The sequence below is a fragment of the Ranitomeya imitator genome, chromosome 3 (assembly GCF_032444005.1).
Source record: "Ranitomeya imitator isolate aRanImi1 chromosome 3, aRanImi1.pri, whole genome shotgun sequence".
Taxonomy (NCBI): Eukaryota; Metazoa; Chordata; class Amphibia; order Anura; family Dendrobatidae; genus Ranitomeya; species Ranitomeya imitator.
The window spans coordinates 214,792,775-214,864,863 of NC_091284.1; the positions used below are offsets into that span (position 1 = coordinate 214,792,775).

At 45.2% G+C, this 72,089-nt stretch overlaps 1 protein-coding gene across 1 annotated transcript; it reads right to left on the reverse strand.

Annotated features, from left to right (window-relative positions):
- Positions 1-334: 334 nt before the first annotated feature.
- NRAS (NRAS proto-oncogene, GTPase) lies at positions 335-45,413 on the reverse strand. The gene is made up of 6 exons (XM_069756124.1): positions 45,269-45,413; positions 6,430-6,557; positions 5,164-5,342; positions 1,966-2,125; positions 1,753-1,876; positions 335-1,662 (listed from the first exon to the last, which is right to left on the reverse strand). Exons 2-5 carry the CDS (start codon positions 6,538-6,540, stop codon positions 1,757-1,759), a joined length of 570 nt encoding a protein of 189 aa, XP_069612225.1. The 5' UTR covers positions 6,541-6,557; positions 45,269-45,413; the 3' UTR covers positions 335-1,662; positions 1,753-1,756.
- Between the last annotated feature and the right edge of the window lie 26,676 nt (positions 45,414-72,089).

The window sequence follows — 72,089 nt, forward strand, 5'->3', positions numbered from 1 at the left end:
CATTTTTGCGCAGGCGCAAGTGACACTGCAGCGGTGCCTTATGGGATTCGGGGACAGTGGCCGGAAGTCCCAACTGGCAATTATATATAGATGTTTAAATTTTTAAAGGCCAAAATATGAGTTTACAGTAATATAAAAGAAAAAAAAAAAAAGGGGTTTACTACTGTGTTAGTAGCTAGTTGAAAAAAAGAATGCCCTCGGTGGGGAAAACAAGGTAATCTTGTAGTTAGGATACCTTTCACAGTAATATGTAATGCTCCACTTTGTTACATTTGGGATTTGGATACTTAGATTCAACCACTGTAATCTCATATTACTAAATAAACACACAAAATAGAATATAATTTTTTATCTTGAATACACATCTTGATCTCAATGACCACACAAAGCTGCCAGAATACTGGACACAAGTGTCGTCAAGGGACGAGCGGAACAGTTGGGTTCATCAGACCGGTCACTCCAAGCATGGATTCCCGGACACAGGACTACAGTTATTGTGTAAACAGTGGCTTTTATATAAAGCTTTCAAACCTTTCTCCAACAACACCTAAGACTTAATAATCCCCTTAGAGTTCATGTCAGTCCTAATGGCGTTTCAAAGCCGTACAGTCTTTATCAGGAACTCTACAAATGCTTGCATAAGTAAATTCTCGATTGTCTCTTGCTTGAATTCAGGCAACTTTGTAGATTTCAAGTTTTCCTATAATATATTACAATGGGTTACAAAAATTAGGAAATATGAATAAATGTATATCTTAACACATCAGAATTAAAGGACCATGTATTTATTAATACTTGGTCACACTGAGTTACTTGGCTTTACGTAAATCTATATTTCAGTTTATGATAAAGTATGTACAAATACAGAAGGAAAATATGTTTTAATTTCACGGTTATAAAATACTGATCCAAACAAAAGGTTAGTTTAACATAACTCAGTATATGCAGCCTTCCTTCTAGGCTGTAACAGAGTAAGGCTGACTGTGAACAACTACAAAACCCATATCACAACAGTTTGCACTAACACGAACATGATAATCTTGGTCCATCAATAACCATCTTTGCATCTGATTAGAACTCAAGCAAGAACGGCTCAAAAAGTCACGTAATTGGGCCGTCAAGAGCTGTAAAGGCCATCATGGCATTTTCTTAAACATTTCAAAGTGGGTTGTTTTGTGAAAGCGGTAACTAGTGATCATCAAGGGACGTAAGGCATAGTTGGCTGAACACAGTGCATCAGGCTTCATTGCCAGTTCAAGGTAAAATGGACGTCTTCTCTTAAGACATACTATATGGAATAGTGGCATAGCCCTAAAGTTAGTAAACTGCACGGCAGGTGGTCACTACATGACAAATCCTTGAGATGAAGTGCAGCAATAAAGATGCAAAGCAATCATCTCCACATCATACTCGGTTTAACCACTCGAAGTACAAACATCAAGGTCATTTCCTTTGGGGTTAGAGCTTTACATCAGGTGCGGTTAACACGTTGGTCCACATGGCAGCGGTTGTGTGGCAAGTGTGCACACAGTGGTACGACCATCCATGAACGAGGTAAATCATTTGTCAAGTGGAGTTTCTGTTATAACAGTCTTGTGAGATGGCATGCCAGCTTTGGTCTTCTTGTGGAGAGCAAGACCTCCAGTGCTTTGGCCAAAAATTCTAGAAAAGAAGAGTTGGCAAACATCAAATCTTTGAATACACAGGATTACAGTACAAAACCAATATACATCATGGATAATTATCCCTTACCAGATTACATGAGAGAACAAGGCAATTTAATGCAGCCCTGATTACTGTCTTCATTGCTATCAAGCTTTTTCATCCTGTACTGATGGATTTCACGAACCAGGGTATAAAAAGCATCTTCAACACCCTGGAAAGACAGTTTGCATGGAAATCAATGATACGGTGGACAAATATAATATTGCAAAATATATTTGGATCACAAAAATAAACATATACCTGTCTTGTTTTTGCAGATGTCTCAACAAATGGGATTCCGTAGCTTCTAGCCAATTCTTGGGCTTGCTTGGTGTCCACAGTTCTGGTTGGGAGATCACATTTGTTACCAACAAGTACCATTGGAACATCATCCGAGTCTTTTACTCTTTTTATCTGCTCCCTAAAAATGAAAGAACGGCCGTTTATTACAAATAACCTATAGAGGCAACATGTATGTGTTATGTATAATTATCTAGTAATAAGGATGCTCAAGAAGATTAGACCACCATATAAACTGGTTATACATACAATCCACAAAGCAATACAGATGTCACCAACATGAAAGTACGAGCAGCACGGCAGAACTGGAGCCTCATGGATATCATTCACACTCTTCTTTCCTTCAAACCACAAAAACTCTTACAGTTGTTCTGATTCATTCTGGTCTTGACTAATGCAACTATTAATTGGTCTTCCCCTCACTAAACTCTCCCTTCTCTAGGCCTGAACGCAGCAGTCAGGCTCCGGTTCTTGTCCAGCCACTATACAGATACCTCCACCATGTACCAGTTATTGCACTGGTCGCCCAACTTTGGTGAGTTTTTGGGGCGAGTGGTTAAATTCCAGTTTTACGCAGCCATACATCTTTTTCACCATCCTACCTGTGCCATCAGTTATGTTAATGATACAAGAAAGACATCCTCCATAACCCCAATTTCCCACTCCAGTCTCTTAAGACGTTTTGTTGCGCTGTGCCAGTTCCCTGTAATGCAGTACCCTAGACAATCCGGTTAAGTCATAGTTTTGAGGATGCCCTAAAAAGACATCTTTTTAGTCAGGTGTGGGAGATCTCCCTTTAAACAGATTTACTCAGAATCTGGTCCTTTCTTTTAACAGATCCCCCTTACTCTATGCACTCAACAGCATTTTGTATCTGTACATGTAAAGCTGAATGAGCTAGATAGCAGCCTACATCCAGCCTAATTTATGAATAAGATTATTAGGGAATCTGTCAGAATGTTTTGCAACCTCATCTGACAACAGCATGATGTAGGCAAAGAGATCCTGAATCCAACGATGTATCATTTATTTTACTGGGTGCAGCAGTTCTGACTCAAGAAGGGTTATTAGACTTAGCAATGCAGCAGAGCTCAGAAAGCTAACCCCGCCCACACCACAGCTAACCCCGCCCACACTAGACTGTCAGTGTATATAGTCTATTAACAGTGGGCTGCTTATTAAAGAAGCGGCAGAGCCACACTGAGCTGAGAAACAATTTCGCCAAAGCAATGGGGAAGACATTTAGTTGCAGATGTCAGTGCAGAGGGATAAAATTAGGTAAATACACAGATGCCTCGTGAAAAACATCCCCGAGGAATATGTCAAGGACCATTTAACCAAATTATTCATGTTGGACTGCACACTCGATGCAATAGTGGCTGCAGAGCTATTAGCAAAGTATTAGTCACCTAATGAGTTAACTTTTGTTAAGTCCAAGTTGGAATTATCAAACAATCTCATACTGGGAAAAGATATACATGCCTCCAGGGGAAATTAAAAAAATAAATCTTATTCCACTCTGCAGATACAATTACATCATGTGTCCAGTTCGGTATGAAAAATTTGGTGTAAGGTCTTCTTTAACTATATAAAAGGAGAACCCCGCTACTGGCCCATCCTGCCCTCACCTAGCAGAGCATAGAGGAGCACTGCGTATCTCTGAATTACAAGACCATTTAACCGAATGCCCACCATGTAAAGCTAGTGGTCACTAGTTTTTTTTCACAATTCAACGGATTGTGACTGATGGCAAAAACTGGTGGGTGAAAGGGGCCTAAGTTAGGGACAGATCACTTATATATGATACATGACAAGACCAAATAGGCCATGGAAATTCATAAACTGTATGAGAGAAAAAAAAGGCAGCACAATCATTTTCAAACATTTCAGAAGAGAAAACAAATTGCCCAAACAGTGCCCTGCCTGCCTCCACAATTGTGGGGACGGTAACTGAGGAAATGAGCTTTCCTGGTCATTCCTGTACTCCTGAGCCGGCAGAGGCTGCCACCAGGGAATCATGGTCGGACCATGGAACAGGCAGGCTTAAATATTCATTACACTTCTGCGTTACCTATAGAAAAATATTTAGAATTGGGAGTCCTCAGTGGTTGATACCTTTTAATAGCTAACTGAAAAGATGGTAACAAATTGCAAGCTTTCAAGACTACACAGGTCTCTTCATCAGGTAAAGACTAAAACAAATTCTGAAGAATCACATATTAATGCACAACATAGCACAGAAAAAAAAAGGGAAAAACCATGGATAAGACAGGTGACATGAAGCAGAATTACCATGAGTGATAAACAGTTATGTCCATAAATATTGGGCCAGTTCTTAGATAAGGATTGTTTTATTGGGGTCTGGTTCTGGTGTGATGACCCCTCATAGTCTGAGGGGCAAGTTCCTTAGTTGATGTAAAAAGACATAAATCTGTGCGACACATTTATTCCTGCAGTGAAACTGTCAAAGGTCGTCATCAGTTTATATTCCCAGACTCTTCTGTCTCTCTGAGATTTGAAGCTACCTTTTAGGGCAAAAGCTTCAAACAAGAATGAATTCTCACCGCCGCACAATAAGAGAAAAAAGAATGGATCTACCTGTGGCAATACATTTTTGTCTCCCAAATCATAACATTATGGACATGAAATTACTTGTGTTAAAAGGTAGCTTCAAATCTCAGAGAGACAGAAGAGTCTGGGAATATAAACTGATGACGACCTTTGACACTCTCACTGCAGGAATGAATGTGTCGCACGAATTTATGTCTTTTTACATCAACTAAGGAACTTGCCCCTCAGACTATGAGGGGTCATCACAACAGAACCAGACCCCAATAAAACAATCCTTATCTAAGAACTGGCCCAATATTTATGGACATAACTGTTTATCACTCATGGTAATTCTGCTTCATGTCACCTGTCTTATCCATGGTTTTTCCCTTTTTTTCTGTGCTATGTTGTGCATAAATATGTGATTCTTCAGACTTTGTTTTAGTCTTTGCCTGATGAAGAGACCTGTGTAGTCTTGAAAGCTTGTAATTTGTTACCATCTTTTCAGTTAGCCATTAAAAGGTATCAACCACTGAGGACTCTCAATTCTAAATATTTTTCTATCTACTGGCTAACACGATACCAAGATATATTTCTTTCCTGCGTTACCTATAGGAATTGATATCTGCAAATGATTTGCTATTGTTGATTGCGAACACGCAGAGGAAACCTTCCCCCGTGCGCATGTACTGGTCGCGCATGGCGCTGTACTCCTCTTGACCCGCGGTGTCCAAGATATCTAGCAAGCAGGTCTCCCCATCAATCACCACCTGCTTCCGGTAAGAATCCTACAGGGAGACAAAGGCAAGGGAGTTTACAGAGGAAGAAATAGATCGCACGTATGATTAGTTTGCTTCATTCATTGAGACACAATGTCACAAAACCACATTGATGTGGCACAGTCACGTCTGTCAAAAGGCAACATCTCTTCACTTTGACAAGCAAGTCTCAGCTTTGTTTCCCTTATGCAAACAGATTTTTAGCTGCCATATCTTTCAAAATCCTTAAAAATGCCATTTTAAATCCCTTCACCCTCGGGCCAGTTTCCGTTTTTTTCTCCCCTTCTCCCAAGAGTCATAACTTTTTTATTTTTAATTTTATTTATAGCCACGTGAGGGCTTGTTTTTTGCGAGACAAGTTGTACTTTTGAATGACGCCATTGATTTTACCATAATGTACTGCAAAACGGGGAAAAAAAATCCAAATGCAGTGAAATTGAAAAAAAAAACAAAAGTAAAATTCTTCAACTGTTTATTATTATTTATTTCCCATGTTCACTGTATCGTAAATCCGAGCTGGCAAAATAGGATTCCTCAGGTCAGTATGAGTACTCAGATACCAAATAAGTATTTTTTTTTCTTTTATTTATGTGGTGAATTTGTTTTTGAAAATTTGCATTAAAAAAAAAAAGTTTTGCTTTTGTCACCATTTTCCAAGACCGGGAATGCTTTCAATTTTTCGTGATCTTGGGCTGGGTGGGGGCTTACTTTTTGCTCCCTGGGCAGACAATTCTATTGATAACATTTTGGGGTAGATACAATATTTTGATCGCCTCTTATTGCAATGTTGCGGTGGCCGATAAACTAATTCTAGAGTTTCAATATTTTTTGCTCGTTACTCTATTTACCGATCGGATTAATTTATTTTATATTTAAGCGAGGGAACGGTAGGGACTGTTTAAAGTACATTAGAAAATAGATTAGACTATGGCATTCAATAGATAAGCACTGTGAATGAAAGTTTGGGTTTCGGACTACCCCTTTAACTTGTTTAGTGTGTGTACCCGGTAGCAACCCCAATAGAGAGTACTAGTATAGCGACCATGCTCGTGCAAATATCACTTATCTCCTAGGTTCGGCTGATTGTAGGCTGTACCTCAATGGTAGGATCGTATTCATCCACAAAATGGTTCTGTATAAGCTGTATCGTTAAGGCACTCTTCCCAACGCCCCCAGCTCCCACCACCACCAGCTTATATTCCGTCATTTCTGTAGAGTGGATCCCTGCAGAAAAAAATAAATAATTTCAGTTAAAATTTATACAATAAATATGTAAAAGAAAAAAAAAAACAAAAAAAAACAAACACTTTTCGTAATTTTAATAGGTCCGATTGTTGGAGCTCCACACCCACAAGAGAAGGGGAACTGATCCCGTGGTCTTCCTCGCAGTAGCGATGGTGGCGCATGCTCACTGCTCCATTTAGAGTTTATGGAACTGATGGAGACAGTACAGCGCCCGACTGGATAAAAGACATTTACGTGCTCACGTCTATTCACATTATATCTGCAGCCTACGCCTGAGATGTTGGGAGAAGGCGGCATTGTATCCAAGTGTACAGGAACATGGGCTCCTCTGCACATGGGCTCCTGCTCTGCTGCACAATAGTCCATCTTTTCACTAGACCTTTGTATAAAATACGTAGACGGGAGCAGTCTGACATGGGCAATGGATAAATCTTTATTTAAAAAAAAAAATACTATTTTATCAGACGTAATAGCAAAAGTAATTTGTGGTTTTGGACAACGAGAGACCAAGAGAAATAAGAGCATGTTCTTACTTAGCGAGTTCTCTGCACGGACCAGTGCCAAGTCATTTCCCATTATGTGCCCATTTGTCTGTTTCTAAAAACAAGATTGTAGCCATGGAGAAAATGTAACAACCAGGAACATGAAACCACAGAAATGATGATTATGTCTGCAGGTTTCCTGAAAGGGAGCTGCACAGGGGGCTCCTCCATATTCACAGAAGTGGTGGCCGGGAAAAGGCACCTGACGGAAACCGCAGATCTTCCCATCCCATAATACAGGGTGGAGCGCGGTAATTTGCTTTTTTGCACTGCATGCTGTGGCGGCACTGTCGGTCGAAGAGAGGGGAGAGTGGGTATGGCTTACAGTGGCTGATGGGAGATTTGTATTCCTCTGCCTTTCAGTTGCCATCATGCAGTGGACACGTGAGGAGAGGTCATTTTGTGTTGAAGCGTATTTTTCAAATGCCCACTCAATCATTGCAGTGCAGCGTGCTTTTCGTTTACAATTCGCTGTTCCTCCACGCGGACGTGTTCCTGGACGGCAATCAATTGTAAATTGGGTGAATTTTCACATTTTCACCTCAGTGGGTGTGTAAACAAACAAAATATGCGTTACTGGAGTGAAACAAACCCCAGAGAAGTTCACGAGAGACCTCTGCATTCGGACCGCGTCACTGTGTGGTGCGCCATATCACGAGTAGGCATCATTGGTCCTTACTTTTTTCAGGATAATGGTCGTGCCATAACTGTGAACTCCGAACGGTACTTGTCTATGATACAGGATTATTTTCAGCCGGCTCTTGAGGCAATGGAACTAGAGGATACATGGTTCCAACAGGATGGTGCCACTGCACACACAGCGAGGGTTACCATGAATTGTTTGAGGCAAATGTTTCCTGGACGGCTTATCTCTTTGAGGGGAGATGTGAACTGGCCAGCACGCTCACCAGATTTAGCCCCATGCGATTTTTTCCTTTGGGGTTACCTGAAGTCTAAGGTGTATATCAACCGTCCCAACACCTTGGAAGACCTAAGAAACAATATTGAAGCTGAAATTGGCAGAATACCAGTGGACATGCTTGTTAGAGTTCATGAAAACTTCAGAAAACGTATGCAGCAGTGTGTGGATAGCGAAGGTCGACATTTGCCAGATACACTATTTAAAACCATGTAATTTAAAAATTCCATTACTGTTCAGTATAATTAAAATATAAAATAAATTTTTCTAATGATCATAATTTTTTTATTTCATTCCCAAATCAGCAAATTACCGCGCTCCACCCTGTATAACGCATGAAGTCCGCCATCACTCTAGGAAAAGAGGAGACCAGAAAGGCGAGGGAAGACACAGGGACGGACATTCTGCTGCAACCATCCACAGTCAGCCTCCCATTATACATGCTGTTAACCCTTTCAGGGGCAGGAGATTTGTGGTTTTTCACCTTTAGCCGTTTCCTCCCCATCTTTTTATTTTACGGTTGGCGTAGCCATACGGGGGCTTGTTTAAAAAAAAAAAAAAGCAAGTTGTAGTTCTGATCGATACTATTCCTTTTCTCATGTTATGTATTGAAGAAAGAGACAGAAAAAGCCAAATCCTAAGTGGTGTGAAAAGGTGAATCCCCCCACAAAAATGCAATTGCCACATTGCCTCTCAGGTTTGGCCCTTATAGCGTTCAGTAAAAATGAGATGGCAGAATTATTCTACATTACAATAATGACGATAGCAAAGTGGTGAAGCCCTGAGAAGCAGCCACCTGCCGGTACGCCGGGCGCCTCTTCTGACTCGTAGGCCGGCGAGACATCATCATGGTCACACGATGCTGCTCATGACGTTGCATCTGGCCCACTAATCAGAAGAGACCCCCGGGATGTCGGCCGGTTGCAGTCCTCCTGCAAATCCAGATACGAAAAGTGCAGAAAAAAATTAATACAACATAAAAACTTAATTTAAAGGGTCACTATACTTTCAAGTAACTTTTCAAATTACGCAATCATGTGCAAACATGGGGAATAAGACTATTCCTGGCCATTATATGACTTGCAGATTATCAGCCGCTGGGATGTCTCCATACATATCACAGCTCACAATAGAGGACTACAGATGGCAGTCCTGAGCTGTACATCCAGCCGTAGGGTGAGATGACAGACTTGATAGAAAAGTGCAGCATTAGCTTTCTGTGTCTCCCACCCCCTCACCATACAGTATAATATGCAGTGTAACCTGACACCTCAGTGGTGGCAGTCTGTCTCTTTAGTAAGCTGTCTTTTTAGCTGATTTTTTTTTCTCTAAATGAATAGTAAGATCAGAAGGCGGGGGAGGGGAAAGTATTGTTCCATAGGTGGAGAGAGAACCTGGATTGTCTGATAAGATATTACATTCTTATATTCGACCTGTACTATTGATTTATGCAAAGTTGGTGGAAAGTACGGTTCCCTTATGAACAATAGGTCACTTTCTGATTACAAATTCTCTTTCACAGACGTCAATATCTATCCACTGAAATAAATATCATTCACAGGAATGAAATACAAATTAAGAAAATGAAGCAAAAATTAAAGATTCCATTCAACCTTAATTTACATTATATGATACAATATAGGATTTATAGAGGTAGATTATCAGGATAACACCTGAAAAAGAGCAATACCCTCTAAAAGCTGGCTACACCACAGATAGCGGTCAGTAAAAGGCTCCAACAGTCGACAGCTACCTCTCCCAAGCCCCACGTGTTCAATTTAAATGCTGGAGGCCCCTCCTTTGTGGCGGGTTTATCAACAGGGAGGACAAAAGGGTCTTTTGTTCAAATTTCAAGTGCTTAAAAGGAGTATTCCAAACTCTAAGATCCTATCCCAGTATGTAGTAAGTGTATTAACAATAATATTAGCAAATACCTCCAATTAGAAATGTACTATATTTCGTCTGATTAGCTATGTTGCTTAGACCAGGTGCAAGGCATTGCAGTAGCTTAGGTATCCATGGTTACAATCACTAACAACTCACTATAAGTGGATGTAACCGGATTCCTAAGCTGCCGCAATGCGCTGTACAGTTGTGGCCAAAAGTATTCACACCCCTGCCATTCTGTCAGATACTCAGTTTCTTCCTGAAAATGATTGCAATCACGAATTCTTTAGTATTATTATCTTCATTTAAATTTGTCTTAAATGAATAAACATAAGAGAATGAAGCAAAAAATTGATCATTTCACACAAAACTCCAAAAATGGGCCAGACAAAAGTATTGGCACCCTCAGCCTAATACTTGGTTGCACAACCTTTAGCCAAAATAACTGCGACCAATCGCTTCCAGTAACCATCAATGAGTTTCTTACAATGCTCTGCTGGAATTTTAGACCAATCTTCTTTGGCAAACTGCTCCAGGTCCCTGATATTTGAAGGGTGCCTTCTCCAAACTGCCATTTTAAGATCTCTCCACAGGTGTTCTATGGGATTCAGGTCTGAACTCATTGCTGGCCACCTTAGAAGTCTCCAGTGCTTTCTCTCAAACCATTTTCTAGCGCTTTTTGAAGTGTGTTTTGGGTCATTGTCATTGCTGGAAGACCCATGACCTCTGAGGGAGACCCAGCTTTCCCACACTGGGCCCTACATTATGCTGCAAAATTTGTTGGTAGTCTTCAGACTTCATAATGCCATGCACACGGTCAAGCAGTCCAGTGCCAGAGGCAGCAAAGCAACCCCAAAACATCAGGGAACCTACGCCATGTTTGACTGTAGGGACAGTGTTTTCTTTGTATGCCTCTTTTTTTCTCCTGTAAACTCTATGTTGATGTCTTTGCCCAAAAAGCTCTACTTTTGTCTCATCTGACCAGAGAACATTCTTCCAAAACGTTTTAGGCTTTTTCAGGTAAGTTTTGGCAAACTCCAGCCTGGCTTTTTTATGTCTCGGGGTAAGAAGTGGGGTCTTCCTGGGTCTCCTACCATACAGTCCCTTTTCATTCAGATGCCGACGGATAGTACGGGTTGACACTGTTGTACCCTCGGACTGCAGGGCAGCTTGAACTTGTTTGGATGTTAGTCAAGGATCTTTATCCAACATCCGCACAATCTTGCGTTGAAATCTCTTAGCAATTTTTTTTTTCCAAACACATCTAGGGAGGTTAGCCACAGTGCCATGGGCTTTAACCCCTTACCGGCATCGGACGTACTATACCGTCCGATGCCGGCTCCCCTGCTTTGATGCAGGGCTCCGCGGTGAGCCCGCACCAAAGCCGGGACATGTCAGCTGTTTTGAACAGCTGACATGTGCCCGTAATAGGCGCGGGCAGAATCGCGATCTGCCCGCACCTATTAACTAGTTAAATGCCGCTGTCAAACGCAGACAGCGGCATTTAACTACCGCTTCCGGCCGAGTGGCCGGAAATGACGTCATCGCCGACCCCCGTCACATGATCGGGGGTCGGCGATGCTTGTGAATGGTAACCATAGAGGTCCTTGGGACCTCTATGGTTACTGATTGCCCGTCGCTGTGAGCGCCACCCTGTGGTCGGCGCTCACAGCACACGTGCAATTCTGCTACATAGCAGCGATCAGCAGATCGCTGCTATGTAGCAGAGCCGATCGGGTTGTGCCTGCTTCTAGCCTCTCATGGAGGCTATTGAAGCATGGCAAAAGTTAAAAAAAAAAGTTTTAAAAAATGTGAAAAAAATAAAAAAAACATAAAAGTTTAAATCACCCCCCTTTCGCCCCAATCAAAATAAATCAATAAAAAAAATATCAAATCTACGCATATTTGGTATCGCCGCGCTCAGAATCGCCCGATCTATCAAATAAAAAAAAGTATTAACCTGATCGCTAAACAGCGTAGCGGGAAAAAAACTCGAAACGCCAGAATTACGTTTTTTTGGTCGCCGCGACATTGCATTAAAATGCAATAACGGGCGATCAAAAGAACGCATCTGCACCAAAATGCTATCATTAAAAACGTCATCTCGGCACGCAAAAAATAAGCCCTCAACCGACCCCAGATGATGAAAAATGGAGAAGCTACGAGTATCGGAAAATGGCGCAATTTTTTCTTTTTAGCAAAGTTTGGAATTTTTTTTCACCACTTAGATAAAAAATAACCTAGTCATGTTTGGTGTCTATGAACTCGTAATGACCTGGAGAATCATAATGGCAGGTCAGTTTTAGCATTTAGTGAACCTAGCAAAAAAGCCAAACAAAAAACCAATGTGGGATTGCACTTTTTTTGCAATTTCACCGCACTTGGAATTTTTTTCCCGTTTTCTAGTACACGACATGCTACAACCAATGATGTCGTTTAAAAGTACAACTCGTCCCGCAAAAAATAAGCCCTCACATGGCCAAATTGACGGAAAAATAAAAAAGTTATGGCTCTGGGAAGGAGGGGAGCGAAAAACGAACACGGAAAAACGAAAAATCCCCCGGTCATGAAGGGGTTAAACTTCTTGATGACACTGTGCACGGTAGACACAGGAACATTCAGGTCTTTTGAGATGGACTTGTAGCCTTGAGATTGCTCATGCTTCCTCACAATTTGGTTTCTCAAGTCCTCAGACAGTTCTTTGGTCTTCTTTCTTTTCTCCATGCTCAATGTGGTACACACAAGGATACAGGACAGAGGTTGAGTCAACTTTAATCCATGTCAACTGGCTGCAAGTGTGATTTAGTTATTGCCAACACCTGTTAGGTGCCACAGGTAAGTTACAGGTGCTGTTAATTACACAAATTAGAGAAGCATCACATGATTTTTCGAATGGTGCTAATACTTTTGTCCACCCCCTTTTTTATGTTTGGTGTGGAATTATATCCAATTTGGCTTTAGGACAATTATTTTTGTGTTTTTTCATTTAAGACAAATTAAATGAAGATAATAACAAAGAATTTGTGTTTGCAATCATTTTCAGGAAGAAACTGAGTATTATCTGACAGAATTGCAGGGGTGTCAATACTTTTGGCCACAACTGTACATAAGGTAAGCAACATAGCTTATCAGCAGAACTATACTACAGTCATGGCCAGAAGTTTTGAGAATGACACCAAAATTATATTTTCACATGATCTGCTGCCCTCTGGTTTTTATTAGTGTTTGTCTGATGTTTATACCACATACAGAAATATAATTGCATTCATATTATGAGTACCAATAGGTTATATTGACAGTTAGAATGAGTTAATGCAGCAAGTCAATATTTGCAGTGTTGACCCTTCTTCAAGACCTCTGCAATTCTCCCTGGCATGCTCTCAATCAACTTCTGGACCAAATCCTGACTGATAGCAGTCCATTCTTGCATAATCAATGCTTGCATTTTGCCAGAATTTGTTGGTTTTTGTTTGTCCACTCGTCTCTTGATGATTGACCACAAGTTCTCAATGGGATTAAGATCTGGGGAGTTTCCAGGCCATGGACCCAAAATGTCTATGTTTTGTTCCATGAGCCATTTAGCTATCACCTTTGCTTTATGGCAAGGTGCTCCATCATGCTGAAAAAGGCATTGTTGGGCGCCGAACTGCTCTTGGACGTTTGGGAGAAGTTGCTCTTGGAGGACATTCTGGTACCATTCTTTATTCATGGCTGTGTTTTTAGGCAAGACTGTGAGTGAGATGATTCCCTTGGCTGAGAAGCAACCCCACACATGAATGGTTTCAGGATGCTTTACAGTTGACATGAGACAAGACTGGTGGTATCACTCACCTCTTCTTCTCCCAATAAGCTGCTTTCCAGATGTCCCAAACAATCGAAAAGGGGATTCATCAGAGAAAATGACTTTGCCCCAGTCCTCAGCAGTCCACTCCCTGTACCTTTTGCAGAATATCAGTCAGTCCCTGATGTTTTTTCTGGAGAGAAGTGGCTTCTTTGCTGCCCTCCTTGAAACCAGGCCTTGCTCAAAGAGTCTCCGCCTCACAGTGCGTGCAGAAGCACTCACACCAGCCTGCTGCCATTCCTGAGCAAGCTCGGCACTGCTGGTAGTCCGATCCCGCAGCTGAAACAGTTTTAAGATACGGTCCTGGCGCTTGCTGGTCTTTCTTGCGAGACCTGGAGCCTTTTTGACAACAATGGAAGCTCTCTCCTTGAAGTTCTTGATGATGCGATAGATTGTTGACTGAGGTGCAATCTTTGTAGCTGCGATACTCTTCCCTGTTAGGCCATTTTTGTGCAGTGCAATGATGGCTGCACGTGTTTCTTTAGAGATAACCATGGTTAACTGAAGAGAAACAATGATACCAAGCACCAGCCTCCTTTTAAAGTGTCCAGTGATGTCATTCTTACTTAATCATGACTGATTGATCGTCAGCCCTGTCCTCATCAACACCCACACCTGTGTTAATGGATCAATCACTAAAACGATGTTAGCTGCTCCTTTTAAGGCAGGACTGCAATGATGTTGAAATGTGTTTTGGGTGTTAAAGATCATTTTCTGGGCAAATATTGACTTTGCAAGTACAGTAATTGTTGTTAAGCTGATCACTCTGACATTCAGGAGTATATGCAAATTGCCATAAGAAAAAATGAAGCAGTAGACTTTGGAAAAATTAATAGTTGTCTCATTCTCAAAACTTTTGGCCATGACTGTAGATTTCTAATGGGAGGTATTTGCTAATATTATTATTACACCTACTACCTATTGGGATAGGATCTTGGAGATGGAAATACCCCTTTAATTCTTCTCTCCCCAACATCAACTGTCATGAGAGAATTGGTGGCCTCTATACACATTAACCCTGCTGTTCTGTTCGGTCTGGGGAGACCTATTTTGAACTTTGGTATTTTTTGGGGTGTTCAAGATGCGGTTCTGAAACTTGTGGTTGATTGACTTAAATGAGGATGGGTCGGTCGGCCACGGGTTTCAGAGCCGCATCTTGAATATTTTAAAGAATATTGAAGTTCAAAGTCGGTCATTTTTGACCAACAGAACAGCAGGGTTAAATGGATGTCTGTCTGTCTGGTCTAATTTACAAAGAATATTAATAAGGAAGGAGGGTTTAACCTCAGTGCTCTTCTATTGCCCATCTTTGGGGAGCAAGCACTGGACATTTAACAATGACAGCCAAAGTAAGTGAAGTAAAATGCAGCCAAAACTAAAGCCATTTAAGGGGAACCTGTCACCCCCAAAATCGAAGGCGAGCTAAGCCCACCAGCATCAGGGGCTTATCTACAGCATTCTGGAATTCTGTAGATAAGCGCCTGATGTTACCTCAAAGATGAGAAAGAGGTAAGATGATACTCACCAAGGGGCGGTCTCGGTCCGATGGGCATCGCAGTCCGGTCCGGGGCCTCCCATCTTCTTACGATGACGTCCTCTTCTCTTCCTGCCGCGGCTCCGGCGCAGGTGTACTTTGTCTGCCCTCTTGAGGGCAAAGCAAAGTACTGCAGTGTGCAGGCGCCGGGTTCCTCGGACCAGGACCGCCCCTGGGTGAGTATAATCTAACCTCTTTTTCTCATCTTTCAGGATACATAGGGGCTTATCTACAGCATTACAGAATGCTGTAGATAAGCCCCTGATGCTGGTGGGCTTAGCTCACCTTTGATTTTGGGGGTGACAGGTTACCTTTAAGAGGTAGATGTTACTATGCATGCGCTGGCACCATTCTTCTGGATCTAATTTTTTTATTTTCCTAACCCCACAATATGATATGCAGTATATAAAATAGGGGGTAGATCAGTGAGGGATCAGTGATCTGTCAGAAGCCATAAGGGTGAATCAGAGCACCCCATGAAGACCCCCCACAGGCCGTCCCTGAGCGTGAGCATATCATTAACTCACACCTGAAAATAAAGACTAAACAACCACAAGACGGATTTCACCAACCAAGGAATCACGTTAAATCAGTATAATGGCGCAAAACTGACACTGGCTGTAAGGTTACTGAGAATAATCCTGCTGACAGGTTCCCTTCAAGATTTTTTTTTTTTTTTAAAACGCTGGTCACACTAAATACACTACTCAAAAAAATAAAGGGAACACTAAAATCCCACATCCTAGATATCACTGAATGAAATATTCCAGTCGTAAATCTTTATTCATTACAAATGTGTTGAGAATAATAAAACCTAAAAATGATCATCGTAAATCACAACTAATATTCCACGGAGGTCTGGAGTTGGAAAGATACTCAAAATCAAAGTGGAAAATGAAGTTACAGGCTGATCCAACTTCAGTTGAAATGCCTCAAGACAAGGAAATGATGCTGAATAGTGTGTGTGGCCTCCACGTGCCTGTTTGATCTCCCTACAACGCCTGGGCATGCTCCTGGTGAGGCGGCGGATGGTCTCCTGAGGGATCTCCTCCCACACCCAGACTAAAGCATCCGCCAACTCCTGGACAGTCTGTGGTGCAACGTGACATTGGTGGATGGTGTGAGACATGATGTCCCAGATGAGTTCAATCGGATTCAGGTCTGGGGAACGGGCGTGCCAGTCCATAGCTTTAATGCCTTCATCTTGCAGGAACTGCTGACACTCCAGCCACATGAGGTCTGGCATTGTCCTGCATTAGGAGGAACCCAGAGCCAACCGCACCAGCATATGGTCTCAAAAGGAGTCTGAGGATCTCATCTCAGTACCTAATGGCAGTCAGGCTACCTCTGGTGAGCATATGGAGGGCTGTGCGGCCCTCCAAAGAAATGCCACCCCACCCCATTACTAACCCACTGCCAAACCGGTCATGCTAAAGGATGTTGCAGGCAGCAGATCGCTCAACACAGCGTCTCCAGACTCTGTCACATGTGCTCAGTGTGAATCAGCTTTCACCTGAAAAGAGCACAGGGAGCCAGTGGCGAATTTGCCAATCCTGGTGTTCTGTGGCAAATGTCAATCGTCCTGCACAGTGTTGGGCTGTGAGCACAACCCCCATCTGTGGACATCGGGCACTCAGACCATCCTCATGGAGTCGGTTTCTAACCGTTGGTGCAGACACATGCACATTTGTGGCCTGCTGGAGATCATTTTGCAGGGCTCTGCAAGAGCTCCCCCTGTTCCTCCTTGCACAAAGGCTGAGGTAGCGGTCCTGCTGCTGGGTTGTTGCCCTCCTACAGCCCCCTCCACGTCTCCTGGTGTATTGGCCTGTCTCCTGGTAGCTCCTCCAGCCTCAGGACACTACGCTGACAGACACAGCAAACCTTCTTGCCACAACTCGCATTGATGTGCCATCCTGGATGAGCTGCACTACCTGAGCCACTTGTGTGGGTTGTAGAGTCCGTCTCATGCTACCATGAGTGTGAAAGCACAACCAACATTCAAAAGTGACCAAAACATCAGCCAGAAAGCATTGGTACTGAGATGTGGTCTGTCGTCCCATCTGCAGAACCACTCCTTTATTGAGTGTGTCTTTATAATTGCCAATAATTTCCATCTGTTGTCTACTTCATTTGCACAAAAGCATGTGAAATTGATTGTCAAACAGCGTTGCTTCCTAAGTGGACAGTTTGATTTCACAGAAGTTTGATTTACTTGGAGTTATATTCTGTTGTTTAAGTGTTCCCTTTATTTTTTTTTGAGCAGTGTATATTGATGTGATGTAGATTTTACTTTTGTTCACTCATTTTGCAAGTTATTAATTGATAAGAGAAATTATTAACACTTCTATGTTTTCAAGCATTCTAACTTTGCAGCATCTTTTCCCACACCTACTTAAAGGGCACTTGTCAGCAGTTTTGGCTGATATAAGATATGGCTACTGCCACTGCGCAGATGTACTTATCTGCCCTGTTGAGGCAGGAAATGGAATCTAAGTTCAGAGAAAGGGGCTATCCCCAATCTGTTCTCAATAGATCTAGACCTTCACAACATATTGTGAAACGCAAAAAAACTGACAGGATAGCTTTTGTCCATTCTTATCACCCTTTCGCTTATCTGATTCACAAATCTATCCAGAAACATTGGCCACTACTCCATTCAGCCTATCCTGAAATTCCGGAATTCAAAGAACCTTTTTTTACCCCGTTTCAGATGGGCCCCTAACTTGAGAGACACCCTAATTAGGGCTGACATAGGTCCTGATAAGTCTACCAAGAGACACCGTTTCTGACAAAGTCCCAAAAACGGCACTTTCCCATGCTTAAACTGCACCCAGTGCAATAATGTACAGAAACGCCTAGGCATTTATCACCCACTAACTGGCGATATGTACAAAACCCAGGGCTTTTTCACTTGCGATACATCTTTTGCTTTTTATGCAATTAAAAGTCCCTGTGGTCTATTATATGCGGGCGAAACGACACAATCTGTCAAAGATCGTATTTCGAAGCACAAAAGCACTATACGATGTAAAAATATGCTACTCCCCATCCCCTACCATTTTATCACTATGGGACATAAAATAGCCCAATTGAAATTTCAAATCTTAGAACAAATTCCACAGTCCAGGAGAGGGGGGGACCGAATTAAACAACTAAAATGACGGGAGGCCTTCTGGATCCACACCCTAGACACCTTGTCCCCAAAAGGTCTTAATAGGGAATATGACCTTATCATTTATCTAGGACCACAGGCTCTAAATGTGTACTACTACCAGCTATGGATTGCACTCTTAATGATACTTTTTGTCTTTTTTCGTCGTATGTTTATTGCAAACTTATGTTCATGTTTTTTTTTACAGAACTGTTTATATCTCTAATACATGGCCAGCTAGGTTATATTGTTATTATTTGTGTATATCTCTACTAATATCTGATATTCTCTGTTCTTCCTAGAGCCGCTTATACTAGAGATTTCATCTTCTACATACTTTGGCCTGCACCTTCTGTTCACCTGCATGCTCTTGGCTGCATCACAAGGTCAATTCTCACCAATCCATATCTGTCCCCCTACACTCGAAGTCAGTGGAACGCACCCCAATAACAGCCTAGTCCCTCCTCCACATAGTGGAACGCTGTGCAGCACTATGAATGGAACGCACCATCTCCCTGTGGAACGCACACCCATTATCTTCCGGTGACGTCACTTCCATTTTCCATGCCGATCAATGCCACGCTGTTTCCGAATCCCGCCCCTTCTCCTATATACTGTACAAACACGCAGACCGCGCTCACAGTTGCAGGACCAGCGGCGGACACCGCGTCCTCTACATGCCACTGCGGCACTCTGTACTCGCCAGCTGCAAGCGCACAGGTTAGTCACCACCAACGGCCCCCTATCACAATCACCTTTTTATTGAGCCGTGACTCCTAACAGTCTGCGTCCATTTTCAGGCTACAATCCCTGCATCTATTTATCCAAAACAAACAGAGTCTTGGGTATGTTTTGCTGATTTTTTCTACTGCGCCTCCATCTGTTCACCCCACATTTTTGAACCCATGTGTTTTTTTCACTACAGATCCAGTGATCTGCTACCAAACACTTTGGCACACACGAAACAATTTTGGTATGTGTCAATATATGATCACCACCATTAACTATCACGCCCCACTATACTGGCCCTTGCATCTTTGTCTCTATACCTGAGGTATATTATAAATATATACAGTACAGACCAAAAGTTTGGACACACCTTCTCATTTAAAGATTTTTCTGTATTTTCATGACTACCAAAATTGTACATTCACACTGAAGGCATCAAAACTATGGATTAACACATGTGGAACTATATATTTAACAAAAAAGTGTGAAACAACTGAAAATATGTCTTATATTCTAGGTTCTTCAAAGTAGCCACCTTTTGCTTTGATGACTGCTTTGCACACTCTTGGCATTCTCTTGATGAGCTTCAAGAGGTAGTCACCAGGAATGGTCTTCCAACAATCTTGAAAGAGTTCCCAAGAGATGCTCAGCACTTGTTGGCCCTTTTGCCTTCACTCTGCGGTCCAGCTCAACCCAAACATCTCGATTGGGTTCAGGTCTGGTGACTGTGGAGGCCAGGTCATCTGACGTAGCACCCCATCACTCTCCTTCTTGGTCAAATAGCCCTTACACAGCCTGGAGGTGTGTTTGGGGTCAATGTCCTGTTGAAAAATAAATGATGGTCCAACTAAACGCAAACCGGATGGAATAGCATGCCGCTGCAAGATGCTGTGGTAGCCATGCTGGTTCAGTATGCCTTCAATTTTGAATAAATCCCCAACAGTCACCAGCAAAGCACCCCCACACCATCACTCCTCCTCCTCCATGCTTCATGGTGGCAACCAGGCATGTAGAGTCCATCCGTTCACCTTTTCTGTGTCGCACAACTACACGGTGGATGGAACCAAAGATCTCAAATTTGGACTCATCAGACCAAAGCACAGATTTCCACTGGTCTAATGTTAATTCCTCGTGTTCTTTAGCCCAAACAAGTCTCTTCTGCTTGTTGCCTGTCCTTAGCAGTGGTTTCCTAGCAGCTATTTTACCATGAAGGCCTGCTGCACAAAGTCTCCTCTTAACAGTTGTTGTAGAGATGTGTCGGCTGCTAGAACTCAGTGTGGCATTGACCTGGTCTCTAATCTGAGCTGCTGTTAATCTGCGATTTCTGAGGCTGGTGACTCGGATAAACTTATCCTCAGAAGCAGAGGTGACTCTTGGTCTTCCTTTCCTGGGGCGGTCCTCATGTGAGCCAGTTTCTTTGTAGTGCTTGATGGTTTTTGCCACTGCACTTGGGGACACTTTTCAAAGTTTTCCCAATTTTTCAGACTGACTTTCATTTCTTAAAGAAATGATGGCCACTTGTTTTTCTTTATTTAGTTGCTTTTTTCTTGCCATAATACAAATTCTAACAGTCTATTCAGTAGGACTATCAGCTGTGTATCCACCAGACTTCTGCACAACACAACTGATGGGCCAAACCCCATTTATAAAATGCAAGTGACTAGCACACTCCAAAAGTGTTGTGATGCAAAGTGGGGGTTTTATTTACATACAGTATTCACAAACGTTTCGGTCGTTACTGGACCTTCATCAGTGTGCTAATATACTAGTATGCTTAGAGAAGCCCCGAGTAGCAAAGTTAGATTGCATCAATAAGAAGCCTGAAGACATATAGGTCGCGGGGGTAGGCACAAGCCGCAGAGATACAATGGTGTGTCACAAGTGACACTAACTGCTGGATGGAGCAGGAGCCACGCGGAATGTACTGCCAGTATGGGCTGCAAAATAGTGCGCATGAGGTAGAAACAAGCTACTGAGATAGGGTAGTGTGTCACGGACTGACACTATCTGCGGAATGAAGCAGGAGGCACGTGGTTTGTACCGCCAGTATGGGCTGCAAAATAGTGCTCAAGGGGTAGGCACAAACTGCTGAATGAAGCAGGGGCCACACGGTATATACCGCCAGTCTGGGCTGCAAGAATAGTGCGCACTATCCGCCTCATCAGCAACAGGAAGCACGCGGTGTCCACCGCAAGCCCAGACTGGCGGTATATACCGTGTGGCCCCTGCTTCATTCAGCAGTTTGTGCCTACCCCTTGAGCACTATTTTGCAGCCCATACTGGCGGTACATACCACGTGCCTCCTGCTTCATTCCGCAGATAGTGTCAGTCCGTGACACACTACCCTATCTCAGTAGCTTGTTTCTACCTCATGCGCACTATTTTGCAGCCCATACTGGCAGTACATTCCGCGTGGCTCCTGCTCCATCCAGCAGTTAGTGTCACTTGTGACACACCATTGTATCTCTGCGGCTTGTGCCTACCCACGCGACCTATGTCTTCAGGCTTCTTATTGATGCAATCTAACTTTGCTACTCGGGGCTTCTCTAAGCATACTAGTATATTAGCACACTGATGAAGGTCCAGTAACGACCGAAACGTTTGTGAATACTGTATGTAAATAAAACCCCTACAGTGAGTCACATTAAATAACCATACTGATCACTTAAGTTGAGTGCCGGGTTTCTTATTATCATTACTAACGGTGTGGGAACCTACCCTGGCACCCTTAATAGTTGTGCGCACAGTTCTTATTCCTATCGTAAGATGGGAAGCACCGGAACCGGACCTGCGACACCCATCAGACTGGACCGCTCCACAGGTGAGTATGATAAAATTTATTTTTCAGGTCGGACCAGGGGCTTATCTACAGCATTATAGAGTGCTGTAGATAAGCCCTGAAAGGCGGTGGCAGCATCTTATATCTGTCAAATCTAGTGACAGGTTCCCTTTAAGAGGGAACCTGTCACCAAATTTGTCCCATATGAGGTAAGGCCAGTACCTGCAAGCTCTCATATACAGCACTTGAATATGCAGAATATACACAGTGTGCAGAATTATTAGGCGAGTTGTATTTTGATCACATGATACTTTTTATACATGTTGTCCTACTCCAAGCTGATCAGGCTTGAGAGCCAACTACCAATTAAGTAAATCAGGTGATGTGCATCTCTGTAATGAGGAGGGGTGTTGTCTAATGACATCAAAACCCTATATAAGGTATGCTTAACCCCTTAGTGACAGAGCCAATTTGGTACTTAATGACCGAGCCAATTTTTGCAATTCTGACCAGTGTCACTTTATGAGGTTATAACTCTGGAACGCTTCAACGGATCCCGCTGATTCTGAGACTGTTTTTTCGTGATATATTGTACTTCATGTTAGTGGTAACATTTCTTCGATATTACTTGTGATTATTTATGAAAAAAACGGAAATATGGCGAAAATTTTTAAAATTTTGCAATTTTCAAACTTTGTATTTTTATGCCCTTAAATCAGAGAGATATGTCACGAAAAATAGTTAATAAATAACATTTCCCACATGTCTACTTTACATCAGCACAATTTTGGAAACAAATTTTTTTTTTGTTAGGGAGTTATAAGGGTTAAAAGTTGACCAGCAATTTCTCATTTTTACAACACCATTTTTTTTTTTAGGGACCACATCACATTTGAAGTCATTTTGAGGGGTCTATATGATAGAAAATAATGAAGTGTGACACCATTCTAAAAACTACACCCCTCAAGGTTCTCAAAACCACATTCAAGAAGTTTATTAACCCTTTACGTGCTTCACAGGAACTGAAACAATGTGGAAGGAAAAAATGAACATTTAACTTTTCTTTGCAAACATCTTAATTCAGAACCATTTTTTTTATTTTCACAAGTGTAAAAACAGAAATGTAACCATAAATTTTGTTATGCAATTTCTCCTGAATACGCCAATACCCCATATGTGGGGGTAAACCACTTTTTGGGCGCACCGCAGAACTTAGAAGTGAAGGAGCGCCGTTTGACTTTTTCAATGCAGAATTGGCTGGAATTGAGATCGGACGCCATGTCACGTTTAGAGAGCCCCTGATGTGCCTAAACAGTGGAAACTCCCCACAAGTGACACCATTTTGGAAACTAGACCCCTTAAGGAACTTATCTAGATGTGTGGTGAGCACTTTGAACCCCCATGTGCTTCACAGAAGTTTAGAATGCAGAGTCGTGAAAATAAAAAATATTTTTTTTTCCACAAAAAAGATTTTTTAGCCCCCAAGTTTTTATTTTCACAAGGGTAACTAGAGAAATTGGACCCCAAAAGTTGTTGTCCAATTTGTCCCGAGTATGCTGGTACCCCATATGTGGGGGTAAACCACTGTTTGGGCGCACGGCAGAGCTCGGAAGGAAGGAGCGCCATTTTGGAATGCAGACTTTGATAGAATGGTCTGCGGGTATTATGTTGCGTTTGCAGAGCCCCTGATGTACCTAACCAGTAGAAACCCTCCACAAGTGACCCCATTTTGGAAACTAGACCCCCCAAGGAACTTATCTAGATGTGTGGTGAGAACTTTGAATGCCCAAGTGCTTCACAGAAGTTTAGAATGCAGAGTCGTGAAAATAAAAAATATTTTTTTTCACAAAAAAAGATATTGTAGCCCCCAAGTTTTTATTTTCACAAGGGTAACAGGAGAAATTGGACCCCAGAAGTTGTTGTCCAATTTATCCCGAGTACGCTGATGCCCCATATGTGGGGGTAACCCACTGTTTGGGCGCACGGCAGAGCTCAGAAGGGAGGGAGCACCATTTGACTTTTTGAGCGCAAAATTGGCTGTCGTGTTTGGAGACCCCCTGATGTACCTAAACAGTGGAAACCCCCCAATTCTAGCTCCAACCCTAACCCCAACACACACCTAACCCTAATCTCAACCTGATCCATAATCCTAATCACTAACCCTAACCATAATCACAACCCTTACCCCAAAACAACCCTAACCATAACCCTAATCAAAACCCTAAATCCAACACACCCCTAATCCTAATCTCAACCCTAACCCTAATCCCAATACACCCCTAATCACAACCCTAACCTTAACCCTAATCCCAAACCTAACCCTAATCCCAAGCGTAACCCTAATTCCAACCCTAACCCTAATACCAACCCTAATCCAAACCCTAACCCTAATCCCAACTCTAACCCTAACTTTAGCCCCAACCCTAGCCCTAACTTTAGCCCCAACCCTAACCCTAAGGCTACTTTCACACTTGCATCATTTGGCATCCGTCGCAATCCGTCGTTTTGGACAAGAAACGGATCCTGCAAATGTGCCCGCAGGATGCGTTTTTGCCCATAGACTTGTATTGCCGACGGATCATGACGGATGGCCACACGTCGCGTCCATCGTGCACTGGATCAGTTGCGTTTTGGCGGACCGTCGGCACAAAAAAACGTTAAATGAAACTTTTTTTGTACGTCGCATCCGCCATTTCTGACCGCGCATGCGTGGCCGTAACTCCGCCCCCTCCTCCCCAGGACATAGATTGGGCAGCGGATGCGTTGAAAAACTACAGCCGCTGCCCACGTTGTGCAAAATTTTCACAACGTGCGTCGGTATGTCGGGCCGACGCATTGCGACGGCCCCGTACCGACGTAATTGTGAAAGAAGCCTAACCCTAAATTTAGCCCCAAGCCTAACCCTAAATTTAGCCCCAACCCTAACCCTAAATTTAGCCCCAACCCTAAATTTAGCCCCAACCCTAGCCCTAATTTTAGCCCCAACTGCTGTTCTCCTGCCGGCCAGCAGATGGAGACAGATGGCGGGCGCACTGCGCATGCGCCCGCCATTTTCTTTTGCCGGCGGCCAGGAGGAGCAGCAGGAGGATCCAGGAACACAGGTGAGTATGACAGGGTCCCCGAATCCCCCTATTTCTCTGACCTCTGATGTGCGATCACATCAGAGGACAGAGAATTACACTTATGGTAGCTTTTTTTTTTTGCGGTCGCCGGTAAACAGTTAATTACCGGCGATCGCAAAACAGGGGTCGGTAAAACCGACCCCGATCATGCTCTTTGGGGTCCCGGCTACCCCCGGCAGCCGAGACCCCAAAGATTCTCGCGGGGCCGGCGGGCGCACTGCGCATGCGCCCGCCATTTTGAAGATGGCGGTGCCCACCGGGAGACGCGAGGAGCACCGGGGGAGATAGGTGAGTATTGGGGGGCTACCTGGGACCCCTTTTCTCTGTCCTCCGATGTGCGATCACATCAGAGGACAGAGAAATTAAAAAGATAGCGTGTTTTTTTTGCGATCGCCGGTAAACGGTTAATTACCGGCGATCGCAAATGCGGGGTGGGTAAAAAAACAAACCCCCGAATCATATTCTCTGGGGTCTCAGCTACCCCCGGCGCTATTCACTTTTTCCACAGCGCCGTTAATTAACGGCGCTGTGGTTTAAGTACCCTTAGCGGCCGCCGTTAAAAGGCGTATCGGCGGTCGCTAAGGGGTTAATTAGGAAACTTCCTTTCCTTTGGCAAAATGGGTCAGAGGAGAGATTTGACGGGCTGTGAAAAGTATAAAATTGTGAGATGTCTTGCAGAGGGATGCAGCAGTCTTGAAATTGCCATCTTTTGAAGCACGATCACCGAATAATCAAGCGTTTCATGGCAAACAGCCAACAGGGTCGCAAGAAGTGTGTTGGGCAAAAGAGGTGCAAAATAACTGCCCATGAATTAAGGAAAATCAAGCGTGAATCTGCCAAGATGCCATTTGCCACCAGTTTTGCCATATTTCAGAGCTGCAACGTTACTGGAGTAACAAAAAGCACAAGGTGTGCGATACTCAGGGACATGGCCAAGGTAAGGAAGGCTGAAAAACGACCACCTTCGAACAAGAAACATAAGATAAAACGTCAAGACTGGGCCAAGAAATATCTTAAGACTGACTTTTCAAAGGTTTTATGGACTGATGAAATGAGAGTGACTCTTGATGGGCCAGAGGCTGGATCAGTAAAGGGCAGAGAGCTCCACTCCGACTCAGACGCCAGCAAGATGGTGGTGGGGCACTGGTATGGGCTGGCATCAAAGATGAACTTGTGGGACCTTTTCGGGTTGAGGATGGAGTGAAGCTCAACTTCCAGAACTACTGCCAGTTTCTGGAAGACAACTTCTTCAAGCAGTGGTACAGGAAGTTGGTATCGTTCAAGAAAAACATGATTTTCATGCAGGACAATGCTCCATCACACGCCTCCAACTACTCCACAGCATGGCTGGCCAGTAAAGGTCTCAAAGAAGAAAAAATAATGACATGGCCCCCTTGTTCACCTGATCTGAACCCTATAGAGGACCTGTGGTCCCTCATAAAATGTGAGATCTACAGGGAGGGAAATCAGTCCACCTCTCGGATCAGTGTCTGGGAGGCTGTGGTGGCAGCTGCACGCAATGTTGATCATAAACAGATCAAGCAACTGACAGAATCTGTGGATGGAGGCTGTTGAGTGTCATCATAAAGAAAGGTGGCTATATTTTCACTCATTTTGGGGGGCTTTGCTTTTGCATGTCAGAAATGTTTGTGTCTAAATTGTGTGCTGTTATATTGGTTTATCTGGTGAAAACAAACAAGTGAGATGGGAATATATTTGGTTTTTAATAAGTTGCCTAATGATTCTGCACAGTAAGTTACCTGCACAAACAGATATCCTCCTAAGATAGACAAATCTAAAAAAAAGAAAAAAAAAACATTCCAAAGTCCAAAAATATTACGCTTTGGTATTTATGAGTCTTCTGGGTTGATTGAGAACATAGTTGTTGATCAATAATAAAAATAATCCTCTAAAATACAACTTGCCTAATAATTCTGCACACAGTGTATGCCCCACACTCCAACCTGAAAGATAAGAAAACGCCCTTTTATTATACTTATCTACGGGGTGGTCCGGTTCGATGGCCGTCGCTGTCTTGGTCCTCCTCCTCCGTTTCATGTGGATGACGCATCCTACGCCATCCACATTGTCCTGCATCCTACGCAAAGCTCTTCTCTCTACCCTGCAGGGCAAAGCAAAGTACGGCAGTGTGTGTCGGCACATGCGCACTGCAGTACTTTACAGAGAAGCACGCTGCGCCGGACGGCGATGCTGGACACTATGGATGATGTAGGACGCGTCATCCACACAAAGAGAAGAACCATCGGGCATAGTATAATAAATTATCTTTTTCTTGTCTTGCAAGCTGGATTGGGGGCATATACACTGCATATTAGAATGCTGTATATGAGGGCTTACAGGTACTGGCCTTCCCTCATATTGGAAAGACCAGGTGACAAGTTCCCTTTAAGCACAATGACCACATCACACAATCTCACAGCTGCACATATAGCGGCTCTATCCATCACTGCTGCACAGAGGTCACAGCGGGAAGGCACACCCCAACACTTCCTACCATTCACACAACATCCCAAATGTGACTCCAATACAAGAGTCAGGAAGCCAAGCCGCTCATTCACAATGTGCACAGCAACTGCACCAATACCATCAGGTAGAGAAATATTTCCACTTTTGGACACAACTTTACCATAGCTGTCTCCGATACAAGCAGCAGGTCTACGTACAGGGTCATCATCAGGCGTTCTATGGCATATTTACCCTAACCAGAACACAAAGCTGCATGTGACACGGGTGGATAAGAGGCTGGTTCCACAGAGAACAGTGCGATTAATCTGCCACCAAAGACGACTATATTAGGGTATCTGCACATGGTGCGGATTTGCCTGTGGAATTTTCTGTGCGGATTCTGCAAATCTTGGCAGAAAACGCCGGTCAAAATCTGTGCGTTTTTTATGTGGATTTTTTGCAGATTTCATGTGTTTTTACCCCTGCGTTTTCCTATAATGGAATAGGTGCAGAAATGCTGCAGAAATGCACAAAGAATTGACATGGTCCTTTTTTTAATCCGCTGCGGAATTTTCCGGACCATTAGCACAGCAGATTTATTTTGCCATTGATTTACATTGTACTGTTCTGCACGGAAAAAAACGCTGCGGATCTGCAGTAAATCCGCAACGTGTGGACATAGCCTTAAAGTTGTCCAGGAGAAGAAGAAAAAAAAAAAAAAAAAAAGAAGGGATCTGCCTATTTCCCCCCCCAAAACAAACCGTGCCCCCATATCTGTCTGTAGGCGGTGTATGGTAATACTGCACGGTGGCATCAGGGGACTCCACTACAGTACCAGAAAGCCGATAGGGAAGAGTGGGGACGTTTCTGGAAAAGAAAAAAAATGAAAACCTATTTTATCCCGGTCCTGGAAAGCAGATATGGTTGTTGCACTTACACAAAGCAGAGTTAGACTATACAGGCTAATTACAGTGCACTAGATTTATCAAAGGAGAGCACGCTGCTTGATAAACTTGGCGTAATTTAAAGTGAATATGTCACGCTCCCAGGCTTTCTAGGAAAGTTCCCACGATCTATGAACAGCCAGCAGAGGGCGCCTCACCGCAAATGAAGCTAAATATAGATCATTGACCTATATTTAGCTTCATTCCCCGGGGTTTTGCAGCGAGGAGTAGCGCTGCATTAGCGGAACTCCTTGCTGCAAAATGTTTTAACCCCTTCAGAAGGATTTACATCGTTGGACATTACAGATCTGCGGAGGGTAAGGATATTGTTGGTTTATTATGTTTTTTTACTTACAGAACGAGGGTCTTCAGTGACTGGATTGGGCGTAGAATAAAATACTCCAACAACCATTGTTTTTATTTCATTAAAATAATTTTAAATAATGTGTTTGTGTTTTATTTAACCCTTTACTACAATTGGATTAATAATGGATAGGTGTCATAATTGACGCCTCTCCATTATTAATTAGGCTTAATGTCACCTTACAATAGCAAGGTGGCATTAACCCTTCATTACCCCATATCCCACCGCTACACGGGAATGGGAAGAGAGTGGCCAAGTGCCAGAATAGGCGCATCTTCCAGATGTGCCTTTTCTGGGGTGGCTGGGGGCAGGTGTTTTTAGCCAGGGGGGGGGCCAATAACCGTGGACCCTCTCCAGGCTATTAATATCTGCCCTCAGTCACTGGCTTTACTACTCTGGCGGAGAAAATTGCGCGGGAGCCCACGCCAATTTTTTCCGCCATTTAACCCTTTATTTTAAGAGCTAGAACGGCCAAATTTTGCAGATACACACTACTGACATTAGTAGTGTGGAATCTGCAAAAAAAAAAGGAGATAAGACATGGTTTACTGTATGTAAACCATGTCTCAAATCATGTCGGGTTTTAGGAAGGAGAAAGAAAAAGCCGGTAATTGAATTACCGGCTTTTTGCTATATCGCGGCTGTATGAAGTAAGAATATATATACATATATGTCTCTACTGATATATATATATATTTTTTTTATTTATTTATTTTTTTTTTTTCTTTTTGGGACACATGGATCACTTCTATAGTGGTATGTTGGTTTTTCAGGCCTGCGAGAAAACCACGCAGTACGGATGCCATACAGATTACATACGGAGGATGCCATGCGCAAAAAACGCTGACACACCCTGCCTACGGAGGAGCTACGGACCACTATTTTCGGGACTTTTCAGCGTATTACGGCCGTAATATACAGACCGTATTGTTTTACGCTGTGTGTGACGCCAGCCTAAGGCAAATTAGCCCGTCGTAAAAAGTGACCATAATACACGGCAATGTAAAGACGGCATTGCTGTGCACAAGTCCAGTCCGCTGTTCCTTCTTCTGTTTCAGGGCTGGACGCCGTACAGCAGTGACATGATCACTCCTCGGGGGCTTCTGTTTAGAAGCTGTCTGCGCTTTATGGTGGAAAGCTATACGTATAATGCGTTTATGTGATGCATTTGCTTCACTCACCCAGTTTGCCTCTCATCTTAATAGACTTTCATGTCTGTGTCATCGCTTTGGCACCGAGATCCGCTGTAAGCCGGCAATGTAATGACAGGAGAATCTGCGTTGTGATATTCTCACCCATACTTAATCTTACATAGCCCTTTCCTGTTATTATCAAATGGCTATCCTGCCTGAAACGAGCAGAGAGGGGGTGTACTGTTTTACCTACAGTATATAGAAGAATCTACCAACAACAGATCACAAAGTCCCGACCTCCACCTAAGTCCTTCACTTTACGGGAGATCGATCCAATCGTAACATTTGTTTTGGTTATTGTTTCATCACAAAAAGAACAGTGACCTCACTTGTAATTACCCAACGGTCATATTTGTCGTAATCGCTTTTATTATCCACTTAACTCCCCTTAAAGGGAATCTGTCAGCAGGATTTTGCTACCCCATCTGAGAACAGCATAACGTAAGGACAGAGATCCTGATCCCAGGGATGTATCACTTACTGGGCTGCTTGCTTTAAGGCCGGCCTCACACTAGCGTGTTTTACGGACGTAAGAGAGGTGCAGAAAATACGGATTGCATACGGTACAATGCTTCTCTATGCCCCAGCTCCTATCTGCCGTATTTTACTGATCCGTATTATACGGTCTTCTACGGCCGTAGAAAATCGCAGCATGCTGCGTTTGTCACCGTATTGCAAAAAATACGCCAATGAAAGTCTATAGGGGCCAGAAAAATACGGATTACACACGGACCAGCAGTGTGACTTGCGAGAAATACGCAGCGGTGTTCTATAGAAAAGCCGGCAATTCAGTGCGGTGTACAGTAAACTCACACTGACAGGTTAGAATAGGTAGAATAAATGTGTACATTATATATAGATAGATATATATATATATATATATATATATATATATATATATATATATATAGATTCAAGATTCAAAGAAGCTTTATTGGCAGGACCAGATGCACATCAGTTTTGCCAAAGCAAGTGTATAAAGGCAATAGGGATAGGGACTATGGGGATGTTGGGTAGGAGCTGTAGGGGAGGTGGATGGGGGCAGATCCAGGGTGGGGGCTATAGTCCATGGCATAGGGGAGGTGGATGGGGCAGGTCCATTGTGGGGGCTATAGTCCATGGCATAGGGGAGGTGGATGGGGCAGGTCCATTGTGGGGGCTATAGTCCATGGCATAGGGGAGGTGGATGGGGTAGGTCCAGGTTGGGGGCTATAGTCCATGGCATCATAGTTCTCTTTCTCGCAGTCTATGGCATTCGCTCACATACCGCGCTGCTATCTCCACTGCGCTCTCTTCTTCTCCCAGCAGGATATATGTTTTCTCTTCCTCCTTCATGGTGATGAAGTCTGGGAAGAGATGTGCGAGTCTCCTGAAGTGAGTGTCCCTCACTGCTGAGTATTTGGAGCAGTGTAGCAGGAAGTGGGTTTCGTCCTCTATGGCCTCCTGGTCACAGTGTTGGCACAGTCTTTCCTCCCTGGGCTTGTAGCTCTGCCTGTGTCGGCCACATTCGATGGCCAGACTGTGGGCGCTGAGTCTATATCGGCTCAGGATCTGGCGGTCTCTGGGGTCCGGGAGTTTCTCCAGATATGGCGCCAGTCTGTAGTCTCTCTGTAGGCTCCGGTACATGGTCAGTTTCTGTGAGCTGATGATATCATTCTTCCAGTCACTGACATACCTCTTCCTGGCCTTCGTCTGCCATCTTCCTAATTCCGGCTTTTGTCAGGTTGTTGTGATTGGTGTTCTGGTCCGGTTGGGTTTGGCTGGGCTGTTCCGAGGGTTCTGGTTTTTCTGTTTCACCTACATGTATCAGGGCTTTATGGTGATGGGAGCTTTTATTGCTCCTATGCAGGTGAGCCCGGAATGACAGCGCCCTCTTTAGAACTGTTAGGTGTAGAGGGAATCTGCCCAGCTCGGCCCGACAAGCACTGTTGGAGGTGCTCCGATGGACCTGGAGAAGGTGCTTGCAGAGTTCCAGGTGGAATATTTCTGTTGGACTGGAATCCCACTTTGACCAGTCTGGGTAGGTGTGAGGACCCCAGACTTCGCTGCCATACAGGAGGATTGGGGCGATGATGGAGTCGAAGATTTTTAGCCAGACCCTCACTGGTGGCTTCAGATGGTAGGGTGTCCTTCGGATGGCATAGAAGGTTTTGCAGGCCTTGTCTTTCAGGGTCTCTATGGCTTGTTTGAAGCTCCCTGACCGGTGAATCTCTAGGCCCAGGTAGGTATATTTGTCTGTTCCTGTGAGGTCGCAGTTGTTGAGGATAAATGATGGGTGTTGGTCTGATCTTCTCTTTCTCCTCTAATTATATATATATATATATATATATATATATATATATATATATATATATATATATATATATATATATATATATATATATATATATATACACACATATATATATATACATATATATATACACACACACTAGCTATTGAACCCGTTCTACGCCCGGGTGGCTATGGTCTCCATCCTGGTATGTGCTGCTCCATCCTGCGTCCCCATCCTGTCATGTGCTGCACCCATCCTGCGTCCCCATCCTGACATGTGCTGCACCCATCCTGCACCCCCATTCTGACATGTACTGCACCCATCCTGCACCCCCATTCTGACATGTGCTGCTCCCATCCTGCACCCCCATTCTGTCATGTTCTGCACCCATCCTGCACCCCCATTCTGACATGTTCTGCACCCATCCTGCGCCCCCATTGTGACATGTGCTGCACCCATCCTGCGCCTCCATTCTGTCATGTGCTGCTCCCATCCTGCGCCCGTTCTGTCATGTGCTGCTCCCATCCTGCGCCCGTTCTGTCATGTGCTGCTCCCATCCTGCGCCACCATTGTATTATATGCCACCCATAAGATGCTCCATTATATATGCCCCATATGCTGCTGATTATATATATATATATATATATATATATATATATATATATATATATATATATATACACACCGTATATATATATATATATATATATATATATATAACAAACAAACAAAAAAAAAAAACATACTCACCTATGGTCGCTGGGCGCCGAGTGCTGGGGGCCTGAGCAGGCGGGGACACCGGCGCGCTGTGGGGGTCAGGTGCCGGTATCACCGCTAGCTCAGGCCCCCCAGCACTTGCTATACTCACCTGTCTGTCCCGTTCCAGCGCTGCGCGCCGCCATCTTCCGGCTCCTCTGGCTGTGACTGTTCAGTCAGAGGGCGGCGCCGGCGCGCATTAAGTGCGTCATCGCGCTCTCTGAACTGTGAACGTCACAGCAGAGGACCCAGGAGACGGAGCCGCACGCAGCGCTGGAACGGGGGACAGGTGAATATACTCACCCTCCTGGCGGTCCCTGACTCTCCGGTGGAGATCGCGGTGTGCGTTCAGTGTTTACGCATACCGCGATCTCCTGGGAGTGTCACTCTGTGAGGCCCAGACTGCGCCGGCGCTTGCGCAGTCTATAAAGGCTTCGGAAAGAGTGACGCTCCCAGCATTATATATATATATATATATATATATATATATATATATACACACACACACACACACACACATACACACTATATAATTGTCTAAGGGTCACTTCCGTCTGTCTGTCCTTCTGTGTCACGGTTATTCATTCGCTGATTGGTCTCGGCAGCTGCCTGTCATGGCTGTCGCGACCAATCAGCGACGGGCACAGTCCGATAATTCCCTCCCCTACACTCACTGCCCAGCGCCCGCTCCGTAATCCCCTCCACTCACCGCTCACACAGGGTTAATGGCAGCGGTAACGGCCCGCGGTGTATCGCACTCCGTTACCGCTGCTATTAACCCTGTCTGTCCCCAACTATTTACTATTGATGCTGCCAATGCAGCATCAATAGTAAAAATATGTCATGTTAAAAATAATAAAAAAACAAAAACAAACCTGCTATACTCACCCTCCACCGCCTTTCCCGATCCTCGCCACACTCCCGAGACCGCTCCATTGCAAGCGGCAGCTTCCGAATCTGGTCCCAGGGCTGCTGTGCGACAAGGACCTGCCGTGACATCACGGTCATGTGACCGCGACGTCATCATAGGTCCTGCTCACACCAGCCCTGGGACCGGAAGCTGCCGCTTGCAATGGAGCGGTCCCGGGAGCGTGGCGAGGAGCGGGAAAGGCGGCGGATGGTGAGTATAGCAGGACTTCAACGGGCCTTCGGAAGGTGAGTATATGTTTATTTATTTTTTAAGTCTCTATACTACGTGGCTTTGTGCTGGGCAATATACTATGTGACTGGGCAATATACTACGTGGACATGCATATTGTAGAATACCTGATGCGTTAGAATCAGGCCACCATCTAAATATATATATATATATATATATATTTTGTGAGGCTGTGGCCTCTGATACAGCTAGGGGGGCACTGCTTGTTCTCCCCAGAATGTGCATGCAGACAGATGAAGTCCATAGGTGTGCATGAGAGTCACAGATCTCCAGTCCGAGTTTTCCAGGTGGCTGAAGGCCACAGGTTTGTGTGTGTTTAAAAACCCTGCAGTAAGGGGTATGGGTGTGTCAGGTGTCTGGCCAGGTGTGTGAGGTGCACGTCAGTGTCAGTCTGGTGTGTGCTGGTCTGCAGAGTGCATGGAGGCCAGCAGAGCCAGCACCCAGGGCAGCTGAATAGCCTGGCACCCGCAGCGTACACAGAGATGCAAGTCGTCCACGGTACTGGTCTCGGATGTGGACAGCCCTGTGCCCGGAGGTGGATGTCCTGTGCCCGTAGGAGTCGGATGTGGACAGTCCTGTGCCCGGAGGTGGATGTCCTGTGCCCGTAGGAGTCGGATGTGGACAGTCCTGTGGCCGGAGGTGGATGTCCTGTACCCGAAAGAGGACTAGCATGTGCAACGATTGCAAACAGGTGGATATGGTGCCCGGCTGCTATCCGGAGGATATCCTGAACTGCGACTGTGTGAGTAAAGAGTCTGTAAAGAGACTGATACAGCGATGCAGGACACCCACGAGAACTAGTCAGAGGAGGGCTGGCATGTGCAGTGTCTGCAACATAGGAGGCTGTGTGTATGGAAACGTATAGAAACTGTGAGATGGCGTGCGGTCGCCCAGGGAAACTGGACAAGGGAAGTCTGGCCTGTTTAGGGACTGCAAATCTAAAGCCATGTGATATGTATTGCTTTGAACTGGTGTAAACTGGTCACTGATAATAGCCACTGAAGTTATATGCATTTATGTGAATTGGACTTTAATGCTGTGAAGAAACACATTAAAAGAGACTTTTGTGTTTGAATTTGTGGGTCACTGCTTCTTCAATGTGTACCATGCTACTGCAGCTTTACAATATATATCAGTGAGACACATATGTATATATAAATATTTCATACAGCGCTAGATGGCTTAAAAGTCGGTAATTCAATTGCTGGCTTTTGCTATCTCCTTCCCAAACCCGACATGATATGAGACATGGTTTACATACAGTAAACCATCTCAGATCCCCTTTTTTTTTCACATTCCACACTACTAATGTTAGTGGTGTGTGTATGTATATCCAAAATTTAGGCGCTCTAGCTATTAAATTAAAGGGTTAAATCGCGGAAAACACTGGCGTGGGCTCCTGCGCAATTTTCTCCGCCAGAATGGTAAAGCCAGTGACTGAGGGCAGATATTAATAGCCTGGAGAGGGTCCATAGTTATTGGCCCCCCTGGCTAAAAACATCTGCCCCCAGCCACCCCAGAAAAGGCACATCTGGAAGATGCCCCTATTCTGGCACTTGGCCACTCTTCCCATTCCCGTGTAGTGGTGGGATATGGGGTAATGAAGGGTTAATGTCACCTTGCTATTGTAAGGTGACATTAATCCAGGTTAATAATGGAGAGGCATCAATTATGACACCTATCCATTATTAATCCAATAGTATGAAATGGTTAAAACACACACACACAACAAAGTATTTTAATGAAATAAATATGCAGGTTTTTGCAATATTTTATTATACTGGTAATCCACCTGAAGACCCTTGTTCTGTAAAAAAAAAGTAAAATAAAAAAAAAAACAACAATATCCCATACCTTCCGTCGTTCTGTCACATCCCACGATGTAAATCCATCTTAAGGGGGTTAACTAATTTTACAAGCAGAAGCTCTGCTAATGCAGCTGTGCTCCTGCCTGTAAAACCCCAGGGAATTAATGGAATGTAGGTCAATGATCTGTAGTTGCCTTCAGTCGCGGTGATGGGATATTATTGTTTTTTTATTTTACCCTTTTTACAGAATGAGGGTCTTCAGGTGGATTACCAGTATAATAAAATATTACAAGAACCTGTGTATTTATTTCATTAAAAGAGTGTGTGTGTGTGTGTGTTTTAACCATTTCATACTATTGGATTAATAATGGATAGGTGTCATAATTGACACCTCTCCATTATTAACCTGGCCTAATGTCACCTTACAATAGCAAGGTGACATTACCCCATATCCCACCGCTACATGGGAATGGGAAGAGAGTGGCCAAGTGCCAGAATAGGCGCATCTTCCAGATGTGCCTTCTCTGGGGTGGCTGGGGGCAGATGTTTTTAGCCAGGGGGGGGGCAATAACCATGGACCCTCTGCAGGCTATTAATATCTGCCCTCAGTCACTGGCTTTACCATTCTGGCGGAGAAAATTGCGCGGGAGCCCACGCCAATTTTTTTCTGCGATTTAACCCTTTAATTTAATAGCGCCCAAATTTTGCACATACACACTACTAACATTAGTAGTGTGGAATATGCAAAAAAAGGGATATGAGATCGTTTACTGTATGTAAACCATGTCTCATATCATGTCGGGTTTGAAAAGGAGCTTAATTCAATTGCCGGCTTTTAAGCTATCTAGCGCTGTATGAATATATATATATATATATATATATATATATATATATATACATATACTAGCTATTGAACCCGTTCTACGCACGGGTGGCGAGCATTTATATTGGTATATGGTCTCCATCCTGGTATGTGCTGCTCCATCCTGCGCCCCCATCCTGTCATGTGCTGCTCCCATCCTGCGCCCCCGTTCTGTCATGTGCTGCTCCCATCCTGCGCCTCCATTCTGTCATTTGCTGCTCCCATCCTGTCATTTGCTGCTCCCATCCTGCGCCCGTTCTGTCATTTGCTGCTCCCATCCTGCGTCCCCGTTCTGTCATGTGCTGCTGCCATCCTGCGCCCGTTCTGTCATGTGCTGCTGCCATCCTGCGCCCGTTCTGTCATGTGCTGCTGCCATCCTGCGCCACCATTGTATTATATGCCCCCCGCTCCAGTGTGTATGCCCCCGAATGCTGCTGCCATATAAAAAAAAAACAAAAAACACCATACTCACCTATAGTCCGGCTCCACTGAAGGTATGTCTTCAAGAAAATGGCGCCGGAAAGCGGGGACTGCGCAGGCGCCGATTCCGGCAGCAGGAATCGGCGCCTGCGCAGTCCGCGCTTTCCGGCGCCATTTTCTTGAAGACACACCTGCAGTGGAGCCGGAGTGTGTCTTCAAGAAAATGGCGCCGGAAAGCGCGGACTGCGCAGGCGCCGGTTCCGGCAGCAGGAATCGGCGCCTGCGCAGTCCGCGCCCTCCGGAGCCGGGAGCAGAGGAGCCGGGAGACAGAGCCGCAAGCAGCGCTGGAACCGGGAAAGGTGAGTATACTTACCCTCCCTCCTGGCGGTCCCTGACTCTCCGGTGGAGATCGCGGTATGCGTTCAGTGCTTACGCATACCGCGATCTCCCGGGAGCGTCGCTCTGTGAGGCCCAGACTGCGTCGGCGCTTGCGCAGTCTATAGAGGCTTCGGACAGAGTGACGCTCCCAGCGTTATAATATAGATATATATACACTAGATTGTGGCCCGATTCTAACGCATCGGGTATTCTAGAGTATGCATGACCACCCGTAGTATATGGACAATGATGATTCCAGAATTCGCGGCAGACTGTGCCCGTCGCTGATTGGTCAAGGCAACCTTTATGACATCATCATCGCCATGGCAACCATTATGACCTCTACGTCGATACTGTGCCCGTCACTGAATCAGAGACGCGGGATATCTACGTCCTTTATGACATCACCGTCAAGTGTCAGGAGGACTGATCAATATAGAAGTGTCAGGAGGACTGATCAATATAGAAGTGTCAGGAGGACTGATCAATATAGAAGTGTCAGGAGGACTGATCAATATAGAAGTGTCAGGAGGACTGATCAATATAGAAGTGTCAATCAGACTGGCGGCCTCGACCAATCAGAGACCCGGGATTTCCAGGACAGACGGACGGACGGAAAAACCCTTAGGCAATATATATATATATATATATATACTAGATTGTGGCCCGATTCTAACGCATCGGGTATTCTAGAATATACATGTCCCCGTAGTATATGGAAAATGATGATTCCAGAATTCGCGGCAGACTGTGCCCGTCGCTGATTGGTCGAGGCAACCTTTATGACATCATCGTCGCCATGGCAACCATTATGACATCTACGTCGATACTGTGCCCGTCGCTGAATCAGAAACCTGGGATTTCTACGTCCTTTATGACATCGTCAAGTGTCAGGAGGACTGATCAATATAGAGGTGTCAGGAGGAATGATCAATATAGAGGTGTCAGGAGGACTGATCAATACAGAAGTGTCAGGAGGACTGATCAATACAGAAGTGTCAGGAGGACTGATCAATACAGAAGTGTCAGGAGGACTGATCAATACAGAAGTGTCAGGAGGACTGATCAATACAGAAGTGTCAGGAGGACTGATCAATACAGAAGTGTCAGGAGGACTGATCAATACAGAAGTGTCAGGAGGACTGATCAATACAGAAGTGTCAGGAGGACTGATCAATACAGAAGTGTCAGGAGGACTGATCAATACAGAAGTGTCAGGAGGACTGATCAATACAGAAGTGTCAGGAGGACTGATCAATACAGAAGTGTCAGGAGGACTGATCAATACAGAAGTGTCAGGAGGACTGATCAATATAGAATGTCAGGAGGACTGATCAATATAGAAGTGTCAGGAGGACTGATCAATATAGAATGTCAGGAGGACTGATCAATATAGAAGTGTCAGGAGGACTGATCAATATTGAAGTGTCAGGAGGACTGATCAATATAGAAGTGTCAGGAGGACTGATCAATATAGAAGTGTCAGGAGGAATGATCAATATAGAAGTGTCAGGAGGACTGATCAATATAGAATGTCAGGAGGACTGATCAATATAGAAGTGTCAGGAGGACTGATCAATATAGAATGTCAGGAGGACTGATCAATATAGAATGTCAGGAGGACTGATCAATATAGAAGTGTCAGGAGGACTGATCAATATAGAATGTCAGGAGGACTGATCAATATAGAAGTGTCAATCAGACTGGCGGCCTCGACCAATCAGAGACGCGGGATTTCTACGTCGATGCTGTGCCGGTCTCTGATTGGTCGAGGCCTGGCGGCCTCGACCAATCAGAGAGCCTGGATTTCCCGGACAGACAGACAGACAGACAGACAGACAGACAGACGGAAAAACCCTTAGGCAAATATATATATATATATATATATATATATATATATATATACACATATATACACACACAGTATATGTTTTTACGATTTTTTTTGAGCACATGGATCCATTGTATGTCGGTTTTGCAAGCCTGCGAGAAAATCTCGCAGTACGGATGCCATACGGATTACATACGGAGGATGCCATGAGCAAAATAAGCTGACACACCCTGCCTACGGAGTACTTACGGATCACCATTTTTTAAAATTTTGTGGCATGTTACAGCCGTAAAATACGGACCGTATTTTTATATGCCGAGTGTGAGGCCGGTCTAAATGCTGCACATCTAGCAGTTCTCTGGATGCTGAGCCCTGTATAACTCCAACCACACCACTGATTAAAAGTTTTCTGGGTGCACTGTGCATAAGCAGAAAGCTGATAATCAGGGGGGGGGGGGGGGGGGAAGAGGCTCATAAATCCAGATGACAACATGGCAGCAAGTTATTTGTGATCTATGATAATCTCCTGCTGATAAACCTTATCAAAACTACACCAAGAAGCCCAGTAAGTGACATCACTGGAATCACGACCTCTGTCCCTACATTATGGTGCTCTCAGATTACATGACAAAAAAGCAGCAGATGAATTGGTCAAATGGAATCTATATGCAGATCCTTATATCTGTGAAACAATTCTTTAAACTGTCTTCTATAGAATCTTAATCTATTTCCGGATTATTTTCCTAATATGTGTTACCCGTGGCCTGTACGGATCTCAATCCCTTGAATGGCTTTGGGGGAGGCATCTGTAATCACATCCTCACTGCAACCCCTACAAGTGCTCGGACCATTCCAGAGATTGATGCAGAAACTGCTCACATGTGAGAGAAGGATACATAGAGAATATGAGCAATTTCTGGAGAAACTCATGGCCATGTAAAATTACACAGGACTCACAGCAGTTTGTGCAATGCTGGAATTTTTAATCTTTTTTTTAATGCAGCCAATATTGCAAAGTGTAGTGTTTTCCTTGTTTTGGTGGGGGGCGCATTGTTTTTAACACACACACTATACCATGTTAATGCTTTCTTATAGTGTTTCACTACATGATTCTTTGCATTACTTCAAAAATGTTAAGAAAAAAAATAAATGTTGTAGATGTACAGAAAGGACACAAAAAACGCTGGAAAACTAGCGTTAGAAGCATAAAGCCTCAATAATCAGAACCTCCCACTCCCGTCTCCAAGACTATACACGTGCTGCGCCGATTCTTTGGAATGCACTACCTAGGTTAATACGATTAAAGGGAACCTGTCACCCCGTTTTTTGAGATTGAGATATAAATACTGTTAAATAGGGCCTGCGCTGTGCGTTACTATAGTGTATGTAGTGTACCCTGATTCCCCATGTATGCCGAGAAATACATTACCAAAGTCGGCGTTTTCGCCTGTCAATCAGGCTGGTCTGGTCAGGTGGGCGTGTTCACAGCGTTCTTTTCTTCCCCAGGTTTCCGTTGGTGGCGTAGTGGTGTGCGCATGTCCAAGGTCCGGATTCCCTGTGCCCACGTGAAGACACAGCGCGCGATCTGCGCTGTCATTCCTTTCATCGGTGCGGGCGGCCATCTTCCTGGGGCCGCGCGTGCGCAGATGTAGTGCTCTGCTGCACGGGGCTTCAGGAAAATGGCCGCGGGATGCCGCGCGTGCGCAGAAGAGATCGCGGCGGCCATTTTCCCAAAGCCGAGTTTGCATCTCGGCTTTGGGAAAATGGCCGCCGCGATCTCTTCTGCGCACGCGCGGCATCCCGCGGCCATTTTCCTGAAGCCCCGTGCAGCAGAGCACTACATCTGCGCACGCGCGGCCCCAGGAAGATGGCCGCCCGCACCGATGAAAGGAATGACATCGCAGATCGCGCGCTGTGTCTTCACGTGGGCACAGGGAATCCGGACCTTGGACATGCGCACACCACTACGCCACCAACGGAAACCTGGGGAAGAAAAGAACGCTGTGAACACGCCCACCTGACCAGACCAGCCTGATTGACAGGCGAAAACGCCGACTTTGGTAATGTATTTCTCGGCATACATGGGGAATCAGGGTACACTACATACACTATAGTAACGCACAGCGCAGGCCCTATTTAACAGTACTTATAGCTCAATCTCAAAAAACGGGGTGACAGGTTCCCTTTAATCCCCAATCCCCACAGTTTTAAGCGTGCCCTAAAAACTCATTTGTTCAGACTGGCCTACCGCCTCAATGCATTAACCTAACGATCCCTGTGTGGCCTATTTATAATAAAAAAAAAATAAAGGTTCCTCGCATCATGTTCTCATACACTTTATGCAGTTAATAGCCCTCTGTGTCTGTACTGCTACATACTTAGGCAGTTAACTGGTTCATGCAGCTTTACATGAACACCTGAGCCTTACACTATAGCTGGTCCGAATAACTAAAGCAATTGTTACCATCCACCTCTCGTGTCTCCCCCTTTCCTCATAGTTTGTAAGCTTGCGAGCAGGGCCCTCACTCCTCCTGGTATCCGTTTTGAACTGTATTTCTGTTATGCTGTAATGTCTATTGTCTGTACAAGTCCCCTCTATAATTTGTAAAGCGCTGCGGAATATGTTGGCGCTATATAAATAAAAATTATTATTATTATTATATATATTATAAAGCCTGAGGCTGCACCACTGAGGAATCTTCAACAAGTCCCATTATGTTTTCCTTCAAGGTGTTCATCTTTTGAGCCGACTTTTCACAGCAAACTAAAGGGTATGTGCACACGTCAGGATTTCTTGCAGAAATTTTCCTGACAAAAACCGGGCATTTCTGCCAGAAATCCGCATGCGTTTTTCACACATTTTTTGTGCGTTTTTTTCCCCAAATGCAAAGAATAGCGGGAAAAACGCAGAAAATCTGCAAAATTAATGAACATGCTGCTTTACTGCGATGCGTTTTTTTTTCACGGAAAAAAAAACGCATCATGTGCACAAAACATGCAGAATGCATTCTAAATGATAGGATGCATAATGTATGCGTTTAATGAGGTTTTTAAAGCGTTTTTACCGCGAAAAAACCTGAACGTGTGCACATAGCCTTACAGCAGAAAAATGGTATTCATCTTCAGTCATAGTGGTAATCTGCAGAGAAATACTGGATTATAAACACGGGACGATGCTTAACTGGAAGAAGCTGCAGAGCAGGACGTCAGACACAGCGGGGGTCCGACTACAGTGAGCGCTGACTGACCACAGCATCGGGGGCCGCACCAATGACTCGAGAGGCTGCAGGGAGAAGCTGTAGAGCAGGGGGTCCGACTACAGTAGGCGCTGACTGATCACAGCTCCGGGGGCCGCCCCAATGACTGGAGAGGCTGCAGGGAGAAGCTGTAGAGCAGGGGGTCCGACTACAGTAGGCGCTGACTGATCACAGCTCCGGGGGCCGCCCCAATGACTGGAGAAGCGGCAGGGAGAAGCTGTAGAGCAGGACGACAGACACAGAACGGGGGTCCGACTACAGTGAGCGCTGACTGATCACAGCTCCGGGGGCCGCCCCAATGACTGGAGAGGCTGCAGGGAGAAGCTGTAGAGCAGGGGGTCCGACTACAGTGAGCGCTGACTGACCACAGCTCCGGGGGCCGCCCCAATGACTGGAGAAGCTGTAGAGCAGGACGTCAGACATAGCGGGGATCCGACTACAGTGAGCGCTGACTGATCACAGCTCCGGGGGCCGCCCCAATGACTGGAGAGGCTGCAGGGAGAAGCTGTAGAGCAGGGGGTCCGACTACAGTGAGCGCTGACTGACCACAGCTCCGGGGGCCGCCCCAATGACTGGAGAAGCTGTAGAGCAGGACGTCAGACATAGCGGGGGTCCGACTACAGTGAGCGCTGACGGATCACAGCTCCGGGGGCCGCCCCAATGACTGGAGAGGCTGTAGAGCAGGACGTCAAACACAGAGCGGGGGTCCGACTACAGTGAGCGCTGACTGATCACAGCTCCAGGGGCAGCCCCAATGACTGGAGAAGCTGCAGAGCAGGGGGTCTGACTACAGTGAGCGCTGACGGATCACAGCTCCGTGGGCCGCCCCAATGACTGGAGAGGCTGCAGGGAGAAGCTGTAGAGCAGGGGGTCCGACTACAGTGAGCGCTGACGGATCACAGCTCCGTGGGCCGCCCCAATGACTGGAGAAGCTGCAGGGAGAAGCTGTAGAGCAGGGGGTTCGACTACAGTGAGCGCTGACGGATCACAGCTCCGGGGGCCACCCCAATGACTGGAGAGGCTGTAGAGCAGGACGTCAGACATAGTGGGGGTCCGACTACAGTGAGCGCTGACGGATCACAGCTCCGGGGGCCGCCCCAATGACTGGAGAAGCTGTAGAGCAGGACGTCAGACATAGTGGGGGTCCGACTACAGTGAGCGCTGACGGATCACAGCTCCGGGGGCCGCCCCAATGACTGGAGAGGCTGTAGAGCAGGACGTCAGACATAGCGGGGGTCCGACTACAGTGAGCGCTGACGGATCACAGCTCCGGGGGCCGCCCCAATGACTGGAGAAGCTGTAGAGCAGGACGTCAGACATAGCGGGGGTCCGACTACAGTGAGCGCTGATGGATCACAGCTCCGTGGGCCGCCCCAATGACTGGAGAGGCTGCAGGGAGAAGCTGTAGAGCAGGGGGTCCGAATACAGTGAGCGCTGACGGATCACAGCTCTGGGGGCCGCCCCAATGACTGGAGAGGCTGCAGGGAGAAGCTGAAGAGCAGGGGGTCCGACTACAGTGAGCGCTGACTGATCACAGCTCCGGGGGCCGCCCCAATGACTGGAGAGGCTGTAGAGCAGGACGTCAGACATAGCGGGGGTCCGACTACAGTGAGCGCTGACTGACCACAGCTCCGGGGGCCGCCCCAATGACTGGAGAAGCTGTAGAGCAGGACGTCAGACATAGCGGGGGTCCGACTACAGTGAGCGCTGACTGACCACAGCTCCGGGGGCCGCCCCAATGACTGGAGAAGCTGTAGAGCAGGACGTCAGACATAGCGGGGGTCCGACTACACTGAGCGCTGACTGACCACAGCTCCGGGGGCCGCCCCAATGACTGGAGAGGCTGTAGAGCAGGAAGTCAGACATAGCGGGGGTCCGACTACAGTGAGCGCTGACGGATCACAGCTCCGGGGGCCGCCCCAATGACTGGAGAAGCTGTAGAGCAGGACGTCAGACATAGCGGGGGTCCGACTACAGTGAGCGCTGACTGATCACAGCTCCGGGGGCCGCCCCAATGACTGGAGAGGCTGCAGGGAGAACGCAGCTTCATTTTCTCTCTGTTGTCAAATCCCAGCGATTGAACCACCATCAAATAACTTATCCCCTTTCTATAACTTGCAGTTTTGGGAAAATCCCCTTAACAAATACTACAACATAAAAAAACTAATTATAAGTTTAGTTCCACTTGAAGGGAGCCGCCCCGGGGGTCCCCACCTTCACATTCTGCAGATGGGTGGAGGTCTCAGACAGACCCCTTATTAGCGGCTTCCAGAGCAATGCGGCTTTTCCACCTGCACCGATGAGCTCCTCACCGTGTGCAGCCGGTGCCGTAAGTGGAGATCCCCACACTCCTCACTAGAGCGACACTGAGCCCAGGACGCTGCACAGAAAGTGCTGTCCCGATAGAGGCTGGAGTCGCGACAGGAGCGGCGAGATCCTCAACATACGGGAACCCACGTGTGAAGCGACTCACCCTCCTCCACACCGCAGCGCCGCGCCCTTCTCGGTCCATGCACCGGTCACCGTGTCCCTGGATTCCCGGAGCGGCCGCTCTGTCCGGGCGCACCCTGCACCCTCCTCCCCCCGCAGCCGCTTCCGCGTCCTCTGCTCCAACCCTCGCGAGATCTCCGCCCTCCGAGCGCCGCTGTGAGGTCGGGTTTGGGCTGACACCGCTCATGTTACCACATGGGAAGGTCCGTGACCTCTGCCCCAGCAGCCCGGCCTCATATGTGGCTGTGCAGAGGGAGAAGGAAGAGCCATGCGAGGCCAATTGTGGAGTATACAGCTTTATGTAGTCAAATGAAAAGGTTTGGGTGGGGAGCAATGTGACTGGCGGTGCAAGGGACGCGGCTTCTAGACTACTCACATAAAAAGTATTATGGACATATATATACGTCATTGTGATCATTACCCTAAGGTGACAAACGTTTGTTGTTAATCATATATGTGGTGGTTGTGAGCATGGGGGTCCGCGCAGTAACGGCACACACGTATTGGGGTCAGCATCTGGTTTCCTCCCAGCAGTACTGTGTGTTAGAGGCTATTAACCCTTTAGGGACCGAATCTCGTTTTACAATTCTGACCAGGGTCACTTTATGAGGTAATAACTCTGGAACACTGCAGTGGATCCCACTGACTGAGACTTTTTTTCATGACATATTGTACTTTATGTTAGTGGTAGATTTAGGTCAATATTCCTTGCATTCATGAAAATATTCAAAACTTGACAACATTTTGAAAACTTAACCATTTCCCAACTATTAATTTTAATGCCCTTAAATCAGAGAGAGATGTCGCAAAATGTATCTCAAATGTATGCAAGGAATGCATCTAAATGTGCTGTTGTGAGCACTTTGAACCCTCAGGTGCTTCACTGAACTTTATAACATGGAGCTGTGAAAATAAAAAGTCAAATATTTCTCACAAAAATGTTCTTTTAACTCCAAAAGTTTTATTTTCACAAAGGTAATAGGAGAAAATGCAACAGAAAATGTGTTACCACTTCCCCCCCCCCCCCCACCCCGTATGTGGAGGAAAACTACTGTTTTGGTGCACGGCAGGGCTCAAAAAGGAAGGAGTGACATTTTGGATCGCAGACTTTGATCGAATGGGCTGCAGGTGTCATGTCGCATTTGGAGAGATGTGCCTAAACAGTGGAAAACTCCCACAACTGACCCATTTTGGAAACTAGACCCCTCAAGGAATTTATCTAGACTTGTGGTGAGCACATTTAACACACACAGTTGCTTCACAGAATTTTACAACGTTCAACTGTGAAAATGAAAAAATATATATTATCCCCGCAAAAATGTTCCTTTAGCCCCAAATTTTTTTTCATTTTCACAAGGATAGCAGGAGAAAATTGACCCAAAAATGTGTTGTGCAGTTTCTCCTGAGTACACCAATACCCCATATGTGGGGCAGAACTATTGTTGAGGCACAGTGCATAGCTCAGAAAGGAAGAAGCGCTATATTGGAGTTCAGATTTTGCCAGGATGGTTTGAGGGTGCCATGTCACATTGGCAGAACCCCTGAGGTGCCAGAACAGCAGAAGCCCTCCATGTACGACCTCATTTTACAAACTACACTCCCCAATGAATTAATCCAGGGGTGCATTGATCATATTGATACCACATGTGCCTCACAGAATTTTATACCATTGGGTAGTGGAAAAAGAATGATTACGTTTTTACCACTATCAGCGCTGTATCATAGGTCACACAGAGTCCATAGTTTCTTGATCTGCCTCATTATAGGGAATTTTCCTCTGTGGGTTACATCTGAATCACATATTTCAGAGATTTACACAGAAACCCCAGTGTAAGTGCTCAGCGTAGTGCACAGGATAAAGGTGAGCCGAGCCTTACTGCGCTCTTTGGGAGGAAGAAAGAAAAACTCAACAGTAGGTGAAGAATTGGTTTAATTTGTCTTTTACACTGCTCCTCGTGCAGCATAAGTGACTAGACTACTTTATTCTTCGAGTCGATGCGATTACAGCAATACCAGGTTTATTTTTTCATGTTTGTCTGCTTTCACACACTAAAAGACGCTTTTTATTGCAAAACTTTTGCATCCTCATATTTTGAGAGCTATACTTTTCCTGTATTTCTCCCAGCAGAGTCATGAGAGGGCTTGTTTTTTTTGCGGGACAAGTTGATATTTTTAGTGGTACAATTTTTTTTTTGTGATAATTTTCTATTCTGATTTTTAGGAGGCAGAATGAATGAAAACCAGCAATTCATTAATTCTTTTTCGGTTGACGATTTTATGCCATTCTGCATGGGGTAGAATTGATAAGGAAGCTTTATTCATCTAATGGATGCGCCATTTCTGGGGTGGCTGAGGGCAGGTCTTATTAGGCTTGGAAAGGCCCAGTAGCCATAGACCTTCCCAGCCTATTAATATCAGCCAGCTGTCTGCTTAACCCCTTTCTACCATTGGACGTACTATTCCGTCCATGTGGGGTGGGCCCTACTTCTCAAGGACGGAATAGTACGTCCAGCGCGATCAGCCGCACTCACGGGGGAATCGCGGCCGGGTGTCAGCTGACTATCACAGCTGACATCCGGCACTATGTGCCAAGAGCGGTCACGGACCGCCCCCGGCACATTGCGATTAAACATGATCGCAGTGTTCCGGCGGTATAGGGAAGCATTGCGCAGGGAGGGGGCTCCCTGCGTGCTTCCCTGAGACCCCGATGTGATGTCATCGTGTTGCTCTGAGGGTCTCTTACTTCCTCCTACCTGCAGCAGGCCCAGATTCAAAATGGCCGCGGGGCTGCATCCGGGTCCTGCAGGGAGGTGGCTTCACAGGGCCTGCTCAGAGCAGGCGCCGGGAAGCCTCAAGGAGTGCACGTCAGATCGCTGATCTGACACAGTGCACAGCAAAGTGTCAGACCAGCGATCTGTCACTTTACTGTGATGTCCCCCCCTGGGGCAAAGTAAAGGAGTAAAAAAAAAATTTACATGTGTAAAAAATATATATATATATATTGTTCCAATAAATACATTCCTTTATCTAAATTAAAAAAAAAAAACAATAAAAGTACACATATTTTTCATCGCCGCGTCCGTAACGACCCGACCTATAAAACTGTCCCACTAGGCAAAAAAACAACGCTTTATTATCATACCGCCGAACAAAAAGAGGAATAACACGCGATCAAAAAGACAGACATAAATAACCATGGTACCGCTGAAAACATCATCTTGTCCCTCAAAAAAAAAGCCGTCATACAGCATCATCAGCGAAAAAATAAAAAAGTTATAGTCCTCAGAATAAAGCGATGCAAAAATAATTATTTTTTCTATAAAATAGTTTTTATCGTATAAAAGCGCCAAAACATGAAAAAAAAAGATATAAATGAGGTATCGCTGTAATCGCACTGACCCGAAGAATAAAACTGCTTTATCCATTTTACCAAACGCGGAACGGTATAAACGCCCCCCCAAAAGAAATTCATGAAAAAATGTCACGTGTCCGAAAATGTTACCAATAAAAACGTCAACTCGTCCCGCAAAAAACAAGACCTCACATGACTCTGTGGAGCAAAATATGGAAAAATTATAGCTCTCAAAATGTGGTAAAGCAAAAATTATTTTTTGCAATAAAAAGCGTCTTTTGGTGTGTGACGGCTCTCAATCATAAAAATCTGCTAGAAAACCCGCTATAAATAGTAAATCAAACCCCCCTTCATCACTCCCTTAGTTAGGGTAAAATTAAAAAAATGTATATATTTCCATTTTCCCATTAGGGCTAGGGTTAGGGTTGGGGCTCGGGTTAGGGCTACAGTTAGGGTAGGGGCTAAAGTTAGGGTTAGGGTTGGGGTTAAAGTTAGGGTTAGGGTTTGGATTACATTTACGTTTGGGAGTAGGGTTGGGATTAGGGTTAGGGGTGTGTCAGGGTTAAGGGTGTGGTTAGGGTTACCGTTGAGATTAGTGTTAGGGGTGTGTTTGGATTAGGGTTTCAGTTATAATTGGGGGTTTCCCCTGTTTAGGCACATCAGGGGCTCTCCAAACGCGACATGATGTCCGATCTCAATTCCAGCCAATTCTGCGTTGAAAAAGCAAAACAGTGCTCCTTCCCTTCCGAGCTCTCCCGTACACCCAAACAGGGGTTTTGTTATGATAGGCAATTCAGTACTACAATGGACATAGCGGTCAGAGCACACACAGTGATCTGACAATAACCTAAAATCATAGAACGAGCTCTGAGACGTGGGAACTCTGCAGACCGCAATCCCTAATCCTCTCCAAACAACACTAGAGGCAGCCGTGGATTGCGCCTAACGCTCCCTATGCAACTCGGCACAGCCTGAGAAACTAACTAGCCTGAAGATAGAAAATAAGCCTACCTTGCCTCAGAGAAATACCCCAAAGGAAAAGGCAGCCCCCCACATATAATGACTGTGAGTTAAGATGAAAAGACAAACGCAGAGATGAAATAGATTCAGCAAAGTGAGGCCCGACTTTCTTAACAGATCGAGGATAGAAAAGGTAACTTTGCGGTCTACACAAAACCATAAAGAACACCACGCAAAGGGGGCAAAAAGGCCCTCCGTACCGAACTAACGGCACGGAGGTACACCCTTTGCGTCCCAGAGCTTCCAGCAACAAATTAGACAAGCTGGACAGAAAAAATAGCAAGCAAATAGCAAAGAAGAACTTAGCTATGCAGAGCAGCAGGCCACAGGAATGATCCAGGGAAAAGCAAGTCCAACACTGGAACATTGACAGGAAGCCAGGATCAAAGCATTAGGTGGAGTTAAGTAGAGAAGCACCTAACGACCTCACCAGATCACCTGAGGGAGGAAACTCAGAAGCCGCAGTACCACTTCCCTCCACCAACAGAAGCTCACAGAGAGAATCAGCTGAAGTACCACTTGTGACCACAGGAGGGAGCTCTGCCACAGAATTCACAACAGTACCCCCCCTTGAGGAGGGGTCACCGAACCCTCACCAGAGCCCCCAGGCCGACCAGGATGAGCCACATGAAAGGCACGAACAAGATCGGGAGCATGGACATCAGAGGCAAAAACCCAGGAATTATCTTCCTGAGCATAACCCTTCCATTTAACCAGATACTGGAGTTTCCGTCTAGAAACACGAGAATCCAAAATCTTCTCCACAATATACTCCAATTCCCCCTCCACCAAAACCGGGGCAGGAGGATCAACAGATGGAACATAGGTGCCACGTATCTCCGCAACAATGACCTATGGAATACGTTATGTATGGAAAAAGAATCTGGAAGGGTCAGACGAAAAGACACAGGATTAAGAACCTCAGAAATCCTATACGGACCAATGAAACGAGGTTTAAACTTAGGAGAGGAAACCTTCATAGGAATATGACGAGAAGATAACCAAACCAGATCCCCAACACGAAGTCGGGGACCCACACGGCGTCTGCGATTAGCGAAACGTTGAGCCTTCTCCTGGGACAAGGTCAAATTGTCCACTACATGAGTCCAAATCTGCTACAACCTGTCCACCACAGTATCCACACCAGGACAGTCCAAAGACTCAACCTGTCCTGAAGAGAAACGAGGATGGAACCCAGAATTGCAGAAAAATGGCGAAACCAAGGTAGCCGAGCTGGCCCGATTATTAAGGGCGAACTCAGCCAAAGGCAAAAAGGACACCCAGTCATCCTGATCAGCAGAAACAAAGCATCTCAGATATGTTTCCAAGGTCTGATTGGTTCGTTCGGTCTGGCCATTAGTCTGAGGATGGAAAGCCGAGGAAAAAGACAAGTCAATGCCCATCCTACCACAAAAGGCTCGCCAAAACCTTGAAACAAACTGGGAACCTCTGTCAGAAACGATATTCTCTGGAATGCCATGTAAACGAACCACATGCTGGAAGAACAATGGCACCAAATCAGAGGAGGAAGGCAATTTAGACAAGGGTACCAGATGGACCATCTTAGAAAAGCGATCACAGACCACCCAAATGACTGACATCTTTTGAGAAACGGGAAGATCAGAAATAAAATCCATAGAGATATGTGTCCAAGGCCTCTTCGGGACCGGCAAGGGCAAAAGCAACCCACTGGCACGAGAACAGCAGGGCTTAGCCCGAGCACAAATCCCACAGGACTGCACAAAAGAACGCACATCCCGCGACAGAGACGGCCACCAAAAGGATCTAGCCACCAACTCTCTGGTACCAAAGATTCCAGGATGACCATCCAACACCGAACAATGAACCTCAGAGATAACTTTATTGGTCCACCTATCAGGGACAAACAGTCTCTCCGCTGGACAACGATCAGGTTTATTAGCCTGAAATTTTTGCAGCACCCGCCGCAAATCAGGGGAGATGGCAGACACAATTACTCCTTCCTTGAGGATACCCGCCGGCTCAGACAAACCCGGAGAGTCGGGCACAAAACTCCTAGACAGAGCATCCGCCTTCACATTTTTAGAGCCCGGAAGGTACGAAATCACAAAGTCAAAACGGGCAAAAAACAGCGACCAACGAGCCTGTCTAGGATTCAACCGCTTAGCAGACTCAAGATAAGTCAAGTTCTTATGATCAGTCAATACCACCACGCGATGCTTAGCTCCTTCAAGCCAATGACGCCACTCCTCGAATGCCCACTTCATGGCCAGCAACTCTCGGTTGCCCACATCATAATTTCGCTCAGCAGGCGAAAACTTCCTGGAAAAAAAAGCGCATGGTTTCATCACTGAGCAATCAGAACCTCTCTGCGACAAAACAGCCCCTGCTCCAATCTCAGAAGCATCAACCTCGACCTGGAACGGAAGAGAAACATCTGGTTGACACAACACAGGGGCAGAAGAAAAACGACGCTTCAACTCTTGAAAAGCTTCCACAGCAGCAGAAGACCAATTGACCAAATCAGCACCCTTCTTGGTCAAATCGGTCAATGGTTTGGCAATACTAGAAAAATTGCAGATGAAGCGACGATAAAAATTAGCAAAGCCCAGGAACTTTTGCAGACTTTTCAGAGATGTCGGCTGAGTCCAATCATGGATGGCTTGGACCTTAACAGGATCCATCTCGATAGTAGAAGGGGAAAAGATGAACCCCAAAAATGAAACCTTCTGCACACCAAAGAGACACTTTGATCCCTTCACAAACAAAGAATTAGCACGCAGGACCTGAAAAACTGTTCTGACCTGCTTCACATGAGGCTCCCAATCATCCGAGAAGATCAAAATGTCATCCAAGTACACAATCAGGAATTTATCCAGGTACTCTCGGAAGATGTCATGCATAAAGGACTGAAACACTGATGGAGCATTGGCAAGTCCGAATGGCATCACTAGATACTCAAAATGACCCTCGGGCGTATTAAATGCAGTTTTCCATTCATCTCGCCTGATTCGCACCAGATTATACGCACCACAAAGATCTATCTTGGTGAACCAACTAGCCCCCTTAATCCGAGCAAACAAATCAGATAACAATGGCAAGGGGTGCTGAAATTTAACCGTGATCTTATTTAGAAGGCGGTAATCTATACAAGGTCTCAGCGAACCATCCTTCTTGGCTACAAAAAAGAACCCTGCTCCTAATGGTGACGATGACGGGCGAATATGCCCCTTCTCCAGGGATTCCTTCACATAACTGCGCATAGCGGCGTGCTCAGGTACAGATAAATTAAACAGTCGACCTTTTGGGAATTTACTACCAGGAATCAAATCGATAGCACAATCACAATCCCTATGCGGAGGTAGGGCATCGGACTTGGGCTCATCAAATACATCCCGGTAATCAGACAAGAACTCTGGAACCTCAGAAGGGGTGGATGACGAAATAGTCAGAAATGGGACATCACCATGTAACCCCTGACAACCCCAGCTGGACACCGACATGGATTTCCAATCTAATACTGGATTATGGGCTTGTAGCCATGGCAACCCCAACACGACCACATCATGCAGATTATGCAACACCAGAAAGCGAATAACCTCCTGATGTGCAGGAGCCATGCACATGGTCAGCTGGGTCCAGTATTGAGGCTTATTCTTGGCCAAAGGCGTGGCATCAATTCCTCTCAATGGAATAGGACACTGCAAGGGCTCTAAGAGAAACCCACAACGCTTAGCATACTCCAAGTCCATCAAATTCAGGGCAGCGCCTGATTCCACAAATGCCACGACAGCATACGATGACAAAGAGCAGATCAAGGTAACGGACAGAAGAAATTTTGACTGTACCGTACCAATGATGGCAGACCTAGCGAACCGCTTAGTGCGCTTAGGACAATCAGAGATAGCATGAGTGGAATCACCACAGTAGAAACACAGCCCATTCAGACGTCTGTGTTCTTGCCGTTTAACTCTGGTCAAAGTCCTATCGCACTGCATAGGCTCAGGTTTAAGCTCAGGTAATACCGCCAAATGGTGCACAGATTTACGCTCACGCAAGCGTCGACCGATCTGAATGGCCAAAGACATAGACTCATTCAAACCAGCAGGCATAGGAAATCCCACCATGACATCCTTAAGGGCTTCAGAGAGACCCTTTCTGAACATAGCTGCCAGCGCAGATTCATTCCATTGAGTGAGCACGGACCACTTTCTAAATTTCTGACAATATACAGTGGGGCAAAAAAGTATTTAGTCAGTCAGCAATAGTGCAAGTTCCACCACTTAAAAAGATGAGAGGCGTCTGTAATTTACATCATAGGTAGACCTCAACTATGGGAGACAAACTGAGAAAAAAAAATCCAGAAAATCACATTGTCTGTTTTTTTAACAATTTATTTGCATATTATGGTGGAAAATAAGTATTTGGTCAGAAACAAACAATCAAGATTTCTGGCTCTCACAGACCTGTCACTTCTTCTTTAAGAGTCTCCTCTTTCCTCCACTCATTACCTGTAGTAATAGCACCTGTTTAAACTTGTTATCAGTATAAAAAGACACCTGTGCACACCCTCAAACAGTCTGACTCCAAACTCCACTATGGTGAAGACCAAAGAGCTATCAAAGGACACCAGAAACAAAATTGTAGCCCTGCACCAGGCTGGGAAGACTGAATCTGCAATAGCCAACCAGCTTGGAGTGAAGAAATCAACAGTGGGAGCAATAATTAGAAAATGGAAGACATACAAGACCACTGATAATCTCCCTCGATCTGGGGCTCCACGCAAAATCCCACCCCGTGGGGTCAGAATGATCACAAGAACGGTGAGCAAAAATCCCAGAACCACGCGGGGGGGCCTAGTGAATGAACTGCAGAGAGCTGGGACCAATGTAACAAGGCCTACCATAAGTAACACACTACACCACCATGGACTCAGATCCTGCAGTGCCAGACGTGTCCCACTGCTTAAGCCAGTACATGTCCGGGCCCATCTGAAGTTTGCTAGAGAGCATTTGGATGATCCAGAGAAGTTTTGGGAGAATGTCCTATGGTCTGATGAAACCAAACTGGCACTGTTTGGTAGAAACACAACTTGTTGTGTTTGGAGGAAAAAGAATACTGAGTTGCATCCATCAAACACCATACCTACTGTAAAGCATGGTGGTGGAAACATCATGCTTTGGGGCTGTTTCTCTGCAAAGGGGCCAGGACGACTGATCCGGGTACATGAAAGAATGAATGGGGCCATGTATCATGAGATTTTGAGTGCAAACCTCCTTCCATCAGCAAGGGCATTGAAGATGAAACGTGGCTGGGTCTTTCAACATGACAATGATCCAAAGCACACCGCCAGGGCAACGAAGGAGTGGCTTCGTAAGAAGCATTTCAAGGTCCTGGAGTGGCCTAGCCAGTCTCCAGATCTCAACCCTATAGAAAACCTTTGGAGGGAGTTGAAAGTCCGTGTTGCCAAGCGAAAAGCCAAAAACATCACTGCTCTAGAGGAGATCTGCATGGAGGAATGGGCCAACATACCAACAACAGTGTGTGGCAACCTTGTGAAGACTTACAGAAAACGTTTGACCTCTGTCATTGCCAACAAAGGATATATTACAAAGTATTGAGATGACATTTTGTTTCTGACCAAATACTTATTTTCCACCATAATATGCAAATAAATTGTTAAAAAAACAGACGATGTGATTTTCTGGATTTTTTTTTCTCAGTTTGTCTCCCATAGTTGAGGTCTACCTATGATGTAAATTACAGACGCCTCTCATCTTTTTAAGTGGTGGAACTTGCACTATTGCTGACTGACTAAATACTTTTTTGCCCCACTGTATCTCTATCTCATCCTGACCCTGACAAAGAGCCAGCAAATTTTTCTCTGCCTGATCCACTGAATTAGGTTCATCGTACAGCAATCCGAGCGCCAGGAAAAACGCATCGATATTACTCAATGCAGGATCTCCTGGCGCAAGAGAAAATGCCCAGTTCTGAGGGTCGCCGCGCAAAAAAGAAATAACAATCAAAACCTGTTGAACTGGATCACCAGAGGAGCGAGGTTTCAAGGCCAGAAATAATTTACAATTATTTTTGAAACTCAGAAACTTAGTTCTATCTCCAAAAAACAAATCAGGAATAGGAATTCTTGGTTCCAACATAGATTTCTGATCAATAGTGTCTTGAATCTTTTGTACTCTTGCCGAGAGCTGATCCACACATGAAGACAGACTTCTAATGTCCATCGCTACACCTGTGTACTGAACCACCCAAATGTCTAGGGGAAAAAAAAGGCAAAACACAGTGCAAAGAAAAAAAATGGTCTCAGAACTTTTTTTTTCCCTCTATTGAGAATCATTAGTACTTTTGGCTTCCTGTACTGTTATGATAGGCAATTCAGTACTACAATGGACATAGCGGTCAGAGCACACACAGTGATCTGACAATAACCCAAAATCATAGAACGAGCTCTGAGACGTGGGAACTCTGCAGACCGCAATCCCTAATCCTCTCCAAACAACACTAGAGGCAGCCGTGGATTGCGCCTAACGCTCCCTATGCAACTCGGCACAGCCTGAGAAACTAACTAGCCTGAAGATAGAAAATAAGCCTACCTTGCCTCAGAGAAATACCCCAAAGGAAAAGGCAGCCCCCCACATATAATGACTGTGAGTTAAGATGAAAAGACAAACGCAGAGATGAAATAGATTCAGCAAAGTGAGGCCCGACTTTCTTAACAGATCGAGGATAGAAAAGGTAACTTTGCGGTCTACACAAAACCCTAAAGAACACCACGCATAGGGGGCAAAAAGACCCTCCGTACCGAACTAGCGGCACGGAGGTACACCCTTTGCGTCCCAGAGCTTCCAGCAACAAATTAGACAAGCTGGACAGAAAAAATAGCAAACAAATAGCAAAGAAGAACTTAGCTATGCAGAGCAGCAGGCCACAGGAATGATCCAGGGAAAAGCAAGTCCAACACTGGAACATTGACAGGAAGCCAGGATCAAAGCATTAGGTGGAGTTAAGTAGAGAAGCACCTAACGACCTCACCAGATCACCTGAGGGAGGAAACTCAGAAGCCGCAGTACCACTTCCCTCCACCAACAGAAGCTCACAGAGAGAATCAGCCGAAGTACCACTTGTGACCACAGGAGGGAGCTCTGCCACAGAATTCACAACAGGGTTTACCCCAACATATGGGGTATCAGCGTACTCAGGACAAATTGGACAACAACTTTTGGGGTCCAATTTCTCCTGTTACCCTTGGGAAAATACAAAACTGGGGGCTAAAAAATAATTTTTGTGGAAAAAAAAAGATTTATATTTTCACGGCCCTGCGTTATAAACTGTAGTGAAACACTTGCGGGTTCAAAGTTCTCACAACACATCTAGATAAGTTCCTTGGGGGGGTATAGTTTCCAATATGTGGTCACTTGTGGGGGGTTTCTACTGTTTAGGTACATTAGGGGCTGCAAACGCAATGTGACGCCTGCAGACCATTCCATCTAAGTCTGCATTCCAAATGGCGCTCCTTCCCTTCTGAGCTTTCCCATGCGCCCAAACGGTGGTTCCCCCCCACATATGGGGTATCACCGTACTCGGGACAAATTGGACAACAATGTTTTGGGTCCAATTTCTCCTGTTACCCTTGGGAAAATACAAAACTGGGGGCTAAAAAATAATTTTTGTTGGAAAAAAAGAATTTTTATTTTCACGGCTCTGCATTATAAATTTTTTTTTTATTTTTACGGCTGTTAGGTGTCGAGTTCCTGCTTCTGCACAAGGGGAATCTCGAGCCATCTCCGCTGCGGTCTCCCATTCTTCTCCAGCCGCAGTGGAGTCTGCTCAGCAGAGACGTCGGTCCCAGCGTCTTGCTCAGTCTCACTCTGTTCATAGAGTTACTGCTGCTTTTCCTGCTTCTGCCATTGAAGTCAGTGTTGGGCAGCAGCGAGCAGATGCTTTTGGGGCTAAGTCCTGCTTTTCTCTTTCTGAGCATGCCCAGGGCAAGATCTCCCATTGGAGATCGAGGGTCACATGCTCAGGTACTGCAGCACATCCCATTGGTCCTCCAGGAAGGTCCTAAAAGGGCAAAACTTCGGTAGCAGCTTCCCATTGGTCCTTTATTGGAAGGTCCTGAATGTGCTGCAACTATGTAAGCTGCGCATGACCGCACGGCCATGCGCTAGTATAGACTTGATAATGTGTGTGTGTTGATGGATGTATGTCGATGGATGAAAGCTCCTAAATCATTCCCATTCCTAGTGTTGTTGACTGGTCGCGAATGAAGGATTGCTATCTAGCGCCCGACTCAGCCATCAGCACGTAAACACACAATACAGCGTCTTATTGCTGTGACCGCCAGTGCGGCGCCGTGCGCTTTCACAGCGCTTTCCTGACCCAAGCCTGGGTGGTTAGTGGCGTTCGCCAGTGCGGCACTGCATGCACTCTCGTGCTTCTATTGCTGTCACTCTGACACCCCAGTAGCGGTGTCGAGCGCATAAGGTCTATGTACTCAAATCCTGTGTCTTGGGATTGAGTTCTGAGACTCCTTGCTTGCGCTCTTGGTGCGGTACCGCGGCCCTGTGACGCAACAGGGTTCGCTTCCTTCACACAGGGTGAGGTTAACCCGTGTGTGTATTCACTTTGTACCGCCATATAGTCCGTCATTACTTGGCAGCAGGTTCCATCTCTGCACGGTGGACCCCGGGCTGCGAACGCACCATACTCTATCTGTCTTATTATTTGGTGCGTTCCGCTAGCCCTAACAACGGCTTTGTGTTATAAACTGTAGTGAAAGACTTGGGGGTTCAAAGCTCTCACAACACATCTAGATGAGTTCCTTAGGGGGTCTACTATCCAAAATGGTGTCACTTGTGGGGGGTTTCAATGTTTAGGCACACAGGGGCTCTCCAAATGAATGCAACATGGCGTCCCATCTCAATTCCAGTGAATTTTGCATTGAAAAGTCAAATGGCGCTCCTTCCCTTCCGAGCTCTGCCAAGCGCCCAAACAGTGGTTTACCCCCACATATGGGGTATCAGCGTACTCAGGACAAATTGTACAACAACTTTTGTGGTCCAATGTCTTCTCTTACCCTTGGGAAAATAAAAAATTTGGGGTGAAAAGATCATTTTTGTGAAAAAAAATATGATTTTTTTATTTTTACGGCTCTGCATTATAAACTTTTGCGAATCACTTAATGGGTCAAAGTGCTCACCACACATCTAGATAAGTTCCTTAGGGGGTCTACTTTCCAAAATGGTGTCACTTGTGGGGGGTTTCAATGTTTAGGCACATCAGGGGCTCTCCAAACGCAACATGGCGTCCCATCTCAATTCCAGTCAATTTTGCATTGAGAAGTCAAATGGCGCTCCTTCGCTTCCGAGCTCTGCCATGCGCCCAAACAGTGGTTTACCCCCATATAAGGGGTATCGGCGTACTCAGGACAAATTGTACAACAACTTTTGGGGTCCATTTTCTCCTGTTACCCTTGGTAAATTAAAACAAATTGGAGCTGAAGTAAATTTTTTGTGAAAAAAAGTTAAATGTTCATTTTTATTTAAACATTCCAAAAATTCCTGTGAAACACCTGAAGGGTTAATAAACTTCTTGAATGTGGTTTGGAGCACCTAGAGGGGTGTAGTTTTTAGAATGGTGTCACACTTGGTTATTTTCTATTATATAGACCCCTCAAAATGACTTCAAAAGAGATGTGGTCCCTAAAAAAAAATGGTGTTGTAAAAATGAGAAATAGCTGGTCAAATTTTAACCCTTATAGCTCCCTAACAAAAAAGAAATTTGGTTCCAAAATTGTGCTGATGTAAAGTAGACATGTGGGAAATGTTATTTATTAAGTTATTTATTAAGTATTTTGTGTGACATATCTCTGTGATTTTATTGCATAAAAATTAAAAGTTGGAAAATTTCGAAATTTTCAAAATTTTCGCCAAATTTTCATTTTTTTCACAAATAAACGCAGGTAATATCAAATAAATTTTACCACTATCATGAAGTACAATATGTCACGAGAAAACAATGTCAGAATCACCGGGATCCGTTGAAGCGTTCCAGAGTTATAACCTCATAAAGGGACAGTGGTCAGAATTGTAAAAATTGGCCCGGTCATAAACGTGCAAACCACCCTTGGTGGTAAAGGGGTTAACCTTTGCTGGTGATTAAAAATAAGGAAGACCATAAGTTTTTTGGGGAGTCCACCCTTTTTAATAACCAGTAAAGGCTAATATGACAGCTGTGAGCTGATATTAACAGGCGGGGAAGGTCCGTGGATATTGGCCCTTTCTAAGACTAATAAGACCAGCTCACTGCTGTCGGCTTTCCCTTCGCTGGTTATTAAAAATAAGGGGGACCCCATAATCACCATAAAAGGTCAAACACTCCCATACAAAATACAATTACATATACGGTATATTTAAATAAAAGGGATAAAATCCTAAACAGTGATACACTTGAAACCAGAAGTTTACACACACTATATAAAAAGACACATATGCATGTTTTTCTCAATATCTGACATGAAATCAGAATAAATCTTTCCCATTTTAGGTCAATTAGGATTACCATAATTATTAATATTTGCAAAAGCCAGAATAATGATACAGAGAATATTGAGACAAGTCAGATATTGAGAAAAACGTGCATATGTCTCTTTTTATAGTGTGTAAACTTCTAGTTTCAAGTGTATAAACAACATGATGTAATATACCGTAAAAAGATGAGAAATAATCCTCAAACATCCATTCAAACAAATCAAAGGATTATTGCCATGGTTATAAAACTCTAATCCACATACATAATGGATCATGAATATGAAAAATGACCCCATCTATATGAGAGGGTTCCTTTGAAAATGCGCCAAAAATCAGCATGGAGGCGTATTCAAGGCGCATCTATAACCCACCTATTCCAGTAAGGTGTCTATGCTAGCATGGATACCAAAACCCTATCGCTATTCAGATACCCCTAATCCATTGCTCATGCATGTGCAATGCCTAGTCTCATGAGCTATACGACAAACGTCACCAAGGAACAATCCGAGCAACACACGTTCACCATGCGTGGTCGGCACACACTGCTGGACAGCATCACCAAGGTAGCGGTCACATGATCACAACAAAGAAGATGCCCAGATGATGTACAGGGGTCATAAAGTTCATCTCATCCAAATAATGACCCATTCTAGTTACATGTAATCGCCCATAGCAACCCGCAAAGCCAACAACATAATTCAATATCCAAATATATAGGAGGAGGAGGAAGGTAAGGGGAGGAGAGAACAGACAAATTAACGTAAATGTCATATGTTTTAATAGACGTCATTCAATGTCTGTATAAAGCTGTATCAGCAAAGCTCCCCACACCTTAATCTACCGCCATTCTGCTTTTATAAGGGGAAATGTATCTAGAAAAGTAATGTAAATAGACACCCCCATTGAGGAAGCATTTTGAGAAACGGGGCGCTGTCGGGGTGAGAGGACGAGGCATCTGGAACCCTTGCACTTAACACTTCAGAGGTATTTTATCATTTTTACCTTCATCATTTAAACCATTATACACCAACATGACTGTAGCAAAATTTTCATTACAATATACATATGGGCCCTTTGTAGTTATGTGGTTTACTCCTTGTACTTGTTCAGGGATATCCACTTTATACCTTTTCAATTTAATGTGAATATTTAGGGTTTGCACTATGCACTTTATGGCTCATTCACTTATGGATTGATATTATCCTGGTGTTTGGATGCATATATGTCATCTTTGATTGAAGGTTGCTATTTATTATTATTTATATAGCACCATTAATTCCATGGTGCTGTACATGTGAAAAGGGGTTACATACAGGGTTATAGATATCGTTAACAGTAAACAAATTTACAGTGACAGACTGGTACAGAGGGGAGAGGACCCTGTCCTTGCGGACTTACATTCTTCGGGATAATGGGGAAGAGACAGGAGCTCGGTGTGCTGCAGCACTGGTGATGGTGAAGCGGCAGCGACGCGGCAGCTCAGGTGGTTGGTGACGTGGCGGCAGCTCGGGTGGTTGGTGAGGCGGCAGCTCGGGTGGTTGGTCAGGCAACAGCTCAGGTGGTTGGTGAGGCAGCAGCTCGAGTGGTTGGTGAGGCGGCAGAATGGTTATTGCAGGCTATAGGCTTTCCTGAAGAGATGGGTTTTCAGGTTCCGTCTGAAGGATCCGAGGGTGGTGGATAATTGGACGTGTTAAGGCATGGAATTCCAGAGGATGGGGGATATTCAGGAGAAATCTTGGAGGCGGTTGTGTGAGGAACGAATAAGTGTGGAGGAAAGTAGGATGTCTTGGGAGGATTGAAGATTATGTGAGGGAAGACAGTGGGAGATTAGTTCAGAGATATAGGGAGGAGACAGGTTGTGGATGGCTTTGTAGATCAGTGTTAGTAGTTTGAACTGGATTTGTTGGGGAATTGGGAGCCAGTGGAGGGATTTGCAGGGGGGTGAAGCAGGAGAGTAGTGAGGAGAGAGGTGGATTAGCCGAGCAGCAGAGTTGAGGACAGACTGGAGTGGTGCAAGGGAGTTAGCGGGGAGGCCACAGAGGAGAGTGTTGCAGTAATCGAGGCGGGAGATGATGAGGGCTGTTATGACCTGGTGGTTAGGACAATAATGGACCTGGTGGTTAAGAGCACACGGAATGACCTGATAGTTACAAATAATACAGAACAAGCTCTGAGATGCGGGAACTCCGCTGACCGCAATCCCCAATCCCATCAGACACACCAGAAATAGCCGTGGACCGCCCCCAACGCCCCCCACGCAACCCGCCACAGCCTAAGGAACCAGCCAGCCCCGAAGATAGAAAAATAAAGCCCACCCTGCCTCAGAGAAACTCCCCAAAGAAAAAGGCAGCCCCCCACATACAACGACCGCGAGCTAAGATGAAAACACAAACACAGAGATGAAATTGATTTAGCAAAGTGAGGCCCGACTTACTGAACAGTCAGAGGATAGGAAAGGTAACTTTGCGGCCAGCACAAAAACTACAAAAAGACCACGCAGAGGGCCAAAAAGACCCTCCGCACCGACTCACGGTGAGGAGGCGCTCCCTCTGCGTCCCAGAGCTTCCAGCAAGCAAGACAAAAATCAAAATTGCAAGCTGGACAGAAAAATAGCAAACAAAAGGAAAACAAGCATTAACTTAGCTTCTGCTGGGAAGACAGGTCACAAGAACGATCCAGGAGCGAACTAGACCAATACTGAAACATTGACAGGTGGCATGGAGCAATGATCTAAGTGGAGTTAAATAGAGCAGCCAGCTAACGAATTAACCTCGTCACCTGTGGAAGGAAACTCAGAAGCCGCAGCCCCACTCACAACCACCAGAGGAAGCCCATGGACAGAACCAGCCGAAGTACCATTCATGACCACAGCAGGGAGCTTGACAACAGAATTCACAACAGTACCCCCCCTTGAGGAGGGGTCACCGAACCCTCACCAGAGCCCCCAGGGCGACCAGGACGAGCCAAATGAAAGGCACGAACCAGATCGGCAGCATGAACATCAGAGGCAAAGACCCAGGAATTATCTTCCTGACCATAACCCTTCCACTTGACCAGGTACTGGAGTTTCCATCTCGAAATAAGAGAATCCAAAATCTTCTCCACCACATACTCCAACTCCCCCTCAACCAACACCGGGGCAGGAGGATCAACGGATGGAACCACAGGCGCCACGTATCTCCGCAACAACGACCTATGGAATACATTATGGATGGCAAAAGAAGCTGGAAGGGTCAAACGAAATGACCCAGGATTGAGAACCTCAGAAATCTTATACGGACCAATGAAACGAGGTTTAAACTTAGGAGAGGAAACCTTCATAGGAACATAACGAGACGACAACCAAACCAAATCCCCAACACGAAGTCGGGGACCCACACAGCGCCGGCGGTTAGCGAAACGTTGAGCCTTCTCCTGGGACAATGTCAAATTGTCCACCACATGAGTCCAAATCTGCTGCAACCTATCCACCACAGTATCTACACCAGGACAGTCCGAAGACTCAACCTGCCCTGAACAGAAACGAGGATGGAAACCAGAATTGCAGAAAAACGGCGAAACCAAAGTAGCCGAGCTGGCCCAATTATTAAGGGCGAACTCAGCCAAAGGCAAAAAGGACACCCAATCATCCTGATCAGCAGAAACAAAGCATCTCAGATATGTTTCCAAAGTCTGATTAGTTCGTTCGGTTTGGCCATTTGTCTGAGGATGGAAAGCCGAGGAAAAAGACAAATCAATGCCCATCCTAGCACAAAAGGATCGCCAAAACCTCGAAACAAACTGGGAACCTCTGTCCGAAATTATGTTCTCCGGAATGCCATGTAAACGAACCTCATGCTGGAAAAACAATGGCACCAAATCAGAGGAGGAAGGCAATTTAGACAAGGGTACCAAATGGACCATCTTAGAGAAGCGATCACAAACCACCCAAATGACCGACATCTTTTGAGAGACAGGGAGATCCGAAATAAAATCCATAGAAATATGCGTCCAGGGCCTCTTCGGGACCGGCAAGGGCAAAAGCAACCCACTGGCACGAGAACAGCAGGGCTTAGCCCGAGCACAAGTCCCACAGGACTGCACAAAAGAACGCACATCCCGCGACAAAGACGGCCACCAAAAGGATCTAGCCACCAAATCTCTGGTACCAAAGATTCCAGGATGACCAGCCAACACCGAACAATGAACCTCAGAGATAACTCTACTAGTCCATTTATCAGGGACAAACAGTTTCTCCGCTGGGCAACGGTCAGGTCTATCAGCCTGAAATTTTTGCAGCACCCGCCGCAAATCAGGGGAGATGGCAGACAAAATTACCCCCTCTTTGAGAATACCCGCCGGCTCAGGAACACCCGGAGAGTCGGGAACAAAACTCCTTGACAGGGCATCAGCCTTCACATTCTTAGAACCCGGAAGGTACGAAACCACAAAATCAAAACGGGAGCCAATGACGCCACTCCTCGAATGCCCACTTCATGGCCAACAACTCTCGATTGCCAACATCATAATTGCGCTCAGCAGGCGAAAACTTTCTAGAAAAGAAGGCACATGGTTTCATCACCGAGCCATCAGAACTTCTTTGCGACAAAACAGCCCCTGCTCCAATCTCGGAAGCATCAACCTCGACCTGAAACGGGAGCGAAACATCTGGCTGGCACAACACAGGGGCAGAAGAAAAACGACGCTTCAACTCCTGAAAAGCTTCCACAGCCGCAGAAGACCAATTGACCACATCAGCACCCTTCTTGGTTAAATCAGTCAACGGTTTAGCAACACTAGAAAAATTACTGATGAAGCGACGATAAAAATTAGCAAAGCCCAGGAACTTTTGCAGACTCTTCACAGATGTCGGCTGAGTCCAATCATAAATGGCCTGGACTTTAACAGGGTCCATCTCGATAGTAGAAGGGGAAAAAATGAAACCCAAAAATGAAACCTTCTGAACACCAAAGAGACACTTTGACCCCTTCACAAACAAAGAATTTGCACGAAGGACCTGGAACACCATTCCGACCTGCTTCACATGAGACTCCCAATCATCCGAGAAGACCAAAATATCATCCAAATATACAATCAGGAATTTATCCAGGTACTCTCGGAAGATGTCATGCATAAAGGACTGAAATACAGATGGAGCATTGGAAAGCCCGAATGGCATAACCAGGTACTCAAAATTACCCTCGGGCGTATTAAATGCTGTTTTCCATTCATCGCCCTGTTTAATACGCACAAGATTATACGCACCACGAAGATCTATCTTGGTGAACCAACAAGCCCCCTTAATCCGAGCAAATAAATCAGACAGCAGCGGCAAAGGGTACTGAAATTTGACTGTGATCTTATTAAGAAGGCGGTAATCAATACAAGGTCTCAAAGAACCATCCTTCTTGGCCACAAAAAAGAACCCTGCTCCCAATGGTGACGACGACGGGCGAATATGACCCTTCTCCAAGGATTCCTTTATATAACTCCGCATAGCGGCGTGTTCTGGCACAGATAAATTGAACAGTCGGCCCTTAGGAAACTTACTAGCAGGAATCAAATCGATAGCACAATCACAATCCCTATGAGGAGGTAGGGCACAGGATTTGGGCTCATCAAATACATCCCGGTAATCCGACAAAAACTCCGGGACTTCAGAAGGGGTGGATGACGAAATAGACAAAAATGGAACATCACCATATACCCCCTGACAACCCCAGCTGGACGCAGACATAGATTTCCAATCCAATACAGGATTATGGACCTGTAGCCATGGCAACCACAAAACGACCACATCATGCAGATTATGCAACACCAAAAAGCGAATATCCTCCTGATGTGCAGGAGCCATGCACATGGTCAATTGGGTCCAGTACTGAGGCTTATTCTTGGCCAGAGGCGTAGCATCAATTCCTCTCAATGGAGTAGGATACTGCAAGGGCTCCAAGAAAAAACCACAGCGCCTAGCAAACTCCAAGTCCATCAAATTCAGGGCAGCGCCTGAATCCACAAATGCCATAACAGAATAGGATGACAAAGAGCAAATCAGAGTAACGGACAAAAGAAATTTCGACTGTACCGTACCAATGGTGGCAGACCTAGCGAAACTCTTAGTGCGCTTAGGACAATCGGAGATAGCATGAGTGGAATCACCACAGTAAAAACACAGCCCATTCCGACGTCTGTGTTCTTGCCGTTCAGCTCTGGTCAAAGTCCTATCACATTGCATAGGCTCAGGTCTATGCTCAGATAATACCGCCAAATGGTGCACAGCTTTACGCTCACGCAAGCGTCGATCGATCTGAATGGCCAAAGACATAGACTCATTCAGACCAGCAGGCATGGGAAATCCCACCATGACATCCTTAAGGGCTTCAGAGAGACCCTTTCTGAAAATTGCTGCCAGGGCACATTCATTCCACTGAGTGAGTACAGACCACTTCCTAAACTTCTGACAATATATCTCTACCTCATCCTGACCCTGACACAGAGCCAGCAAGATTTTCTCTGCCTGATCCACTGAATTAGGTTCATCATAAAGCAATCCAAGCGCCAGAAAAAACGCATCAACATCACGCAATGCCGAATCTCCTGGCGCAAGGGAAAATGCCCAGTCTTGAGGGTCGCCACGTAACAAAGAAATAATGATTTTCACTTGTTGAACAGGGTCACCTGAGGAGCGAGGTTTCAAAGCAAGAAACAATTTACAATTATTTTTGAAATTCAGAAACTTAGATCTATCCCCAAAAAACAAATCAGGAATAGGAATCCTAGGCTCTAACATCGGATTCTGAACCACAAAATCTTGAATGTTTTGTACCCTTGTAGTGAGATTATCCATATAAGAGGACAGAACTTGAATGTCCATATCTACACCTGTATCCTGAACCACCCAGAGGTAAAGGGGAAAAGAGAGACAAAACACACTGCAAAGAAAAAAAAATGGTCTCAGAACTTCTCTTATCCCTCTATTGAGCTGCATTAATACTTTTGGCCACCTGTACTGTTATGACCTGGTGGTTAGGACAATAATGGACCTGGTGGTTAAGAGCACACGGAATGTCCTGATAGTTACAAATAATACAGAACAAGCTCTGAGACGTGGGAACTCCGCTGACCGCAATCCCCAATCCCATCACACACACCAGAAATAGCCGTGGACCGCCCCCAATGCCCCCCACGCAACCCGCCACAGCCTAAGGAACCAGCCAGCCCCGAAGATAGAAAAATAAAGCCCACCCTGCCTCAGAGAAACTCCCAAAAGAAAAAGGCAGCCCACCGCCCGACTTACTGAACAGTCAGAGGATTGGAAAGGTAACTTTGCGGCCAGCACAAAAACTACAAAAAGACCACGCAGAGGGCGCAAAAAGACCCTCCGCACCGACTCACGGTGCGGAGGCGCTCCCTCTGCGTCCCTGAGCTTCCAGCAAGCAAGACAAAAATCAAAATAGCAAGCTGGACAGAAAAATAGCAAACAAAAGGAAAACAAGCAGTAACTTAGCTTCTGCTGGGAAGACAGGTCACAAGAACGATCCAGGAGCGAACTAGACCAATACTGGAACATTGACAGGTGGCATGGAGCAATGATCTAAGTGGAGTTAAATAGAGCAGCCAGCTAACGAATTAACCTCGTCACCTGTGGAAGGAAACTCAGAAGCTGCAGCCCCACTCACAACCACCAGAGGAAGCCCATGGACAAAACCAGCCGAAGTACCATTCATGACCACAGGAGAGAGCTTGACAACAGAATTCACAACAGAGGGCATGCACAAGAGTTTTAGTAGATTGTGAGCTGAGGAAGGGACGGATTCTGGCAATATTTTTGAGTTGGAGGCGACAGAAGGTGGCAAAAGTTTGGACGTGCGGTTTGAAGAACAGGGCAGAATCGAGAGTTATCCTGAGGCAGCGGATTTCAGGTGCGGGAGAGAGCGTGATGCCGTTTACCATAATAGATAGATCAGGTAGTGGGGATAAGCGAGATGGGGCAAAGATGATGAGTTCGGTTTTGGCTACATTGAGTTTTAGGAAGCGAGAGTTGAAGGAGGATACGTCTGACAAACACTCCGGGATTCTGGACAGAAGATAGGCGACATCTGAGCCAGAGAGGTAGATCTGAGTGTCATCCGCATATAGGTGGTACTGAAAGCCATGGGACTTTATGAGTTGTCCTAGTCCAAGGGTATAGATGGAAAAAAGTAGAGGCCCTAGGACAGAACCTTGAGGGACTCCAACAGAGAGGGGGCAGGGTGAGAAGGTAGTGTGGGAGTGGGAAACGCTAAATGTGCGGTCGGAAAGGTATGAGGCAATCCAGGACAGGGCAAGGCCTTTGATGCCGAGGGAAGAAAGAATCTGTAGCAGTAGGCAATGGTCGACTGTGTCGAAAGCAGAGGACTGGTCGAGAAGAAGGAGGATAGAGAACTGTCTGTTAGCTTTGGTTGTGAGTAAGTCATTAGTAATTTTGGTCAGAGCAGTTTCGGTGGAGTGGTGGTGGCGGAAGCCAGATTGGAGGTTGTCAAGGAGAGAGTTAGGTGAGAGGTGGGAGGAAAGTTGAGCATGGACATGCTGCTCAAGGAGTTTGGAAGCAAACGGGAGCAGTGATATGGGGCGATAGCTGGGTATAGCAGTTGGGTCAAGGTTAGCTTTTTTGAGGATGGGTGTGATGGTGGCATGTTTGAAGTCAAAGGGGAAAGTACCAGAAGATAGCGATAGGTTGAAGAGATGGGTTAGGGCTGGAATGAGCATGTTAGTGAAGTTGGAGAGCAGGTGGGAAGAGATGGGGTCAAGTGCACAGGTGGTGAAGTGCTATTTCACTTTTTGAGTATTATATTAGCATGTATGTGCTTTACATTTTGGCGGTTCCATGTTTTTTCATCCTCTTAATGTCTATTGCTTGATTTCATGCATTTTATTTTATTTTTTTGTTTAAAATTCAATAATGACTTATTTTTAAAATTTATATTTTGCAATTTATCGTCTTTCCTCACATTGGTCTTTGAGAATGTGTAGAGAAAACCCATTACTATGGCCTAAACATGGATTAGAATGGAATCTAATCAGCTGTCCTCCTCTGATCTGAGCTGACAGTGAGGGGTTTATTAGACTCTTTTATACCATTCCATCTACCGATCACCCATGTCAAAATCCAGGTAAAGCAACAACCATTGCCAATCTGACCATCTTTCCTGCAGCGTTTTCCGCCAGTAGCTCTCACGAATCAAATTCGTAAGTATGTATTTTCATTATTCCATCTTTTGTAACCTTTTTAAAACACTGTACTTTGTTTTGTATATTAAATCTAAAATGTAATAAGTTTGTTACTGACTGCTTAAAATGTACCAGAAACCCTGAGGGGGTGAGAATAGCTTGGTTGTGTAGGTGAGTGGGGGAGTGTGGGAAGCGGAGATGGCCTTTAGGCTATGTGCCCACGTTTTTCCACTGCGGAAACACTTAAAAAACGCTTACAAAACGCATCCCAGTATTTTTAATGGCATTCCGCAATTGTTGTGCCCATGCTGTGTTTTTTTCCACAGCGGATAAAAGCACTGCATGTTCATTAACTTTGCGGAATCGTGGCGATTTTGCCGCTATATAAATTGTGTTGGGACGCACGGAAAAAAAACAGAGAAAAACACGACAAATACGTGTTAAAAACGCAAAAAAATGTGAAAAAAACGCTGGAAAAAAGTGAGCGGATTTCCTGGCAAGGTAGTCTGGCTTTGAAGAGGAAAATTCTGCTTACATTCTGCAATGGGGGCACATAGCCTTACAGTAGCATCCGATGCCAGTGTGTCGCGTGTGAGTGGGGTTCGGAATAAAATCGTCGGAGACTAAACTTCTTTAGAATTTTTTTTATCCTGTTCTGCAAACCACGACACCACTGTATGAATTGCCATCTTGCTTGTAAGGGTATGTGTCCACGGGCCGGATTAGATCCGGATTAGCTGCGGATTGAACACTGCATACAGCCGCAGCATTCAACCCGCAGCGTCCAGATGCTACAGCATAGTGGAGGGGATTTTATGAAATCCCGTCTCCACTATGCGTGCGAACACACATCCGGCAGCCCTGCATTTACGGACATGAGGCGTGTCTTTTTAGAATGCAGCATGTCTGTTTACCTTGCGGCAACGCTTCGGCGCTGCAAGGTAAATAACACGGTCCTATACATAGGGTGCAGAGATTCCGGATGTGTGCAATGAACACATCCGAAATCACGGCGCGTACAGAAGGGGGCGGCACTTTGGAGCGTATAAAGCGCCAACAATCCGGCCCGTGGACACGCACCCCAATACATTTTTGTCCCTTCAATGACTTTTTGAGATTCAGAGATATTTTTCAGATGAGGACAAATCAGGATAATAAGGCAGATAATTGATCATTGCAAAGCCAATTTCAAAGAATTTTCACAGGGCAATACGAGACCTGTGGGCGACTTTTTATTACTAGCTTCTCCTATATAAAACGAGGACAGGGTGGGAGACAATACGGATCGCTTAGTATCACCATCATGTGTTTATTTAAATATCCATGAACTCAGACAGTTCAGTGTATTACATGGCTGTGTCAGTACAACGATAAAGACCGAGCTGGGTTGACAGTGCTGGCAACTACGGAAACCCGGGGGGTCATGTCATTCATCTATATATATAATTGTCTAAGGGTTTTTCTGTCTGTCTGTCTGTCCAGGAAATCCCGCGTCTCTGATCTGGTCGAGGCCGCCAGGCGACTGGCACAGCATGGCGACGATGATGTCATAAAGGTTGCCTCGACCAATCAGCGATGGGCACAGTCTGCCGCAAATTCGCCTCGACCAATCAGCGATGGGCACAGTATCGACGTAGATGTCATAATGGTTGCCATTGCGACGATGATGTCATAAAGGTTGCCTCGACCAATCAGTGATGGGCACAGTCTGCCGCGAATTCTGGAATCATCATTGTCCATATACTACGGGGACATGCATATTCTAGAATACCCGATGCGTTAGAATCGGGCCACAATCTAGTATATATATATATATATATATATATATATATATATATATGGTATTTATAAGCTGCAGCTCCCATGATACAATCACTAGTGCTATTGGGAATCTCTCCCTGTCTGATTACCCCAACACTGTGTCCATCATGGTGATTACTACCAGCTCACAGTGTGCTGTCAATCAACTTGACACCCAATCCCTGCCCTCTATTAGCTTATTTAAAGAATAACTAAACCAATACAAGATTTTTATTTATTTTTTCTCCAAATTTCACTACCCTTATTATAAGCTGGACCCGCATACGCACAGATTGCTCGAAAGACCCTGCCCCATCCTCCCTCAAGAGGCCTGCAGCTCAGCAGATAGGAGCTGTCAGATTAGTAGACAGAAGCATATAACATGCGCTCAGATAGGAGTTAGGATTCAATAAAAAAGCATAGGCAATGAAGCATATGGTTTCTCTGGAATTTGTATCTCTTTGCTCTATGGGTGCCATGAGCTGTAACTCCTGTCAACTGAGCTCTGCGCCTCTTGGGGGGTTGAAGTGAGTCTTTGATCGGTGAAGGTTCTGGTAGTCAGACCTCCATCTATTTGCTTATAATTAGAATTGCTCTGAAATATGAAGAACCCTTAGGGCTAAGTTCACACTGGACGTCTTTGCTACGTTTTTGGTGGCTGTTTTGCTGCTTTTTCTCATCCTTTTATTATTCAATTCAACGGGTGAAAAATGCTCTGTGTCCAAAAAAACATGCAAAGCACAAAATACTGATGAAAAAAACCCAGTGTGTGCCTGAGATTTCGGAAGTCTCATAGGCTTTGCTGGTACTGTAGAAAGCGGCTCAAATGTAGCATAAAAAAGCAGCAAAAACACTCAGTGTGAACTTAACCTTTTAAAAGATTTAGTTGCTTTTTAAACATTTTTAACACCACAAGT

Excerpts from the sequence above, each read along its gene's own strand:
- NRAS (XM_069756124.1), bottom strand. The coding sequence starts at position 6,540 with ATGACGGAATATAAGCTGGTGGTGGTGGGAGCTGGGGGCGTTGGGAAG. Across the intron at positions 5,343-6,429 it reads AATACGATCCTACCATTGAG|GATTCTTACCGGAAGCAGGT; the intron begins GTACAGCCTACA and ends GTCTCCCTGTAG. Across the intron at positions 1,877-1,965 it reads CATCTGCAAAAACAAGACAG|GGTGTTGAAGATGCTTTTTA; the intron begins GTATATGTTTAT and ends CTGTCTTTCCAG.